The sequence below is a fragment of the Cynocephalus volans genome, chromosome 6, assembly GCF_027409185.1.
Source record: "Cynocephalus volans isolate mCynVol1 chromosome 6, mCynVol1.pri, whole genome shotgun sequence".
Classification (NCBI taxonomy): Eukaryota; Metazoa; Chordata; class Mammalia; order Dermoptera; family Cynocephalidae; genus Cynocephalus; species Cynocephalus volans.
The window spans coordinates 83,344,716-83,416,804 of record NC_084465.1 but is presented as its reverse complement, the minus strand read 5'-3'; the positions used below and the strand labels follow the sequence as shown (position 1 = coordinate 83,416,804).

The 72,089-nt window shown below is 37.4% G+C and overlaps 1 protein-coding gene across 1 annotated transcript; it reads left to right on the top strand.

Moving 5' to 3' along the window:
* The first annotated feature begins 12,412 nt into the window (after positions 1 to 12,412).
* MACC1 (MET transcriptional regulator MACC1) lies at positions 12,413 to 32,230 on the top strand. Its single transcript, XM_063098670.1, has 4 exons — positions 12,413 to 12,527; positions 14,082 to 16,123; positions 19,394 to 19,582; positions 32,018 to 32,230. The coding sequence occupies exons 1-4, from the start codon at positions 12,413 to 12,415 to the stop codon at positions 32,228 to 32,230; spliced, it is 2,559 nt and encodes an 852-aa protein (XP_062954740.1).
* Positions 32,231 to 72,089: the final 39,859 nt, after the last annotated feature.

The following is a 72,089-nucleotide window of genomic DNA, read 5'->3' as shown; positions in this document are numbered from 1 at the left end:
CTATTCAGTTTTAAAACTGGTTAATGGCAGCACAAGTGGGATGAGTATACTACATGTTAGAGACTACTGGGTGGTTGGACCAAGATGGTCTGTGACTGGAACCAGGATAAGACTGTCGATTAGTGCCATAGGTTTGTGAAGACCATTTGAAAAGGATAATGCCAGACAAACACACATTTTTATGAGTGGCTGGGCTCATACTCCATCCCCAAAGAATGTGTGTGGTAAGCTTGGAAATACCCACCTGGAGCACAAGAAAATTTTTTGCTTAAGTTATAGGCAGAACAAAGGCTTATGCTAAAAGCAGGCTTTATGTTAACTTTAATATCCAGAAGTGTCTCCATCTAGATCTTACAATTCTAAGAGAAAGAAAAGAATGACACACGGACTTCAACAAAACATAATGACAAAGAGAGTATTTCTCCCTAAACCTAGAGCAGAACAAGTCTTAGCTATGATCTTTAGGCTGTACCAGGAAAGGCCATTCCACAGGAAAGAGAGAGTTCTAAATTCTTCCTTTATCATACTGAAATCCTATGTCTAGCACAATGTCCCAATAAATGTTTTTGCCAGTGTAAGGATTGCTTTGTAAAGATGTACATCTTGAAATGCCATATATTTTATTATGTCCAGTAATATGCTTGTGTAAAGCAAAACAAAATGAAAATACATATTCTTATCACCTTGTAATTATGATTTAATGACTCTCAATATTTTTGTGCATTAAAATTTCCCAATAGCTTTTTATAAAAATAACGGTGCCTGGGCTTCACTTCAGATTTTTGGGATGGTTTCTGGGCATCTGTGATTTTTTAAAAGCTCTGAAGTTGATTTTGATGCAGAAGAACATTTAAGAATCACCATTTTATACTAAACTGGTTAGGGCAAATGGTGGCAAAGAACAGGATGAAACTCCAGAACAAGAATCCAGGAAGACCCTGACCTGGCACCAGGTGGTGTTGTGGGCAAAACTCTGAGTCTCCTTCCTGTTTCCCTAGCTGAGCACAAGGAACCTACCAAGTTCCACAGAGTAGCGGAGGGTCTCAGCAGAGAGAAACACAACTCCTGACCTCGAGTAGGTTCCCTACGCTACATGAAGGGTGGATGGCGAGGAAAGGAGGGGAGGAGCTTCTTCTTGGAAAAGTGCACAGTCACTTTGGGCTGTTAAATGACAAGTTTCAATCTTTAGGTTGATTTTACAAAAGAAAAAGACAGTGATGGACAATTCTGCTGATTCCATCTGGATAGTTTCTTTTGTATTTAAGTTTCTGTTGTTTATTAGAATTTAACACCTGAAAGTAGGATAACAAAACATAATTAATTTAAACATGAAATTAAAGTCATTTCCATGCAGCTCATTTACCTATATGTGTGTATATACACAATTTTTTTTTTGGTTTGTTTGTTTGGTTTTCTTTCTCGTGATGGTTTTAAATTTGTATGGATATAAGGAATTTACATTGAATATTTCACATCCTTCCTTTTGGACTGTATTCTTATATCCTAATATGTGCTCTTAACTGCAGTGAACAGACATTCTGGTTTGTGCTGGGCTGAGAGGTGTCAGTTTTAAAATAGAACAGTCTGGTCAAACCCAGGTTGATGATGGTCACCCTTCTTGTAACACCTATGATCGCTTGGTCAGCTGTGTTTTCCTGTTATTCCTGCCATTATGTAGGACTCAATACCTCTTAGTATTCTCTATAAATTTTTTTTTGAATCAGTAATGTATTCATTGTTTTGTGTTGCTGTAACAGAAATACCAAAGACTGGGTAATTTATAAAGAACAGAGGTTTATATGGCTTATGATTCTGGGACAGCTGCATCTGGCATGGGCCTCAGGCTGCTTCTATCCATGGCAGAAAGTGGCAGGTAGCTGGGTACAAGCAGATCACATGGCCAGAGGAAGCAAGAGAGAGAGAGAGAGGAGGTGCCAGGGTCTTTTAAACAACCAGCTCTCGCAGAAACTAATAGAGTGAGAACTCACTCATTAATCCCCCCACCTAGGGAGAGCACTAATCCTTTCCTGAGGGATCCGCACCTATGACTCAGTCAGTTTCCAACACTGCCACATTCAGGATCAAATTTCCACATGAGTTTTGGAGGAGACAACACATCCAAACTCCATCAAGTAATAATATGATTTTTTCTGAAGTGTGTGTGAGAGACTAAATGGTAGGGCTGACAAAACATACACATCAGTATTTCACTCAGAATATTCTTATTAGTTATGTCTTTGTATGTCTTATTTCTCTTTTAGGCTACAATCAGCTGCAATCCCAATATCCAATCCCCTCAGTTAATTTCTCTTTAATTTTGATCTCTGGTATCTTCTCTCTTCAAACTTCTTGTAACTCTTATCACTACTTGCTAATATCGTGAAATAAGTGAAATTTTGAAGATTTGTGTCTCAGAAAGAGAATAATCTTCTGGTTTCCAGTATTCAGAGAGCAGTGAAGCATTATTAGTAGCAAAAATGTTTCTTATTTAGTTAGTCATATATGTGTATATATCTATATTGTCTCTTCTTATTTTTATATATTTCTTAACAGATATAGGCACACATATATTTTTCAAGTTCTTTGACAAACAGTTCACACTTTGCACACAATACTCAGTTTACAAAAATGACAAATAAAAACACTGTGATTTCCTGAAACATTAAAAATTGATGTAATAAATTGTTGAGAATTTAAGGGAAATTCCTGCTTTACTAATTGGATGATGTGGCATAATGAGTCTCCCTTTCTTTAATCTTGCAGTTCCACCAAATTTCATCTTTCTGCTTCTTCACGCAGCAAATGTTAGTGCATGGACATCCTGTTCTCATTTAACAGAGACTGCACATTCACATTTACTCTCTGTCAAGCAGGTAGACTTTTCAGATGGTATGTCAGTGATTCACATCAGATTTCTAAGTTTAAACCAAAGAAAACTGTGCATACACACAAAAAGTTTGTCAGAGAGTGTTTTTCTCTTAGCAAAGAATATCTGGAATCTTATAATTAATTCCATACCGTAACAATGGGGCAAGTGTTGGCTGAAAAATGTTAGATTTTCTCTCAAAAGGACCAATGAAATCTAATTAGAGAATAGTATAGTAATTTTTAAAGTATCTTCTTCAGAGAGGTGAAAGGAGTATTAGGAGGTTGAATAACTAATTTAGCTAAAATGGCAATTAAACCTTCACAGTATTATTCTGTTTTCTCTTTCCTAGTATCCTTTAAATGTCTTCATCAGTAACAACTCATTACTCTTGTTAAAACCAACAGAATTGACACAGATTTGACAAAAATAATAGGAATAGACAATAATTATTATTTTAAGCAACAATTGGTGTTCACTGGGGATTTATGATATTTAATTTAATCTTAATAACTTTAAAAAAAGCTTCATTGAGATAATTCACATATTACAACTTTTCGAGATTGATATATTTATTGTTTTATCAATTAGAAAACTGGTGCTAAAAACCAGTGAACTCATTTCTAAGCCTTGCTTTGAGCCCACACCTCTCTAATATCAAAGACTACTGTGTTGTCATATGCAGGCACTGTTTTTGGCAGGAGTCAGGGAAAGAGCTGGCAAAATTTTTTATGGGGAGTAAAGAGTAGGATATGGGGTTCCAAGACACAACTGGTCAGCAGTCATTTATGCTCCTTAAGGATTGAGGGAGTGATGTTGAAGTCTTAAGCCACCGGAGTAAAAAGAGAAGCTTCTGGAGGGGGTCCAGGTGGTGGCATTATTTCTTTATGCACTGGAATAATCAGAAGGGAGAGACCAGAGGAAGAGAAGAAGAATCACCTTGTTGTGCCACTTTTTATACGGTATTTTATTTGATTTTGACAGGAGCATGATGTAGTGACCGCACTCAGCCAGTGAGCGAACCGGCCATCCCTATACAGGATCCGAACCTGCGGCGGGAACGCTGCTGCGCTCCCAGCGCCGCACTCTCCCGAGTGAGCCACGGGGTCGGCCCTTTATTTATGTATAGATGATAATCAGAGTCCCAGAGATGTTTAGTAACTTTCCCAAGTTTATACTCAAAGGTTTGAAACAAGAGAAATCTAACTCCAAAGCCGTTATTTTTTGTACTTTACCAAAATGCATTTACATATAAGAAAAGAAAAAAGAAAAAAATAGTGCTGGTTGAGGACAACCAGTGAGATCTCATGATTTCCTGTCAAGTATGCTATGAAGTGGTGGAATTTTGCAGAGTACGAAGCTTGTCAGAAAATAGATCCTACAGAATTAGGCACAGTTCATTGAAAAAGGCCATGCAAGTGAGAGCCCTACAGGTTCAGCTTTGTTAGCCACATTGTAAATCCTCCTCTGGTTCCACCCCTTCTGAATCAATTGGCCTTTGTACCTTTTGAAAAACAGAACTCAGAAAACTTCTCTCACATTGAAGGGTGCAGGAAAAAATGGCTGAAGGTCAACAATTACACACACGAAGTCAAATCAGATAAGTCATGCAACAATTAAACTCATTTGGTTGCTAGGGATATAGCTGTTTTGCAGCTCATTTATCTGAGACTGTTTGCTAGAAACATCTGTTGCTTAAAGTTAATCTTGAGAGACACATCACTGGGAATATTTTATGGCAACAGTGGGATTTGATAACACATTCTTTAAATGTTTTCCACCATGAAAGCACTAAAGTCTTGTTCTATAGCTTAGAAAGTTGGTGCCTGTATACTTTTGTGTGGAAACAATAACAAAACAGTTTCTGAAGAAAATTACAGCCCGTATCAAGATGGAGAGGTAGCTTGATCTTTCTGCTCAGGCCGACATTTTAGCTTCTCATCTCAATTTTCACAAGAGAATGGGACTCCCATCTTTAACTCTGCTGCTTGCTTGACTGTTCAAGAGAAAGAGCTGCTCTGGGTCTTAGGGCTAGAACGCCTCAGTATGTGTGACTTGAAAAGTGGGAAGAGAAACTCAGTTGAGAGGAACTAAGTATGGTGGGCTCTACTGGATCAGGTGCCCTTTTGCTACTATAACTGGTCTGTGTTCTTGTGTTAGGACAGGGAAGCAGATAGCTGCTTAGCTAGACCCATGGCTCTCCAACTGATTTGACAGAATCGTCTTTGGGCGAGATGACATCAACACACATCAAGAAGCAATCCCATAAAAGAGATTTACTGTTGAACATACTGCATAAAGTTGGGCTGAGGAGGTTGTTCCCAGTAGTCATGCGGTTCTCTTCACGCCTCCTCATTCCTGGCAATGCTGATGCTTCTGCTAAGTGGTTTATTTGCATCATATGGTCACTGTGAAGCTTGTAGTTAATAATGTTTTCCTTATTGCGGTCATTTTTAGAAAGTGGAGAGCCAAATTTGTGGTTAATTGCTAGTAACTGTGCTGAAACTTACAGCATGATGTTTGTGAAATTACTTTTATTTTGATCTCCCTACTAACTTCCCACAAATGTCACCCTCATTTATTTACTTACTTGTTTTATATTTAGACTTTTTCACTGAGGAATAACATATACTTACTTGCTGTTTAAACTCATTGTGTTATTTGAATATTTATAAGCATCCTCAAATTTCTTTTAAATCAAGGAAACGTGTGTGCGTGCATATGTGTGTATATGAGCATACATAAACGTGTAAAATGAGCATTTGAAATGAACATACTGAAGGGAATTCAAACTAAAAGGACAAATATCTATTGATATTCAATTATTTGCTTAGGTTGATATTAAAAGATTTCTGACTTACCATGAATATTTATCAGAATTCTCTAATTTTCTCTATTAGAGAGAAATTCTTTCTATTTCCATTGAATATCTTCTGAACTTTCAAAACGTGCATTATCCATTTTTCTGAATGTTGATTATGTAGTTCTAGTCTGTGAGGTCAAAGGTAAGATGCTTCAAGTATGAGGTAAAGTCAGAACAAGCAGGACTGACCTTGCCAGTGAACTTGACTCTCTCTTGCCTTAGCCTTACATCATGTCCAAGGAATCCTTTTCTGGTGGGAGGACTGACGGTAGATGAATGTGGAGCTGGAGACCACAGTATTTCACTCTCCTTGAAGGCGAGTATTAAACTTTGTTATTTTTGCTTTAGAGTCTTGAAATCTAAGATATTGTTACTTTTGACATTATATAGCCTCAGAGTTTAAAAGGATCTCATTTTATACCCTTAAACAGTTCATGGAGATGGGTAGAACTATTTTCATACCTTACTTCTTTTTTATGGAGCTTAGAATCAATGACAATTTGATTCCTAAACATACCAGTGAGAACCTCCAACCTTAGGCAACTCAATTAACCTCTCTGCAGCTTGATTTTATCATGCATAAAATGCATATTCTTTATCCAAAATAATGCTTTTCCTCTTTGTTCACGGCCTCTTGTAATTTCAGTCATTTCCTTAGGTCTTAAGGCTGCCAACTCTGTGAACCAGGACCAGCTCCATAATTTCTAGTGCTAGTGTCAGATAAAAATATGGGGCCCCTTGTTCAAAACATATTCAGAACTTCAAGGTGCCAGCAGCAGAGCATTATACCAAGCACGAGACCTTGTGAAAGCGGGGCCCTGTATTACTGTACAGGTCACATCCCATGATGCGGGTCCTGCTGTGAACTTGGAGAAGATATTCTGGGATCAAGACTGAGACTTGATACTACTCTCCAGCAACAAGCCCAGGGCACAGTCTCAAATTTCACTTCCTTTAAAAGAGATGGTCTGACCCATAGGTAGGAAGCTTCTTGTAGAGTTCAAAAACTTGTTCTCTAGAATCCAGTCTCTCTAAGTTGCAGCATTGCTTTCCTACCTAGTAGCTTTATACTCTTGGACATACTCCCTAAGCCTCTATATAATCTTGCACATATGTCCCTAAGTCTCTATTTCCCTACCTTTGAGATGGGAATAATGTTAGAACCACCTTTCTAGAATTCTTGCAAGTAATAAATGAGAAAATCCATGCATGGTACCAAGAGAGTAGCAAGTTCTCAATAAATAATAGCTCTTATGATTGATATTCCTTTTGTGTATCTGTTCAGAGACCTTTACACTTTCCCTTTGTACACTGATGTTTCTGGGACTGTTCCTTGGCTAAATCATTAAGCTGGACATAAAACAGTTTCTGACCTACTGTTTCTCTGTTCCTGATTTGTGCTCACTAATATTATATTATGCTGTGAAATTATTATAATTTTCCCAAACTTCAGTTCTGCCATGATAGAAGAATAATAAGATATAAAGAAGTGACAGATATCTTGACATGGTGATATTAACAAGATGATGTATTAATGAAATGTTTTGAGTTACCAGGGTTGGAGGCATAATAGAAATTATTACACATTATTAATACTGCTTAATGCACAAGAGTCTCTGCTGCCCTTCTTGGAGAATATCTTAAAGCCATTTGCCTTGGGTAGGGGTGGCTATTGATATTTGGCCTGTCAGGCTGTCGGGTCTTTTAAATATTTGATTAGAATGATCAGAGTTAACATTCAAACTATTTAATAACTGGTAGTAGGGTATGTACACTACCAACCAGAGAGTGCCACTAGCTCATCAGAAGGTTCCCTAGGGGTAACTCACGGTCAGCCCACACATACTATAGTAATGGCCAGTAAAATTACACCAGGTGAGTATCATCAGCTGATTATGCTTTCTTTGTGAGCTACTCAGGTATTTTGTATCAGTTGCATTTACAAGGTAATGCAATGTTATTTGGGTAGGTTTGGCATTTGGGGGGGTGTTGGGAAAATATAGGAAAAATGGTCAGGGTCCCTCAGATGTTCAGAATCTTGCCGAGCATTTGATGTAAACAGGCATATGCGCTCAGGTGTTCCTTGGTTATCGTCTAGTGTAATTGCACATGTGCACCCAGGTGTCCTGGGTTATGGACTTAAGTATAAGGATGAGTGGCTCTGATCCACGGTGCCTCCCATCCCTGGGATGCCCCCCCCCCATGGGGGGAGCACGAGGAGGCCACTACTGCTGCTGGAGGCTGCTGCTGCTAGTGCCCCCGGGACCCTCTGCAAGGCCACTGCCACTGCCGGACCTGTAAGCTACCGGACCTGTAAGCTGCTGCCGCTGAGGAAGCTGAGCTCATGTCATCTGCCAACAACTCCTGGAATCTTTCCCAATTACCTAGCATGGACCTGCGTGTGAGGGGTCTGGTGACCCAGTCTGTACAGTGGGTTTGGAGGGTCTGAGCCCTAGCTCTGACAATATAAATGGAAACTTAGTACGACTAAAATAATAACTAAAATGATGGAACACTTTGGCTTTAGTTATGATTTGCCTTACTTTACAGGGGGTGAAAGAAAGGTCTACTGGTCCAACAGTTGCTCTCTTGACATTTTAGTATTTGCTGTCACCTATAAAAGATATAGTCTATGTGGATATATTTTTAACGTCTTATATGTCAAGAGTTAAATACAGTACAGATCCATGGAAATCATAGAGATCTGAGGTATTCAGGGGTACACTGGAAAATACAAATAATTTGAACCTACCAGGTGGCTAACAATAGCAGTTTTCACTGTATAATGACTACTATAAATACTTCAAAGGACACATTTAAAGAAATAATTCTTTCAAATGGTATTGTTTCCCTGGTTACTCTTTTCTAAACACAACACCTCTATCAACCTCCTTCCCCCTCAAAAAAACATCTTCTAGGATATTCTGCTAAGTTGTGCATTTGGTAAATTTCCCAGTTGCTTAAGGCCTAGTTTAAACAGTAAAATAAGTGAAGGGCAAGACTTTGTTCATTAGTTCTTTGAGGAAAGAAGAATGGATTATGCAAAATCAGAATAGGTGTTTTGTAAAAGGCATATTGAAGAGATCGTGTCCCAAGTGAAATGGACAGTAGACGCCTCCTTTCCCACTTATTACAGCAGAGACTGACTCATGCTTCTTTAGACAAAGTTTAAAAGAATCCTGTTTTGCACAGTAATTGCCATTGAGTATGGAGCGTAATTGGAAGAAAACAGGGAAATGATGAATGCACCTGTGAAAACAAGCACTGCCTTCTGCAGGTCAGCATCTTATCCTTCTGTCCTCCCAGGCAAGAACCCACCTCTCCCTGTATCAATAATAATAGAAAAAAAATCCAGATTTGGGATGTAGTACCGTGAGGGGTGGTGTATGTGTGTGTGTGTTGGGAGAGGGAGCGTTTGTTGGGGGATGGTGACAGTAGCCAGGGAGACTATTTGGCCAGGGAAGGAGCATACTGCAATTTCAGAATGTGGTTCTCAGCATGTGCCTCCCAGAACCACAACATCGGCATCATTTGGCAACTTTGTTAGAAACACAAATTCTTGGGCACAACCCCCGTCCTTCTGGAACAGAAACATGGGTGGGTCCAGCAGGTTGTGTCTGATTAAACTCTTCAGGTGATTCTGGCACCACAGAGGTTCAGAACAACTGCCTTGGAGGACAGTGAAAGTGCTTGTGTGACTAGAGAAAAGGGCTAATCGTCAAATCATTCCAGCTAATGGCCACTTTGAACTTTTGTTTCTAAGATGTTATGATCCTTTAGGCACTATACTATGTGATTGAAGACTTGTAACTATATTTCACCTGGTTATAACAATTTTTTATATCAAGGGTTGTTTGCCTTAATGGAATCCTGGGTATGAATTACTCAGTTTTGTTCTTTTCCCCATAAGAAATGAAAGCATTTAGGTAGATTGCTGTCTCAGTTGGTTTTTCTTTTAAAATGTGCTTTATCTTCTTGAAAATACTTTTCCATTTAACCATTTTTTCCCCTCATTTTAATTTGATTTGCTAAATTTTGCTGAAGGACTTGAGCTCAGTTTTCCTACCTCAAAGTTTTGGCTACTGTGGTGTGCTCAGGACTTTTAATTCTGGACATTATGGCAACTACAGAATTTTGAAGATTTGCTGGGAAATTTGAAGTTTCAGTGAAATTTGCATATTGCGTAATTCAACTTCATGCCCAGTCTTTTGATGTAATTTTGACTATCAGAGGAAAACATTGCTATTCTACCATTTGATTTTTAAAGTATGCCACCTTTTGAGATAATTTTTCATTTGTTTATTCATCATGTCTGAAAAACATACTCCCTCTCTCTATTTTTTTCCCTTTTCCATTCTTTTACTTGTTTCCTCTTCTCTTTTCTATCTTCTTATAATTTGTTCTTTACTTTTATATACCAGAAAAAATCTTGATTTATTTAAAATAAACTTCTTTGGAAAAAAAGTCAAAAACTTGAAAAAAGAGTATAAAAAACAAAAAGGATCAAAGGTGAAGGAGGAGACGTTGTCAACTCACAAAGGAGAACATGAAGTAAGGTTTAGCTTTACTGGAAATGTGAACCGGTGGGTGATTCAGTCTCTGAATGTACCATTGGGAACTTTGAGTCTGAGATAGGGTTGTATAGTGTCCTGAGTTATGAACTGCATGCAGTAGCTATATTGTAAACAAGCAATTATTTCTGGGTCAGTCACTTGCTATTTCACCTTGTGGGCTAGTTATGTCCTGGACTGCTGGGACTCATTTTTAATCTTGCAGATCAGATTTAAAATACTTATTTTTCAGTGTTGTCACAGGACTAAGAGAAATCATATATTTAAAGAAGGGACTAAGAAATCATATATTTTAAGTCTCAGCAATTAGAAACCTACAACTAATATGGGTTCATATTTTCAGTTGTAATTAATCTGTCTTCATAGTTGTATGGTTCTCCATTGTATTAAAATACCACAATTCTCTATTCATATGGGAAAGGATATTTTGGTTGATGCCAGTTTTCTGTTAATATAATGCAATAAACATTTATGTATATCTCTTTTAATGCACATATGCAAGGTTTTACTGGAACAAAGAACATAAAATTATGGGTACTATACTATAACCATCTTTTCTGGATAATGCCAGAGGGATTTCTTAATGGTGGCACCTATTGGTACATTCATTAGGAGTGTATAGTGTTTCCCTTTGTTCCACGTCTTTGTCAACAATTAGTGTCACCAGGCTTTAAAATTTTACAAGTTCGGTGGGTGGTAATTGTCTTTCATGTGGTTTCATTTTAGATTTTTCTAATTTCCAATGAGAATGAGCAGATTCTAATATATTTAAAGATCATTTGTGTTCCTTTCTTTTTTGAGAAATGCTTGTTCAGATTTTTTTTCAACAATTTTTATAGTGTTTTTATTTTGTTTATTGATTTGTGGTTAACCTTGATATATTTTGAAATCCAGCTACTTTTTCCTTTTTCACTTATATGCAATGAAAATTAATTCTCCCAGTTTTTGCCATGTGTTTTTACTTTTTACAAATGACGTTCTTTGATATACAAAACTTCTAATTTTAATGTTTTTTTAATGGTTTGCCGTGTGTGTGTGTGTGTGTGTGTGTGTGTGGGTGTGTGTGTGTGTGTGTGTGTGGGTGTGTGTGTGTGTGCGCCTTGCTTAAGAAATTCTCCACTTTCTAGAAAGCATAGAGATAATGTCTCAGACTCTCTTCAAATTTTTAAGTTTTTCATTTCACTTTTAGGCCTTTAAATCTCTTGGAATTGATTTTTTGTGTGTGTGTGAAATTACAAAAAGGTGATGAGTGTAATTTTGTTCAGCAAGAACAGTTAATGGTACCATCACTGTTTAATGAAGAATCTGTCATTTCCACCCTGCTTTACCTGGCTCCTCTGTCACATGTCAGGTTTTCATATGAGGGTGGATCTGTTTCTAGGGTTTCTCTTCTCTGTCCTTTGTCTATTTCTGTTCCAATTCCACATTATCTTAGCACATATTTATAATTGTGCAGATATCTGGTAGGTAGCACATGTTACTTCCACTATGCACTTCTTCTGGACTACCTAGAATATAAGCCTTTGCTTTTCTATGTAAATATTAAAATATTTTAAGAAACTACAAACACAACTACACATTTCAAAACAAAATGCTTCAGAACAACATGCTGCATACAATAAATATATACAATATTTGTCAGAAAAAATGAGATATAAATTATAAACACACATATACGTAAAATGTTGTGATTTATCTTGGAACTGCATTAAATGTATAGCAGGATTTAGGAGAGAATTTTCAGGTTTTGGATGTTTAATCTTCCAATCACCAAATAGGGAATGTGAGGTTTCAACTTACTCAAATTACTATTCTTTTTTCTTGTCCTTGGGATTTTTATTAATTACTTTTTTATGGGATTAATAATGCATTTCCAGGCTTATTTACTGGTGTTAATCCAAAATCTGAGCTTTTTTCAGTGGATTACTAGTACATATTTCAAGATACCTAGTCCAGCATTCTCTACCAGAAATACTTGACCTATGTAGAGTGTTTGTACATTGCAGTTTTCTATATAAATATATATGACCACTTTGAGTTTGTTTTCTCTGCCAATCTGTATGTGTAGGCTTATAAAAAAAATACATATCTATTTATTTTGTAGGTAGGAAAATGTTAATCAATGAGAGAGCCTATTTTTGGTCAGGAAGAATTGCACGAAGTAGGTCTGAAGGAAACTTGGTTGACATGGAAGCCAGAGAACTTTCAAATAATTGCAACATTACAGGTACAGAAATTTATAACTATTGTAATTTATCCATGTAAGTTAATACAATTCATCACCAGTAAATGTTGAAGGTCTACCTCTGAAAAGTGATATAGAAAATTAAAAGTTAATATTGAAATAGTTACATATTGTACACAACTATTGATAGTCAACTTTGTACCTTGTAAATACATATAATCAATTATGCTTCAATAAAAAATTGTGCAAAATAAAATAGCATAGCCAACATAGATTACAATAAATATTATAAAAAGGCAAAAATTTATTAATAAATGAGCTGTATATGCATTAAATATAACATATTTTGGAGTAAAAAAAAGATCTGTGAAGGTTGGATTTTCCTAAGAAAACTTCATGGAGCATAAAATAATTGAACTGATCCTCAGGGGAAAGTAAGTTTTAAAAGAGTTAAGGATAACTGTATTGAAGAAAAGTATGGAAATAAGAAAAGTACCACTTTTATTTTTCAAATTGTATCTTCTAATTTTTAACATATTACACATATAACTCATTTCAATCAAAATGATAGTTCTATGTATATTAAACAAAAAAAATCTGACAGTTTACTGGAATTATGTTTTTCTATAGAAATTCTGATAATTTGGATGGCCATTTGGCTATCATTTTCTCTAAAGCAGCATGAGCTTCACAAAATCCACAGTCATTATTAATATTTACTGAGAAATGACCAAGTATGAGTTGCTCTGAACAGAAAAAAAATGACTTCAGTATTGTGGGATATACAGAGATTCTTAAGCTACAGATGTCGATATTTTAATGTGCAACTAATTCTTAAAACACTCACTTTCCAAAATAATGTTTCTTTTTTAGTGGTAAGACCACTTTTGCCACTGTGAGCTCGCAAAAATTCCATGAATTCCTTCAAGCAGTAAATTCAATGGTGGTCTATTTTTTCAGTGTTCTTTATCATGAAAAAAATTTCGATGTTATTATCAATATAAAGTTATTAGAAAATAATCTAAGAAAGTAATGATGATTGTCTAATTTAGTATATTGTTTTTGAAAAACTATTTTAGCTGTTAACAGATATATTTAATTTTTTCACATATTAAATATCTGAAAAAAGAACACTTTAACATTCTCCATCTAATAAGATCAGCTATTCAATGTTTAGAAAATCTGGATAATTGACTGAACTATTCTGTTTGTTCAGAGGTTTCCATTTGTGAAAATGAAACATAAAATAATTAAGCATAAGTACATCTAGTCTTGGTCATTTTCAAGGAAAATGTGTTAAATATATTTTTATCTAAAGTGTTAACATGTATCTGTTTAGTTTATAAATCATAATTTCTTAAGATAAAATAATATAACATATGGTCAAAATAACCTGGTAGAAAATTTTTCTTTTCTTCATTACATGCAAATTTAACCAAATTTAACATTAAGTTTGTAGAAGCTTTCAGATTGGAGATCAAAAAGCAAAACAAAAAGTAAGCCCTGATTTTGTAAGCTATAGGAAAAATTAATCTTGGTTCTATATCGGAATGCCTTCTCATCTTTGTTTTGCTTTGTTTTTATTTAAATTACAAGAATGCCAAGACCCAGATTCGCTTCGCAGTTGTCTGGATGCTTTCACTTTTGGTGGTAATAATGCTTCTAAAGCTACAAATCCATTCTGGAATGAACTGTCTGCTTCTAACCCATTTCTGGATGACATAACTCAGCTAAGAAATAACCGAAAGAGAGAGAATATTTCCATCTTGAAGGAAGATCCTTTTCTTCTTTTTAGAGAAATAGAAACTGAAAATTCTTTTGATTCCTCTGGTGATGAACTTGATGTGCATCGGTTGCTCAGGAAGTCTTCCTCGAGGAAGTCTGGAAGATCTAAAAGTGTTTCAGAACTTTTGGACATTTTAGATGACACAGCACATGCCCATCAGAGTATACATAACTCTGACCAGATCCTAGTACAAGACTTGGAATGGCTTCAAAATGATCGAGAGGCTTATAAAATGGCTTGGTTAAGTCAACGGCAGCTGGCCCGTTCCTGCCTGGATTTGAATACAATTAATCAGAGCCCTGGCTGGGCCCAAACACAAGTTGCAGAGATTATTGTAGTTGGTAAAGTAAACCACCAAGGAGGGTCGGTACAGTTACCTGATTCAGATATCACTGTTCATGTGCCCCAAGGTCATGTAGCTGTGGGAGAATTCCAAGAGGTTTCTCTAAGGGCTTTTCTTGATCCTCCACATTTACTTAACCATGATCTTTCATGCACTGTAAGCCCGCTCTTGGAAATCAAGTTAGGTAACCTTAATACAATGGAAGCTATTTTGCTGGAAATAAAAATTGGGGCTGAAGTGAGAAAGGATCCTTTCAGCCAAGTCATGACAGAAATGGTGTGTTTACATAGCCTGGATAAAGAAGGCCCTTTCAAAGTGTTAAACAATTGCTACATTTATAAAGACACCATCCAGGTCAAGCTAATTGACTTGAGTCAGGTGATGTATTTAGTGGTTGCAGCACAAGCTAAAGCTATCCAGTCACCAGCTGCCACAATTTGGGATTATATTCACAAAACCACATCAGTTGGAATTTACGGACCCAAATATATCCATCCCAGTTTCACTGTTATTTTTATAGTTTGTGGACACAGTTATATGCCAAGAAAGCTTACAATCTCTGATATTAAGAAGGGTGGGAAAAACACATCTCCAGTTGTATTTCAGCTCTGGGGGAAGCATTCATTTTTACTTGACAAGCCACAAAATTTAAGTATTTCTGTTTTTTCATGTGACCCAGATTTTGAAGTAAAGGCAGAAGGAGAAAGAAAAAGAATCAAACAAAAGCAATTGAAATCAGGTGAAGTAGTTCATCAACAATTTTTATTTTCTGTAGTTGACCACAGAGAGATGCACTTGTTTGTTTTCCGTGTTCAGGTAGAGCCTCCCAATGGTAAACCAGTTGCACAGTTCTTTATCACTACACCTGATCCAGCCCCAAACCTAAAAAGACTTTCGCATCTGCCAGGTTATTTGCAGAAGGAGAAGGAAATGAAGTCTGATCCTTTATTACCAGCAGTGCTTGTTAAATATCCAACATTTCAAGATAAAAAATTGAACTTTACCAACTATGGGGTTACCTTGAAGACAGTGCTAAGACAAATCAAGATTGACTACTTGCTTGAATATTTCAAAGGGGACACAATAGGTCTTCTTGGAGAAGGTAAGGTCAAAGCCATTGGGCAGTCCAAAGTGAAGGAATGGTATGTGGGTGTCCTCAGAGGTAAGATTGGACTTGTGCATTGCAAAAATGTCAAGGTGATTTCAAAGGAACAAGTAATGTCTATGTCAGATAGTGTCTTTACAACCAGAAATCTACTTGAACAAATTGCCCTGCCCTTTAAAAAACTGACTTATATCTACTCAGCTGTATTGACCTTGGTGTCAGAAAATGTTTATGACTGGAAAGTTTTAGCTAATGTCCTAGGTTACTCTCCTCTGGCACTGGAAGATTTTGATCAAACACAAGCAGACAAAGAATCAGAAAAAGTTTCTTACGTTATAAAGAAGTTAAAGGAAGATTGCCACACAGATAGAAATACAAGGAAGTTTCTCTATGAACTTATTGTGGTAAGTATTACTTGTTCATAGCAATTTATTTACCCTAGAAAATTTATTACCTTGACAATATTTATAACCAAACATACAGGAGGAGAAATTTTTTAAAAATTAGCAGTCTCAAATAAATTGAAGGCATTTCATTGCAAATATAGAGCTTTTCCTGCAAGATCATATAATTGGTTTCTTAAGTTTGAGATTCAATTGTGATTTTCCCAGAAAATAGCCCCCTCAATCATCTTTTAAAGGAAGCTCTAAGGTTTCATTTGTGCTGGCCCTAACAGTTGAGTTGTCTTCTCTTCCTCTCTCAGATATAAGACAGACCTTAAAATATCAGAGAAGTTTCATATCCATAACATGGTAAATATGAGAAAATTGAAACAGAACTAACTTGACCATTGCTAGAAGTCCAATTTTCAGTGTTTTTTGTTTGTTTGTTTTATCAAATCATCAATATCCGTTACATTAGTAATTCAATATTCTTCTGTATGCAGTGCGTCACAACCTAAACAATGATTGGCAATTCTCTTGTAATCCTCTTGTTTTAATGTTGTAATAGGACTCTTAGGGTCAACTTTTTTCAGCATAGTATTCACCTCCATGGAAGGCTCAGTAGAGAGTTATAAAGAATTATTTTGCCTTTATTTTTATTTTTTAAATTTTATTTTATTTTGTCAATATACAATGTGGTTGATTATTGTGGCCCATTACCGAACCCCCCCCCCCCAAAATAACAAAAAATCAAGAGGATATTTCTAAAACTGGCTAAAATGTGGATGTACACATAATAACAGTGATAGCTAATACTTCTCTAGTGCTTCCTATGTATTTGGCCCTGTGATGAACATTCTATACACTTTATCTCATTTACTCATTATAACAACTCTATGGGGTAAGTGTAGCTAGTATCACCATCTTACAAATGGAAGAAACTGAGTTTTAGGAGGTTAGGCAGTTTGCCCAAAGCCCCATAGTTGGTTATTATCAGAGATGAGATTTGAAACATTTTTGGTTCCAAAATCATGCTTAAAACTATTATACCCTCCTGAAACAAAGTTTTATGGGTGTTTGTGAGTGTAAAAATGTTTGTGTAAGTGTGTGTTGGTATATGTATTAAATGGCATATGACTGGGAAAGGCTGGTGCCCTATAGCAGATGAGTAAGATTATGCAGACGGGTTCACACACAAAGGTGCAAAGATTTAGTCGAGGTGCAAAAGGAGAAGAAGAAATTTGGAGGAGGAGTTTAATTTGTGACATTAATAATTATATAATAAAGAAAGAAATATGTATAAAACATTTCTTCTTCAATTTGTCTGATGATTCTGCAAAAATACTGAGAGGAATTAAAAGTTTCAACTTCCAGTTGTTAAGTCTATTACGGTGTGCTGCATTCTCACTTCATCGGGGCCATTCAGAGTCAATGGAGACTGAGTGTTAGAAGCTGCTCCACCTAGTTTTACAATAGCTCATTACCTCTCATAGCTCATGTTTGCTTGCACTTGCACAGGTTTAAATTAAAAATTGCTTTCTTTTGTTCTCTTAGTGGCTTAAAAAAAAGGTTATATTGGCCAAATGGTTTGAAAATTTAAGAATGATGATTCCCGCACTCTTGGCAAGTTTGATTATTAATAGAATGCCTTGAGTGGCTAATGAGACAGTGATGGTAGAGAGCCCATTCAAGGGGGTAGTTACCTGGGGGCCCAAAACCTCGTACTGTGCCTTGGTAGAGGAGCCAGGATTTCTGTTTGAAAGGGACTTAGGCCTAGCTGTCTAATGGAGTGTAGGGTGTAGAGTTGTTTCTTTATTTGCATAGTGAGTATATATTTTTCTTGGATTGTGTATTAATTTGGGGTGGCTGGAAGGGAGCTGATCAAGGTAAAAAAAAGATCGGTCTAAACCCTTTAGTCTTTTCTAGACATTGAGATTGGCTGTCCTTATTACTTGACACTTGATACTCTCTAAGCACTTCAGCATCTGATTCCATTTTCATGATTATGAAGAATTAGACAGGTGGTATTACCAATATATCCATTTTAGAAATCATTAAATAGAGATATTGTGTGATGCATCTAAAGTCCTTTATTTTGCAGAGCCAGGTTTTAAACTCAAGTTTTATGACTTCAAGTGCAGATTTCTTTTCCCTAAACCAAGAAACTAGAATACACAGTGGTAAACTCACTCCACAGGTTACTAAAAGCACCTTCAAGGCCTGCTGACTCATTCAGTATCTCTTCTCACTGAGGCCGTAACTCCTCAGTATAAATGTATGGATCAGTATAGTCTATGTATTAGAACCATGGGTAGTTCTTCTAATTGTATCCTTCCATGGAAATTAACACTCCATGGACTTTAATAGTTCCCTTACTTGGTCATTCATTTTTATTTGTTGTTTCATATTGGTAGATAAAGCTTCTAAGTGCCATTAAATGAGGGGCTACCAAACATGTTTATTTGCTTGTTTGAACAGAGAATAGATATAGTCAGATATAATTCCATATCTCTACAATGTACTGAAGGCAAAACAGAATATTCTAGATTTGCTTGAAATAAGCATGGTGAGTGACAGAGCTCAGAAGCCTAATAAAGAAAGAAAAAATGAGTCTGAAGCATTTTCATTTTGCATTCGTGAAGACTAAGTGTTTTATCTTTAATACCTTGTGGTTTATATTTAACACAATTTTAATGGTAGTGAGGGAGATGGTTAATTTTTTAAATTTATAAACTTCAATAGCTTTGTTCAAAGTTGAAGGAATGTCTCATTTTTATGCAATAGGCATGATTCTGGGAAGTTTTAAATCACATTTGGGTAAAAGGGAGAATAATGTTTACCATCATTAGTGTACTCAGTCTTTGGAGAAATCCTGTATTCAATCTTCTGGTAAGGCAAGGAATTATTTTTTGTGAGTGAATAATCAATCCTGGATTGAGAAATTATAGACTATTGGGTCCTGAGAGTACCTTTGCAAATATCTAGTTCAACTTCCTTCCTTTACAATTAAGGATATTTAAACACATTTTAATTAAATGGTTTACTCAAGGTCCTATAATTAGTCACTGAGTTAGTTCTACATCTTCCTTAATTGTGGTTTAGTTATGTCCACTATAGTTTGCTTTTTGAATTTGCTTAAAACTGAATCAACATTTTGAGTTTTAGAAAACTCAATTATATGTACAGTGAAAAAAAGAACTTCAATTTCTAGACTATGTAATAAAAATTTTAATTTATGGGAAAAAGCCCAAATTAGTTGCTTATAATTATGACCTGCAATTGTTGCTGCAGGCTCTGCTGAAGATGGATTGTCAAGGGTTAGTAGCACATCTCATCCAAGAGGCTGTTATTCTGACTTCAGCTGTCAAGCTTGGAAAAGGCTGGAGGGAACTAGCTGAAAAGGTAGCACGACTCACAAAGCAACAAATGGAGGCGTATGAGATTCCTCATCAGGAAAAAGCTGGAGGTGTTGCTGTTGAGGTAAGATTTTCATTTGTTTAACTCAATAGTGAAAAGTTGCAGACCAAGTAAAACAAATATAATCAAGCCGGTACCTCATTTATGGATGAATTGGGAGAGTGTCCAAGAAGATCCATTAACTAAAGTCACTGTCCCTGTAACCCATCAACTGTTAAAATCTGTTGAAAGCCTTTAAAATATATTGATGTTTCTCCTAATGGATTTCGTATTAACATGGCTTTTGATCAAATCAATGGATCAATTGGGTTGGTAAGTAGGCAGGGCCATAAGAACTCGAGGCATAGAACAGGTAAAGTTTGAAGGGAGGAGATAGAACCAAGTCAGAACAAGGCAGGCATAGACTTGGTCATTTGTGATAAATGCTCTGTGACAAGAAACATTAAGAGGGTGGCTGGTTTGGGGCCACTGGTAATGAGAGATAGAGATACCTAAGAGTTACATTATCTCCTTCACACCTTTGCATACAAGATCTATAGACATCAAATACAAAATGAGAACACTTAGTACAAAGTAAATATTTATCATGCAAATATAGTTTTTTTGTTTTTCTTTTTTGCCTGTGTTATTGGTAATAGATAACCTAATACATTTGTGTGATATAAAAGTAGTGTATCATGTTCTACCACTTGACGTTATCTCTTCCCTTTTCTGCAAAGGAAGAAAAACATTTTGGTTTGCTTTCTATGACAGTAGTCTTTACCTATAGAGTTTGTCTATAAAAACTGGTTTTATAATCACGAATGGAAAAAGGGCAGGTTGAATGAAGGTGACTGAATCTTGAATTGAGCACGCCTGCCTGCCGTGGCTATTCCTTCAACTGAGTGCTGCACATCATGGGCTCTGTCTGTGAGAGAAAAATCCCGGTGCTTGGTGTCCTTGCATGACATGGTGTTTTGCATGTAGATCGATTTAAAATGTACCTCTGGTTTACAATAATTTGCATAATTTTGAAGATAATGTTGCCAGACTTTGGAAATGTTAATGTTCAAATATTGTTTTTAGGCACAAGTTAGATAAATATTTTCTCCAGATTATCATAAAGAAATGTGAGTCAAATTTTATTGAATTAAACAAAAATATTTCAGTGGTAAGCACATATTAAGATGTTCTGTATCTTTCTCTCACATGAGTGTAAGCATTTTGAAGATATTTGAATTTAGGGAAAAATTCTCTCTTTCGTTGGATGATGACTTGGTAGGAAGAGAAGCTACATTCTCTACTTCTTCTTTGGGCATAGAGCTGGGTATTAATTTTTGAGAAATTTTTTCTTATTTGAAGCAACTATTCCAGCTGGGTGAACAGGACAAAGCCACCTTTCCATGAAGTGTAGAGTCCAATCAAGTCCATTGAATCCCAGGAGCAGTGGAAGTGTCAGCAGGCTGCCTGTGACTTCCTGTAGCCTGGCTCTCCAGCAGGGACTCCTCTAAAAGGAGACTCTTCAGCCAGGAGCAGCCAAAGACTGAGCATGGATTTACCCTTTATCTCCATAAACTTAGAAGGGCATTCCAACCTATAAATGAGCATAATATAGCATTGAGTGCACTGCACAAAATTGACTCAAGTGTCGATTAAATAAGCTGAAAGATGAGAAACACTTAAGAAAGAAAAAAGAACCAATGAGGGTTATGCTGTTCTGATTCTGATATTTCAGTGAACAGATTAAAAAGTTGTCTAAGTAAAAGTAGGACTTAATTTTTTTCTTAGTAAGTCTCTGTTTTTAAAAGAGTTTTGTTAAGAGTTATTTATCAGAAACCTATTTATTCGGTCAGCCTCTTTAAGCATCTGGCTTCTTTCTAGTTGTACTTGTTTATAGTTTGTCGTCCCCCAGATCATGATGAGGGCCAACCAACAGCCTAATTTTCCATTATTTACTTTTGCATGGCCCAAATCACAAATGACTAAGTCTATGCCTGTGGCTGGTAAATACTCAGAAGCAGAAAGGAAAGCCCCTCAGTGTCTTTCTAGGGGCTATAGTTCAATTTATGGTGACTAAAACTAACAGTCATCACTCTGATCCACGTTATTAAATACTTAGGAAAATTCCATGGTGTATTGGCTTAAGGCCATTCCAAATGATGCATAATTAGGCCATTTCGACTAAAGGGTAAATGTATGCTAATTTCCATCCCCCCAAAAAATAGCTGTACAATTTTTTTTCTCTTTGGAAGGAGGTGATTCCTAAATATGATCAATTTATAAGACAAGTAGTTGATTTCCAAAGACACTGATGCTAATTCTGGGTAGACAGTGCATAGGGAGGGGACAGGCATTGGGGCAGGAAGGTCACCAGGATTGGTAGTTCCTGTACTACTTTGGTTTCCTTTATTTTGCTTCCTCGGGAAGCATACTCCAAAAATTGCCCCGTGTGTGTGCTAATGCCTACAACTGAGCTCTTTTGCTAACTTTCTGTCCTTTCCAACTTCTCTCTTTCCCCTTTGTTCTGTTTTTGCTGTATGTAACAGACAGTTATCTAGAACTTACTTAGTGCCAGGCACTGTTCTGGGAACATGACAAAAATTAACTTATTTAGCACTTTCAACAAAGACTTGTGGGGCAGACACTAATATTATCTAAGATATACAGAGGATAAGTAACTTGCTTAAACATATAAAGCTAGAAAGTCATGAAACCAAGTTTACAGAACAGACCTCTGACTTGAGGATCCAGGTACTCTAACATTACACCACTCCAAATCCAATATGGTGACCAAGCCATGAGTCAGGAGGTATGGTCAGGGCTTGGGGTATAAGCAACTCCTCTCATCTTTACTTCATCCTCTTTTTAAGCCATGGTATGATACTACCAAAATTTGCTTCAACATCTTTGTCAAGCCTGAAGCCAATCGAAGAGTAAAGAATATTAATAGTATGTCTGTCAGATTTTTCTTGAATACTTTTAGCCATTTCTTATTCTTTCCCAAGGAGAGAGAGAAAAAAAAAAAAAAAAAAAAAAAAAGCCCCTTTGGAGACTTTTGAGAATGCCATTTTCTTAAATTAGTCATTTCCCCAAGATAAATTTTAAGAAATGTTACTCAGTTTTTCTAATGACATTGTAATTCCTGCATAAAAACAAAACTACAAACCTTGGAATCTGATCATGAGCAAAATATGTTTTTCAGAGTATTTCTTTTGGAAAAAAATGCTTATGCTATACAAAGATGGAACTGTTGCTGAGGTTTTTCTGTGACAGTTATTGAAAATTCATTAAAGTTTTTCTGAAAATATTTAGAGCTTTAATTACAAAAAAAATAAAGAAAAATCAATGGAATATTCAAAAAAGAGCCCATTTAGAAAAACTTGGATTTTACAAGGGGAATTGCTGGGGCTTTCAGGGTTAAGATATTCACAGGCTTAAAATGGCTGCTCTTTACTTAGCCTTCTGGAAATTATTACCATATATGACAATAATTTCCCTACAATGCTCTCCTATTTGTTGCATGCCTAACAATAAAGATTATGCACTTCCATTTTATTCATTAAGAATCCTCATTCACCAAGGACAGTAAAGGTTCACTTCCCTTTTTAAATTACCTTTGTCCACTGACCTCCACTTCAACTATTGAGGATGGTTTTATCTGACCTTCCCTATGGTAGTCCAGTGAAGTCAATATTCCTAATTGCAATATTTTTCCATCTCAGAATTCACCCACCTGTACAGAGTTATGAGTATAACTGGCAAGGTATATTTTAAGTCTTTTAAAAGTTACCGTCTAATCAATACAGATCTACCCACTGTTGTATATTGGAGTCACAATCTTTGTTCCTTCTCATGTTCTGACTGACAGCTGGAGTGTTCAGAGCATTTTATTCTGCCTAGATCACAAATGGGAAAGTAGGTGATCCTCAAACAGCTCTTTTTTTTTTTATAAGTGAATAAAATATTCTACATGGAATTCTTCCCACATATTTAATATCTTACCTCTCTATCCTTGCTTCAGTATTTAATTCATCCACCCCCTTTAACACATATTCTGGGTCTATCAGTTCTCACCACTGGTTTAAGAGCACAAATAAACCATAAACAGAATGAAAAAATAAAATTTTCTTTCTATTTAAAGGCAAGTTTTATTGTGGCCCAGGAATTGGGATAAACTTTTAATATTTGAATTGTTATAATATTTTAAAGAAGTATATGATCGGATGAGAATAGTAGTTGTAACTTATTGTTTACTGAGTATCAGCTAATTATGATGAGCATTTTCTTTACAATAGCTCATTTATTTCAATTAACTTTGTAAGGAAGACATTATAACCGTCCATTTTTTAAATATATGCAAACTGAGGATGGATGCATTTGTGTAATTTATCAAGAGTTACGTGGTTATTAAGCAACAAAACTACATTTGAATCCAGTTTGTCTTACTCAGAGTCCTAATCACTGTGTTCTACTGATGGTAAACCCTGTCAGAATTAACTAATTTAAAAAAAGTTCAAAGTGGAGGAGCAATTAGGAGACACATCCTAGTCTTGAAGGATACGTAGCATTTGAATAATTGGAGAAGACTAGAAGTGGATTTCAGAGCTTCTGGATGTAAGTTCTAAAGATGCTGAGGAGACATGGGATGAAGAGAAGAGTTGATCTTAATATTTATTGGGAGATGTGGTCAGATCAAATGGCGGGACCAATGGAGGAGAGTCTTGAATGACTTCCAGAACACAGAGGTTAATATTCCTAGTCTGGATTCCTGTTCCAGCTCTACCACCTATTAGCCCTAAGACCTTGAACAAGTTACTTGACTTTTCTAAAAATCTTTTTTTTTCTGTAAAATGAGAAAAATAATACTATCTTACTCATCAGATGTTTGGAGGATCAAATGAGATAATGTATAAAATATCTGGGAGTATGCTTTGCGTTTTATAATTACCAAATACATATTATCTATTATTTTGATGAAGAAGAGGTGAATTCACCAACTACAAGACATTGAATGATTTTGGGAAAAGAAATAAAATATAGTAATTTTCTAATAATATGGCTGAGAGTAACTATAGAAAGAATGTAGGTAAGGAAAAAGTCAGCAATGATTTCAAGGCTTCTCTTTTGAGAAACTGGTAGGATAGCAATGCCTGGAAAGAAATGAAAAAATCTTGACTGATCAGCTTTTTCTTATGGGCTCAGCACAATTTCATTTTCCTTGGAAAATAGCTCTTGCAAAAGGTAAAAGGAATGTCCTTGGACTATTATGGTTTTCTGGTTTATGTGGCAACTGCGGTTCTGTATCTGGGCCTTGTTCAGTTCTAGCCTTAGGACATAAATTTTTTGCTGCTGTTCTTCTAAAGTGAGAAATATACTTAAACAATTTCTAAAAGAAGGGAAAAGTGTTAGATGGAAATTCATCTAAGAGTGGTAAAGTGTACAGAATAGTTTCTCAAATCTTTGTGTTTGAACTAGAGATTTGGCACAGTGACATTAGCTAGATCACCATAGTATACTTTGCATAACTTTACTCCTGTTGCTGAAATCTTTAATTTCAAAAAGATATTCCGTTTTTTGAAATTATGGAAGAAACAAAGACATCAGTCAAATTTCTGGGGTAACGCATTGTATTCCTATGATCTTTGATTTGGTTCTATATTACATGTCTCATTATCACACTGAAAATCAAATAGAAGTAATAAACATATTATGTTAAATATTATAAAGATATTTTAAAATGCATTTAGAGGTGATTCTATTTGATTTTCATTTTAAGTTTTCTTTACCAAGGTTTATTATTAGGGAACATAAACAATAGGGAATTTCAGAAAACCAAAGTCCAGCTAAGTATGAGACTTAAATCAGCATTTATTAAAACTGGTTAATAATGAAATAAATTTGTGACAATATTTTAGTGAAATGGCTCTGTATTTATAGCTACATGACCTGGATTCTTTTCCTGGATATTTGACTGTGGTTTTGTTTTTTAACTTTAAACTCAATCACAATTAGCACTAATAGAGCACCTAGTGTATGCCAGGAACTTTTACATCTGATTCTTTGAATATTTTGCAGTGCTTTTATGGAATTGGGTACACTTTTTTTCCCCACATTTGACAGAAAGGGAAAATAAGAACCCAGAGGAATCTTATAGCTTACCCAGAATCCTGGACCTAGTAAGTCAAGAGACTAGATTCAAACCCAAGATATCTGTCTCTAAATCCAGAGCTCTTGCCATTATATTTTCCCTCATTTGTTTTAATTGTACAGTGAAAAATGGGATCAGAGAAGCCCAGTCTTTTTAAACTTTGATGTCCATATGTCTCTACTAATATATGTTTGTGGTGGGGGCCGAAAAGGGAGGTGATAATGAGGAGGAATCAAGGAAACTTTCTAATTAGGAGTTGGTTAGAATGGCTTGACCAGTAAGTTTTCTTATGATGGTAGACTGTGTTGAGCAGGTTCACTAGTAAGGAATGGGGCCTCTATCTTCCTCTGGTTTGTGATTAATCCCTGAAGTTCCAAGTGGTTATTCTCAAGGCAAACTTAGCTGGATGTCCCCAAACAGACTTTTCCAAGGGAATCTTATGTCAAGTTTTAACCAAGCACTATCACCCTTCTGAGGAAATAGGGACCCCTTCATATGTTAGCCCCCCTTTTCTTCTGAAGATAATGGCAACCTTATCTTCAACAATATTTATGTACTTACTAATTACAGGTGATGTAAAGCCTATCTGGATATTGTAAATGATGTACTGAAGATAGAACACATGTAATAATCATTAATAAGGCAAATTTGCCTTAATACATCTTCAGCTAATGGTACTTGAAATGTTGCTTCTATAATTTTATGAGGAAATTAGGTGGATCATTAATCCTTTAATGTGGCAAAATGTAATTATCCAAAGGTAGTTAAAACCAATTGCATTCTTTATGCTATTCATATTTTATGATCTAAAAAAAGACAAATGCTATGCTCAATCTGAATTGCTTTTATTCATGTTGCATTTTATTATCTACTGCATTATCTATGAGTCTTCTTGGCTTCTGGGAATAAGCACTCTAAATTTGGAAAACTTTTTTTTTTTTTGGTCTCTATTCTTATTTCATTTTTTTTGACATTTCATTTATTACTTTTTAACTGCACTCTTTTTGCTTTGCTCTCTAATACTGAGAAGATAAAGAAAAGAAGTATTACTTCCACACAAATGTTGGGATTTTGGGAGACTGCTCAACTTGTTTAGCAAATTAAATAATGATCCTGTTGCTCTTTATATAAAGAAATCAACACACACAAATAAGAAATTAACAACTCTGTGCTTTTATCATTCTCATGCTTCCTATTCAAGGATAAACTCATGAAATCATGAGGTTAACATTTAAAAATCTAAGAGTAAAGGTATGCGAATGAAGCCTATGTATCAACTATTTGTAACAGAGATGAGAAAGCTGGGAGAATGTGTTTTGCGGTTAAGAATAATTCAATAAAAACTAACCCTCAAGAGCATGCTTTCCTTTTGATTTGTCAAAGCACAGTTCAGAGTTTCTGCATATCATCCTTTAATCATAACATTGAGCAAGAGCGGAAGAACTGTTTTTAAAACATTCAATAGATATCAGATAACAGAAACCTGAAAGAGATCCTGGCTGTCCACAACTCTTTTCTAGCTTTTGAAAGACTTAACTTAGGTCAGTCCAGAAGGTAAATTATTTATTTAACCTTACTTATTCCTTCAGAAATTTTCAGAGAAGATGACTTCATTTTCTCTGTAATTTACTACAAAATGTAGATTCCGTTATGACCTTACTGGGTATGTGTTTTAGGACATAATTTTATAGAGTATATAGTTAATTAATATACACAAATTACCTCTTGTGTCTTTGCCTTTGATAATTTGTTCACATAGTGAGAAAACTAGAGTGAAATAAGATGATAAGAAATGCTGGAGAAATCAGAGTGTAAACATTTAAGGACTTGAGTCCAAATGTCATATACTTATGCCACAAAGGAAAAAAAAATACAATTGATTTGACTATTTATTTCATTGATGAATGCTGGACTTATATCAGGCTTTGTTAAAGCAAAGGTCAATATAAAAGAACCTATACGAGGGCACTTAAAAGTTTGTGGAAAAATATAATTGAAAGGTAATATGAAACTTTCCATGAACTTTTTGAAGATCCCTTGTATTTACCCCACTTGGCAAAGATGTGCTCATTAAGGGAAAACATAGTTCCCCAAATTTAATATTTTTATCAGTGTATCAAGTATATAACTATTGACATATGCTTTTGATCCCATTCCTTCTCAATTTTTCTCGATACTTGCACCTCAATTACATACCCCTACTCCATAATGATTTTAACATCTTTCTGTGTTTATGTTTCTGCCTAAAGGAAGTTAACCTTTCTTCCTGTGTGTTTTATAAATGTCACCTTTTTAATCCTCAACAACTCTAAATTCTCCATCTGGCAAAATTAGGATTCAAACTAAAATCTCCTTTCTGTTGTAGAATATTACTTTTCACAGATTTTTTTTTTTTTAAAATACCTCCATTTTCCACTGTTGCTTCTTGTTCTGTCTCTCTTTCTTAAATACTCACTTCCAAACATGACCCATTTATCTATGGTTTTCTTTTCTCTTTCACCTGCCCATGCCTGTACTATGCCCTCTGATTCTCTCTTGAAACTGCCTTCTCCAAGGTTACCTGCTAATTGCCTCAATCCTGGCTTTTCTAAGTTTTTCTTCATACACTTGATGTTATAGGCAGTGGGGAAGTAACAGAAAAGGGATGTCCTCAGTGACATGCTGTTCAATGTTTAATAACCAGCTCTCCAAGGGGGAAAAGCCTTAGAGTTTTTGTGAACTTTCATGGTGTAAATACTCCCAGCATGTATGATTTAACTTTCAATGTGATGCCACTGAATGTAGACTTGGGAAAATATATGTATGAATAACCAGCTCTAGCGAACTTGTGTGCGTTGGCTCTAGGGAGCCACCGGATGTCCTTTTGGGGATGCTATTAATCCTTGGCTTTTGCAGCACGAAGAGACCTTTATTTTCTATCGCTCTGGTTCCAGCTTCTCTCCATTCTTTTACTGTTTCTATTTTTTACTTGTAGCCACTAATTGTGGACTTAGTTGTGGGTTAAATTTTTCATCCCCTTGTTCTCTTTTCTGGTGCTTTTCCTATTCTCATACTTTCCTCCATTACTGTAGAATGAGTGATGCCAAACCTTTGACTATTCCCTTGAGGTCATCTCCCCATTCCAATTTCTTATCAGATACTTACCCTCCTTTACTTCACACTCAATGGGGCTAAAACTAGGCTCTTTATCTTGCCCCCACCAAAAAGTACCCACCTTTTCCCATAACCTATTTAAAAGTATGAAGTGCAAACTATACACCAGACACATCATGTGGTGCTTTGGACACAAGACTTGGGAATAACTATCTATATTTCATAGACTTGAAAACTTCAAAGCTCAGAAAACTTGATCAGTTTACTCAAACTGACCCATCTAATAGGCAATGGAACTCAGATGTGAAGACCCTAACACCAAAACCCATCTTTCTTTCCATTGCAGAGTTGTGCTTCTAAGTCAATGAAATGATTTTTTTTCTTACACTGATTTGAAACATGCAAGTAATTTTTGAGTTTTTCCTAATTGCTATTAATTATCACATCCAGTTTACTCATCCAGTGGTCTAGTGTTTGTGTCTCCCTTATGCTATAAGCTTCTAAACAGCAAGAGCCCTGCTATATTAATTAGTTTATTTCTTGCTGTAACAAAATTCCTCATAGTGGTAGGTACTCAAGAAATCTTGATTTAATAAGTGAAAAAAATGAATGAATTAATTAATTATCAATGATGTATTTTGAATACTTTCATTGTATTTGTGCTACAATAGTGTTTCTCTATCATCATCATCTCTATGATCTATAAAATCATTGAGAGCCACCAATGATTTTATATATAAAATATAGTGGATCAAATTTTGCACCAAAGGACTATTCAAATTTAGTTTGCTGCAATGAAGAACAAAAATCGTATGCAAAATATGCTCATATTTTAGTACAAATCATAAATTTTACCAATGCCATGTGTTTTCAGCCCAAAGCTATCATACCAATTTCTAGTAAAATTTCAATTTAGATCCTAGGGAATCTTAAATGAGTTTAGAGCAATATACCTCCTTGCATTTCTGGCTAATTCAGGAGACTCCTGGGAATTCTCTTTACACTTTTAGAAGTCTTAATTAAGGACTAGGACTTAGCAATGTATTCACATTTCTCTGAATTGCAAGAGCTGGCTGCGCTGTTCTTCGATCAGTATTAATTGCTAAATGTGAGGGGGTTCTGTAACACTCTGCATAAATGTGTGAACAGCTATGTCATTGATCTCTCCTGATCCTGTAGTCTCTAATTTCTGCATGCATGTTGTATTTCTTGCCCCCAACAGCACCGAGAAGCTGCATCGTAATTGAGTGTGCCTCAGGGCTTTTCTATACATAGCAATTCACAGTGCTGTCCCAAGATAGATGACAAAGAGCATTTCTAACCAGGAAAGTCAGTGGGACCAGTTTGTCTGCTTCTGACTAAAAAGGTACTTGAATCTGCAGAGTACTGAACAACCCCCAAATTGCCCATTTGGCAATTCTTAAAAGACATCTGTTTTCTGTGATACTGTATGCTAATCTACTATGTCATCACCTTGTTATTTAAATGCTCTCAGTTTTTTATCATAAAATATCTCCAAGTACATCTCTTATCAGAGTCAGTCACTAAGGGACTTAGAACAGACTTAGAAGTCTTTAGTCGTAAACACCATTATTTTAAACAATACATAACAAACTGAAAAATAACATACCAGCTAGTTGAGCATCAAGGACTTTTACTTGAATGCAATATAGAATATAGATCCCAGAACTTTTACAGAAGGTTAGGATATACCCACTACAGAAAAATCTATTTGTTTAGTGCTTCTTTGCATCTGAGCTGTGACAGCCAAGATTGAGTCTGACAAAAAGGTTCTATTAATGTGTTTCAACTCATCTTCCATTGCTGAGCTACTAGTGGCAACCTGTACTTTGTGATATTTGGTTTCAGTGTAAATTTTCAGGAAAATAGATGAGAGGACACTTCATTCATGTTCTATCTGTGATACAAGATACTGTTCTTTATGATTCCGGTTGGTGAGGGTAAAGTTTATATACAAAAATCCAAGATGATTTCTGTTACTGCACCATGTACTATAACTTCGATAATTTTCTTTCATTTGATTCCTTGCAGAATTAAGCTTCATCAAGAGAGGTGAGGTTATGGTGTTCATGGCTCCCCAGGAATGCCAGTTAGGACAAATAGCATCATATTAGCCTTTGAGCCTTTTATGTGGATTGAATAGAAACATTATGAAACTCCTCATTTAGGTCTTCAGTTCTTTTAACTTCAATTGTAGACTATATGGGGATATTGACGGAGGGTGAAAAATTATATCCCAAGGCCCTACTTCATGTAATATTACTGTTAATGGAGTCGCTATTTTAAGAGGTCAATTCTGCATAATATTTAGCTCAAGAATCTGTGTTCTTACATTTTGCAAGTGATAGAACCACAACTGAATTCATGGAGTGAGCCCAAATAAGCAGCATGTAATATTTTACATTCCAAATATACCAATTATAAGAACATGGTTCATTTTGTTGTTTTCCTAGAGAAAATTTATCTTAAGCTGTGTGTGTGTGTGTATGTGTGTGTGTATTCTACAATTTGTCTTATTTGGTCTGCCTTTGTCTCTATTCTCTCTGAGCCTGGTTGCCTTGGTTACCATTTCATACTCTTGTATGTGGAGATCTCTTTGACGTACATTTATTTCTATGGAAACAATGACATCATTGACATGGGTAGGTGCTTAGGGAAAGCAACATGAAGAAGTACTGAATATTGACTTTTCTTTTGGTCATAAGTGTATCATTAAAGTAATTTTTCAAGTTAAAGAGCTATATTTTTGCTTTCATTTTGACTTGATCATAAAACTACATTTTACATCGTTGATAGATTTGCTTGAGCAAAATGATTTAAAGTGTTAAATATACTATATAGCCCCTTATTATGATATATGGTGTCATAAAACTCACCACAGGTAACAATAAAAGTTATTACTTAAACCTTACAAGCCTTTCAGACAGTGAAAAGCTTATCTCAATAACATTTATCACCAAAAAGAAATGTTATATTCACATCAAGGCAATGAGCAATGTATAGATGACGGATCGGGAAAAAAACAAAGACCACTTGTAGTAATTGTTTTTAAAATCTCTAGTTTTAGAAACATAGACATATAACAGAGAACAGATAGTTATTAAAACGTCTTTTCAATGACATTAAATAAGTCCAAGAAGAGTTGGTATCCCATTTTCTTTTAAGTCTTAAGAGGCCTTTAAATCTTTTTGTTAAAACATCTATTTTAATCTCTGTTCTACTTCCACACTACTACAATCTAACTTTTTTCTTTATAGATGATGTGGAAACCTGCCTATGATTTTCTGTATACTTGGAGTGCTCACTACGGAAACAGCTACAGAGATGTGTTACAAGACCTTCAATCAGCTTTGGACAGAATGAAAAACCCTGTGACCAAACAGTGGCGAGACTTAACTGGAGCTTTAATACTAGTGAATTCTTTGGAGGTTTTGAGAGTAACTGCATTCACCACTTCTAAGGAAGTATAGAAATGAAGGGTGTGTTTTTTGGGGGGAGGGAGAAGAATGTGTGTGTGTGTGTGTGTGTGTGTGTGTGTGTGTGTGTGTGTGTGTGTGTGTGTGTGTAAGAAGGAAAGAATTTCAGAATTCTTTTGTAAAAAAAGAATATCGTACTACTATTCTTCACATTTGAAAAGCTATTTTGTCCTGGTGAAAACAGCCTCATATGATACCCAGGGATGGGTTTTATAATCAAACACGTAGTTTTGTGTATGTTTCAAATGAAAATTTTAGGCTGCTTTGTTGTAGAGAAAGAAAAGAAAAACCCTTTTGAAATTACTCTTTCAAAGTTACTTTTAATTTCCTAAGTGTAAACAAATGACTGTTAGCATAATGACATCACACAGATACCTGAATAAACAAGAGGCTCTCAATATGAATAACTGGAGTTTTACCAGGAGACAGGTGGGAAGAGAAAAGCAGCAAACACACCTTGAGGCCAATCACAGGACTACATGCTTTCTAGACCTGATCTTTTATTCCTCAGTGGAGTTGCCAGCATTACTCCTATTTTTCATGTAGAGAAACCAAGGACTGGAGAAGATGCCCAAGTAGAGTAGGTTTTCTGTTTGAAAAACATGGTTCTATTTTATTTTATTTTTTAAATCATTCTACATAGCAGATGAGTAAAAAATGAAAATGCACATTAAAACTTACAGGGGAATGGTAGCTATTTCCTTTTAATTGAAGCTTGCTGCTCTTTTTTTATCATCACTTGAAAGACTGCCAGAGGGAAAATATGACTTATCATCAGAAATTTTTTGTCTTCCTACCAGGACCTATTGTTTTTACCAGCTTCCTTTAGCATTTCAGGACCTATCTGATCCTTCTGAACTTGGACTTTTTCTGCAGGATCATAATGCAAAGTAGTTCTTTAGCTCTCAGGGATTTTTAACACAGTTATTAAAAATGACAACAACCCAAAATTTTATTTATCACTGTTGGGTACAACAGTCTTAACCACCAAAAACACTGTTAACTTTGTGTGTGCACACTCATGCAAACGCGTGTTTGTGTGTGTGTGTGTGTGTGTGTGTGTGTGTGTGTGTGTGTGTGTACCAGAGTATTTTATAAAGCTTTTGGAAGACAAGGATTATATATGAACTTGGGCCAGTATAAATGCTAATGGCTGGCAGAGTCACAAGGAGATGGTCTCTGCTTACTCATATGTCCAATCCTCTGATTGCCCACCAGGGCTTATGTGTGTGTTTAAACAGTCATTCATTTATTGTTATTCAGTCCACAGATAGAGTATGTGTACCTATTCTGCTGCAGGCACATAGGTACTTAAAGTTAATAATGGGGAACAAACAACATGAACTCTGACTTCAGTACTGTCAGGTGATAGAGACAGACAATAAAAGTGACACCATTAAATGTAAAATGGCATCTATAATGACAGATGCAATGGAGAGTTTGTGATGGTAAGAGACATAGATGGGCCATCATGTGAAGGTGTGGGGTTGAGGAAGTTTTCCCTGGGAAAGAAATGATGAGCCTGAAGGAGCATCAGGCATTGTCTCTGGGCTGGGGAAGGTATGCGAGGTGGTCCCATAGAGCTCTGAAGCCCTCAGCCCGGATGGAACTCCAGAGAGGCAGGAACCTGGGTGAAGGAGTGAAGGGCAAAGGTGAAGAGGAGAAAGGTGAAAGGGTGAGGTGAGGACAAAGTGGGAAGAGGCCACATTAGGATCATTAAGGCCACTAGACTTTTAGAAGGGAAGACACACCCTCAAAGGTAATGTGGATGGGCTGAATAAAGGATTTGTTTTTCTCAGGATTCTGAATAAAACATGTCCATTTGGCTAAAAACTAAAAGCAGAATCTTTCTAGAGCTTTTAATATATGCACCCTGGGGTGTTTGGTATGCTGGTAACAGTAATTTGAATTAGGGTTTAAGAAGAATCCTTAAAGCTTCAATATTTATATTTGATGATAACAGAACACAGCCTGACCAAGGAGTTATGTACACACCTTCAAGGACAGAATTTATTTTAATTGAAAATAAATTCAGGCACAAGGAAAAAAAAAAACTTGTAAGTTCAGAACACAATCATTTCTAGTGGTGTTTTTGCTTTCTTTAGAACATTCTTGGAAACTTATTAACATGTCAGCAAACGAGAGAATTTCGGGAAGGGATAGTGAGGAATTAATAACTGGGTTTTTCCAGACTCTAAGATCTGAGAAGACAGAGATCTTGTTAGCTGATTAGTGTAGTAAAATTAAATAAATCATTTCAGGTTTACACTGCATCATGTATTGTGATTGTGGTTGGGAATTTTAAGAAGAGTTTAACAAATGAAAAACATGATCTGAGTAATTTAAGGATAAAAGAATGGTTTAAATATTAATACACAAAGATATTTTATAATCTTGTACAAATCCTTCCAGAAGAATTTTAAACTCATGTCCAAATATTCTGTTCTTATAAATATATTATAATGTTTTTATAAATTGTTTCTACTTTTCTGAATTTTATATTTTTTCTCACTATAATGGATTTTCATAATCAGAAAAGATTAACTTAGTAATCATGAATTGTTTTTAACATTTGGCAGCAAGTCAATGGAATTAATAAGGCACTTACATCTCATCATTGACATCATTAAAAGCATCAAAAGCCATTAATTTAAAACTTCTTTAAGCATTTTGAAGTGGAAAAAGCTTAGATGGTTTTTCCAGTTCCTGTGGCTTTTCATCTAACGATGCATGAATTAGGATGAGATTTTAGTTTAGTGGCCGCTTGCAGCATAACAATTTTTCTACGTAAGCCTCTACTTCCTCTACTTCCTTCTGTTAAAGACTCTGTATAAAACAATTAAGGAGATGCATTCAGTAGTGTGTCATTAACTGCTCATACCAATAATGGGTATAGCATACTTTCACGTTCTGCAATGTAGAAAATACTATATAAAGTTTCAACTTGATTATTAGGTTTCTGGGAGGAACAGAATACTAAGTCAATGGGTGGCACTGAGCTGAGAAATGCTGATGCTAGTGAACAGCTTTGAATATGTGACACAAACACGCAGAAGATAAAATACACTCAAAATTATACAATGCTATAATCGAAAGTTTCAGAACTTGAATTCTCATAATGAGCTATTGTAATTTTTTTTTTTATTTTTATAATATTGAATGCCTAAGGAACATTTGAGGTAATAGAAAAGGAGAATTATGTCACTGGAGGCTTTTTAAATTAAAATAAATCTTTTTTCTTCTTATACGTACATAACTCCTTCCTCCTTTCATGTGAAGTTTTCATTCGTGTGCTGCACTGTGACTTAATGACAGTAAAGTTCCAAAGATCATGTCACCATTATGCTAGGTGGGATAATACAAAGACATTTTTCAGAATAAGTTGACCTATTGAAGGTTGGTTATTTGCATGCATAATTACCACTCCACAACACAAAATAAACAGAGTCCAAGTATACACAGGAATCTTGTGTTTATACATATTTGATATGTGTCTCATATTCAGCATCAAGATTTCACTGAATGTTGTGGAAATTTGTGGCTTTTGCATACATATTTTACATTGATTTTCTATTTATGTACATCGAGAAAGTTTTAAGCCCAATAAACAGTTTTGAAATTTTGAACAATAGTGTCAGTTCATATATAAGGGAATATGAATGGAGATATTAGCACTGGATAATTAGTAATGCCAAAGGAGAAAATTCCAGAGCAAGTACTGCTCTTGCCGTAATGAGTACAACAAATGGCTTCCTCAGCAAGACTCTAGTTCTGGAGTTGAGAGCTATGGCTTCTAGTCCTTGCTCATTAGTCCTTAGGAGACTTTGGAGCTGTCATTTGGCCTCCCTGGGCCTCAGTTTTTTCATCGAGAAGATGAGGAGCTTGAACTGGCTAACCTCTAAAGTTCCCTTGAGGTTTAAATGTCTGTGATTGTATAAGTAGAATATATTGTGTTTTTATTAGTTTGCTATAAGGGAAGAGAATGTGAATTAAGAGTAATAATTTGAATACCAATTATGCACATTAAAATAATGTTCCCTATACATCAGGCATAGCACATATAGCACACTAAGCACTTCACAGATATTATCTCATTTACACTTTACATAATCTTATGAAACTCATTATGTAATATGCAGTATTTTGAATAGTTGGAAACCAGCAACTATTCGAAACAAACTAGAGCATGGTATTTGAGTACTGAGTTAGGAGGTCTGCAAAGGTTTTACCTGGAGCTTCTCAGTGAATTTCCCCTGTGCACCTGGAAGCTCCAGCCTTGGAGCCTGTTAGATGCAGAGACAGGCATCCCCACTTTGTCTTCTGGCCACCTGTGGTCTAGTTGAAGGGAAGGGAGGATGGTCTCCTCCAAGTGCCAGCAGCTTCCAAAGGCCTGTAGAGCCTGTTTTCGACCATCTTTCAGACAGTTCATTTCTCAAAGGCCCAGAGGATGGGCAGGGAGCATGAAGCCTTAAGGGCTCCAGGTGAGGAAGTGGGAAAACAGGAAATTCAAATATGCTCCAGTCTCATTGCAAAGGCCTCAGACCAGGCAATCTTTACAGCAGTGTTTCTCCAACTTCAGAATCACATGCTGGAACAGACTTCTGGGTTCCACCACTAGAGTTTCTGATTCAGCAGGTCTGGACTAGGACTCTGTAATTTGCATTTCTAATAAGTTCTCAGGTGATGCAGATATTACTGGTCCAAAGACTCCCACTCTGAGAACCACTGCATTCAAATATCCTTTATCTATACAGAAACAGGAGAATCTCTGTTAAACTAAAAAAAAATTTACCTTCAGACAAATAAAATTAGAGAAAACATTTTTTAAATAATAAGAAAAAAAAACACCCAAATCACTTTAATTATAGTTCCATGAGTTAATAAGAGACTGGAAAATGATAATTTTGATTGTAAAACAGATTAAAATAACTAAGATCTCTGTATCTTATTTCAGGTGTAAACATATTTGAATTAAAAATAAGTTACCAATAATGTGGGACATTTATTCAGTATGTTAAGATAATTTTGCAAAATAAAGATAATGGGCACTTGTTTCTGTAAAATATTTTTTGGAGGAAGTTTTGCTTTTACTGCCCTGTCATTTGTTAAACTTTCTTGTTGAATTTATTTTTCTCCACTGAAAGAATGTTTTTAACCTATGTGATTAAATACAACTATCTATAGGCCTAACTTTCATTGTAGAATTACAAAGTGATTATGAGCATTTACTAATAGTGTGACCAGATGTTTTCTTTCCAATGAGCAGTTCCACATTTAAAGAGACAATGACTGAGAAACGGGACTGGTGAAGCAACCCCCTTTGACATTAATGCATCTCATCTCACCCTAAACCATCATTTCCTTGTTAATTGTTCTTCTGTGGGTGATGGGGATAATCTATGGCTTCCTTTATTCTGATTCTGTTCTTTTGTGCCTAAAAGCAGATTTTAAATGTTCCTAATATTTAAGTCTACACTTAAAGTCTTGAATGTACTGGGACGTTTAATGTATTCATATAAATATGATCAGTAGTTGAAAATCAGAGCTTAGTTATAATGAAATTACTAGTTTTGCATAAACTAGTTCTACCAAACTCAGTTTTTTAAACAGAATCTGGAATTGGCAGGTTTGGTGTAATGTTGACATTACCCATATTAGGTTAAATAGCATAATAGGGGCCGAGCCCGTGGCGCACTTGGTAGAGTGCTGCACTGGGAGTGCGGCGACGCTCCCGCCGCAGGTTCGGATCCTATATAAGACTGACCGGTGCACTCACTGGCTGAGTGCCAGTCACGAAAAAAACGACAAAAAATAAAAATAAAAAAAAATAAATAAATAAATAGCATAATAGAATTAGCTACCACACCTCTTATTAGTATAGTAGAAAAAATCCATTCTATGGGAAAAGAATACCCTTTTTTACTCCAAGGAAATATACTCAGTACTCACCCAGACCATTTACATCGTGGTGGAAAGCAAGGAAGGTGTTAAAGGAGAGGTAGGGAACAGTTTGATTATGGTCTAATGAAAGGAGCCTTTAATGGACAATGGAAACTTTGTCTTCCTCTCTCTGTGCTGGTCTTTTTAAAAATGAGAAATATCTTTCACTGTTTCTCTTTATCTTATCAGTGATAAGCTACACATTAACTGTTCGGTTTTCTCCAGGATGAATTTAGTGCTATTTAAGACTGCTTTTAAAAACTACTAGGAAACTTCAGCTAGAGCAAACACAGAAGCCCAGCAGCCCTATGTTAAGCTTGTCATTTAGCAGTCTTTTGGGAGCTAGTGTCAGAAAACCAGCTCCTGACTGGCTTAAGCACAAAGAATGTCTTGTCTCTCACACTGAAAACACCAGGCATAGTTTCAGACACTCCAGGACTCAGGGCTTGAAGACTGATCAAACCCGTGTTTGTGTTTGTTTTCTTTTTCTCCCTCTGCTTTTGATTGTATTACTTACATTTGGGGGCTCCACAAAGAGGCCCTAAAGCTCTGGCCTCTCCCTTCACAGAGACGCGATGGCTACAGCAGCTCCAGCCTCAATTTCCTCATGTTCCAGTTTCAAATGATCCTGACTTTGTAAGTGCATCAACTTGGCTCCACTAAACAGTGTTTCCCAGAACTCCCTTCACTGAATATTTCTGGTTAGGGTTGTCCACAGAGAAATCTGCATGAGATTTGGAAGGTCACAGTAGAGCAGTAGCCATTGTTACACTTGGAAGGTGGATGTAGCAGCCCCTGAGTCAGCCTGTTGGTGGGGGGCAGGTGACTGGCCTGCAGCTACAGTTTCCCCAGGATCTCTTCAATCTCCTTCTCCAATCCCCATCGAGCATGAATGCCAACCTGTACAAGACCACCACTTCTCCTGCAGGTTCTTCACAGCAGGGAGGTGGCGTTCAGGGAGAGAATCACTTGGGTGCCAGTGACTGACAAACGTAGGCTCCAGGTGTCCCTACTCTGCCAGAGTGCATAACCGTCTTGTCTTTCCTTCAGCCTGACCTGTGACTTCAGAAGAAAGAGCCAGACCGAGACTTTGACTAGCACTCACAGATGTGTGAGGTCAAATCACTGTAATAAGTTTCTTACCTTCCGTCACTGCTGGTGGCTCTGCTTCTCCCAGGGAACCCTGACTGATAGGGTAAGAAAGTATTTTTCTGATAGTCACACAGGTCAAGTCACTCTGGTTGGACAATTTAGATTTAATGCTCATCTTTCAGCCAGTCACTGAGGGCTGTAACCTCTGGTCCTTTGATTGGCCAGGCCCAGGACATGTGTTCCTTCACTGGTGCTCCATCCAGACCACCCGGTCTGGGAGTTTGGGAGTCATTGATCATCAGGTGAAATTGGGATCTGTTCCTGGAAACAGGAAGAGATGGATGGTAGGAAGGCCAGCAGCAATTTACTATTAAAAATGTGATGTGAAATTAACCTCAGCACTATTTCCCATACTGGGAAATCTTTCTTCCTCAAGTGTAATTAAAGAAGCTAAGCTGAGTCCTCTGCATGAGACTGGCCTGCTTCTATAAACTTCTGCACTAAATCAAAATCTATGTGAATGGAATTTCACAGGCAATATCTACTCTTTACATACCACTTTATAAGTTGCTAATGACATGACAGAACCAACTAAAACCCTATCATGGCTACAGATGCACCTGGTCCAGGAGGACCAGGGTAGATCTCCTATTACTTGCTTACTTTTGGGCAGGACCCATAACCAAGCAGATGCACTTCACCTGCTGCCAGAAAGAAGCTGACTGGGAGAGAAGGATAGAGAATGGGTTCCCAGGATGCCTGATTGAGAAAACTGTAAACTTAGGATAGAGTGTCATGACTTGCTGGTGAAAAACATTATGGCAAATTCCTTTGAACATTTCCTGCATGAAATGACAAAAGCAGGTCCAGGATCCATGGTATTTCCATCGTTCTCAATCATCTGACTTTTCATTGGAGACCTTTATTTCCTCTTTTGACTAACAACCCCTAAATGCTGCCAAGGGGCAAGTGGACCAGTAATAATGATCAAAGTGAATTAGATGATCCTAAGACATCATTAAAAAATAGAACAAAACAGAAGGGATAAACTGGCAAATATGGCATGTTTGTTCTTTTTAAAAAATTCCTCACAGCTTTATTAACATATAATTTACATATACAATTTCACTTTGCTCACTTTTAGCAGTCATGATTATTGTTTTTTTTTATTTTTCCCTCAATACATTGTTCCCACTTCATGTTTGTTCAGTTATGTTCATAATTTACTCTGCATAAAGAAATGTTCTTCAGGAGGGTATATGACATCGTTTTGTTTTTCAAGGTTGAGTGGAATACTGTGAGTTGTGGTGAAATAAGATAGTGATCAAGGTTATTTGTAAGAGGAGTGAGCACTTGATATTACGTTCCTAAAGCTATTTTCAAGAGGTTTTACTGATAGTTTGGAAGAGAAAGAAAAAAAACCTAAAATCCTTCTTTCATACACTTAGAGAACCTTTGTTTTCTTTCCATTTTGATTGCTGAAAAGTAAGTTACTGTGTGCTTAGGGATAAGAGTTCAAGTTCCAGTGTGACATGTTCTCACTTATTTGTGGGAGCTAAAAATAAATAAATAAATAGAAACAAAAACAAATAAAGGGGGAAAGACACAGCAATCACAACAATTCCTTGAACTTGTTAAGACTAGTGAACAGATATGATGTCAGGGGGGAGAGGAGGGGGAAGAGGAACGGGTCAAGGGTCATGAAAATCGACTATAATGCATATTGAGAGTTAAAATTAAAAAAAAAAAAGTTCCAGTGTGAGAGCTACAAACACACTACAAGTAATTATTCTACCCACCATTGGTTCCTGCTTAGAACAAGGTTTCAAATTTAATGAGAACTCTATTTTGATCACATAGAATATTCTATGTTTATCTACTAGAAACTCACATCGCAGTAGCTCCCCTTATCTACAATTTCACTTTCCATGGTTTCACTTACCAATAGTCAACCATGGTCTGAAAATATTACATCACTACTCTTGGGCTTTGGGGCCGTTTTTAAGTAAAATAGGATTACTTGAACACAAGCACTATAATAGAGTAATAACCAATGTGATAATCGAGATGGCGACAAAGTGGCTAATGGCAATCTAGGTGGGACAGAGCAGGACGGCTTGAGATTTCATCCTGCTAGTCAGAATGGCAGCTCAGGAACGTATGCCTACTGGATAAGTGGAGACTGCTGCAGTTTGCTAGGGCTGCCATTAACAAAGTATCACAGACTAGATGGCTTAAACAACAGAAATGCATTTTCTGGAGGCTAGAAGTAAGATAAAAATTTTGGCAGGATTTGTTTTTTTCTGAAGAACATGAGGGAAAGATTTGTTCCTGGCCTCTCTCCTCAGCTTATAGATGACTGTCTTCTTCCTATGTCTTCACAAGGTCTTACCTCTGTGCCTGTGTCCCGTCCTAATCTACTCTTCTTTTAAGGACACTAGTCATATTGGATTAGGGACCACCCTAGTGACCTCATTTTAACTTAAATATCTCTTGAAAGATCCTGTCTCTAAATACCATCACATTCTTAGATACTGGGGATTAGCACTTCAGCATACGAATTTTGGAGGGGGACACAATTCAGCCATAGCAAAAATAATTTGGTTAACTTTAATTTTTTTAAGTATTGAAATCAACTACATTGTTCATATGTATTTTAAACAATCCCACAATGGGCCTTTTGAAATTTTTGCCTCCTTCTTTCTTTTTTTTTTCCTCTTTTTCTTTTCTTCTCTTCTCTTTTCTTTCTTTCTTCTTTCTTTCTTTCTTTCTTTCTTTCTTTCTTTCTTTCTTTCTTTCTTTCTTTCTTTCTTTCTTTCTTTCTTTCTTTCTTTCTTTTTCTCTCTCTCTTTTTAATTTTTACTGAATCAAAATTGAGTATACAAATTCTGGGGTTCAACATTGAGATATGTTGATCAAATGACTATTACTAGCATATATATTGTTACAAACTGTAATTATTCTTTACGCCCCTTGTCCAATCTCTTCCCATCTCCCTCTCTCTCCCCACTCCCCCCTCTAATTACCCTAGATTTCTTCTCTCCTTCTGAAAGAATAATGGTTACTCTGTTGATTTTTTGCCTACATGACCTGTCCAGTGCTGAGAGGTGTGTTCAGGTCCCCCACTATTATAGAGCAGATGCTTCTTCTGTCACTCTGGAATGGGCTCTGTGGAGAGAGACATCCTCTTCTTTTCTTTATCTCTGCTGGTGACTCTCCTTGTGTCAATGCATACCAGCGGCTGGCAGACCATCTGTGTGATGGTTGTGGCATCTAGCTGCTTTCATGGCAGCCATGGCTACTGTGGTGGCTATGGTGGGCCACCCACATGGAGGTGATGTTTTTGGCATGTTCCTTTGTGCTGGTGGTGTGCATGGTTGTGGGAAGTGTCCAGTCCATAGCTCCATACCCTAGGACTCCAGGCAGGCCCCAAGGTGCTAGTGGTGTGCCTGGGCCAGAACTAATTTTTTTGTCCTTTGCTTACTTCTAAAATGGGGGAACTTCTTGTGGGAACCAGTACTTGAGCTGTATTGTTGAACTTAATTGCTGCTTTGCTGCTGTTTCCCTAGGGAAGGCGTTTTGTGCAGCTCAGTTTATAATGGTTGAACTTATAAGTACTTCTGGCTCTCTAGGGACCCAGTGCACTTGAATTGTGTAGAAACTCTGATATGGGCCTGAGTTTTTTCATCAAACTGCACCCCATGCAGTTCTGCATTCCTGTCCGGTCTCCTCTGAGTGTTTCTGTGCTGATTGCGGGGCGGATTGGCTGTCCTTGCTGCGTCCCAGTGTTCTGGCGGGCCTGTCTTCCCCACCATGCTCCAAACACTTCCCATGGTATGGGCCCTGTGCCGGGCCCTTGCAATGACTAACTGGCCTCTGAATGGCTCCCCTTTTTCAGATGTTCTGGCTCCTTGTTCCTGCATGGGTCATGGGTCCACCGGAACCCTATTAGTGGTCTTGCTGTCCTGAGGGCCACCAAAGCCCTCTTTCTTCCCTGCTGCCTCCAAGTAACTTCATCTGAAGGGCACAGCTGTGGCTTCTGCCAGCTCCTGCTCCATGTGCTCAGCAGCTCGAGCCTTAAAGCAGCCGCAGCCCAAAATGCTCAGAGCAGCTTTTTCTTTCTCTCATCATGGTTTCTCCCACCTTCATGAACTCCGTAGTCTCTCTTCCTCTTCTCCAGAGCTCCAATGGCCCAAGTTTGGCTGATATTACATTTTTTATTGTTGTAAATTGGTTGATTTGTGAGAGAGAGTGACGCTGGGGACCGTCTATTCTGCCATCTTGACTGGAAATCCCTGCCTCCTTATTTCTTAATCACTGGAAAATCATAGATTCCTTGGAAACAGAGGGCATTCCAGAGCCACAGCATGATCAGAATTAGAGAGATGGCCAACTTAGACAGCTGGAACTTTGCCACTACATTGTTCTTTAACTTCAGGCATGACATACAGTCAAACTCTGCTTATTGGAACAACATTGGTGTGGATAATACATACTTGGGATGATTTCCCTTGGATTTTCAGTGTTGTCACTATAGGATCTGAGTGCTGCAGAAAAACACTTTTTTGACAGTTGGGGAATTATAAAGTCAGTCTTAGAACAGACTGGGTGTCATGGGTGGGGACTACAATATGAATCTGGACTCCTTTATCTACCTCTGATTTTTTTTTTTCTTGGTGAACACTGAGATGCCTGGTTGTACTAGTCAGTTTCTGTTGCTCATAACAAAATATCAGAAACTAGATGATTTATAAAGAAAATGAAATTTATTGCTTACTGTTTCAGAAGCTGGGAAGCCCAAGTCCAGGGAAGACATCTGGTGAGCGTCTTCCTTGGTTGTGGTTTCAGCAGCGCAGGGTATGGCACTGCAAGCTGGCAGAAAAAAGAAGAAAGAGAGAGACTCCCGTGTGCCCTCGTTTTAAAGCCCTCAGAACCATGCCATGACCACCATAATGAATCCATTCTTTAAGGCTTGGTCCTCAGAATCTAATCACCTCTTTAAGTCCTGCCTTTCAATTACTACTAATAGGACTTCCCACCCTCTTAACAGTCATAGTAGGAATCGAAGTTCTAATACATAAAACTTGGGGGACAAAATTCAATTCATATCGTTGGCGCTATGCTTTGAATATGCCCCTCAATGTTTATGTGTTGAAATTTAATTGCTGTAGTAACAGTATTAAGAGGTGGAGCCTTTAATAAGTGATTAGGTCATGGGGGCTTTACCGTAATGAGTGAATCATGCTAGTTTCTCTGGAGTGGATTAGAAACCCCAGGAGTGACTTTGTTATAAAAATAAGCTTTCTCTCACATGTTCTCTCTTGCCCTTCCTTCTATCCACCATAAAATGTCTCTCATCAAATGCTGACAGTATGGTCTTGGGCTTCCCAGCCTCCAGAACCATGAGCCAAATATACTTTTGTTTATAATTTATGCAGTCTGTGGTGTACTGTTTTAAAACAACAGAAAATGGACTAAGACTCATGGGAATCAAATTTCTTTTATCAAGAAAACCAAAACAATGGAAGCCTTCAATCACCCAGAAAGCACACTGAGTAAAGCATCTGGGAGATTACTCTTGTAGGCTGTGGTGTGTGGAGGAGAAAGCCTGGATACTCTCAACTCCCGAGATCATCTTGAACAGGGCTCTGAGAGAAGAGGCTGAAAAAATCTCCAACTGAGAACTGCAATCCAAGGGAAAAGGCTAAAAAGTGGCCCCCAGCTGCCATGTTTTAGAGTCCTATCACTGCAGTTAGGGTAAACAACCTTTCTTGGTTTGCCTGAGACTGAGGAGTTTCCTGAAACATGAAATTTTTAGGGTTAAAATCAGGAAAGTCCCAGACTACCAAGACAGTTGGCCACCAGGAGCACAACACAGGGAAAGTCACTGGTAAAAATAAAAGTGGCAACAGGAAAGGCATTAAATGATTATAAGTCACTTTGTACCCTAGCTCAAATAACCAGCATAATAAACCTATAGTGGGGAAGGGACATAGGATATTTTAATAAGTGAAGGAAGTCAGGAAAAGTACTCAGAATGGGCAAGATTTAAAGTAAAATACAAAGTGCTAAAATTGATAGGAAGAGATGAAAGCAAACCTTGCTAATTAAAATTCTGGCTGAGGACCAGACCTGTACAGCTCATACCACTCTGATGTGGATAATTCTTGCAAGGGAATCTGTAAGTTTGTTACTCAGTTACCGGTTTCTCTCACTACAAAACACTGAAGTGTTAACTTAATTCAGTCAAGAAATAAATAAACATAGCAGTGAAAACAAATTGCGACTTTATTTAAACCTAGCAGCCAATTTACAAAAAGGGTATTTGTCAAAGTGGTTATTTTGGTTTATGAAAACTAGAGTATTAGGCATATCCATCTGCACAGTAAATATAAAACATGGAGAAAAAGTGAAAAGCTTTTAAATGTGTAAATTATTTCATCTTTAAGAAAGGTCTTTGGAAATCCTTCTCAGGATTACCTAGAACATGATACTTAACATGGATACGCATTTTCATAAACCAACCAATAAATTAGCATTTATGGAACACTAACTTGTGCCAGGCCAGGTACCATATGCATAAGAACTGATCCAAATTTATTTAAATGGGAATTGATTGCTTTAATTATGGCAATCCAGTCAATGTCAGTCTCCTCTTCTTCTGCTTTGATTTTATCTCTTCCTCCTTCCCCTCATCTTTCTCTTTCTTGTTCTCTTTTTCTTTATTTTTTAATTCTTCTTTCTTATTGGCAAAAACAATAGGAGTAGAGATATCACTCTTAGAACAATATGTAAAGTTACCACTTCTGAGAAAACAATGTTTGTTTACATCTAACATGTCTAAAGCATAAGCATGTAATAACACATGACTAAAGTACATTTTTCCATTTTTAGGATATTTTCAACCTAAAAGAGGAGTGAGGCATGTAAATAAATAATCGTAGACATGCCAGAAAAGATAATTGAACAACAGTTGTTGAATTTACACATAGAGAGGCCTTGATTCAATGCTATATATCTTAAAAAAATTATAAACTTATCAAACATGAAAAGTTAGTGAGATCTATTGTTACATTATTCCAATTCATTCGTGTTCTTTCCCTTGTGGTTTTGTGCCATAAGAACAGACATGTTTGTGTTAACCATAAATTGTTCTTTATTATATTTACATTTAGCTGGATTAAAATCTCCTTTGACAATTAATTTTGACTGCTACACATAGTAAAAAGAGGGCACTTGAAGATTTTTCTTCTCTCTGGATCACCTACCTTTTAAATTTTATTTTCCTGTATCCTGGGTATGCAGAGTAAGCACAATCGACCAGATTTCCTGCCTTCTCAGCCCCATTTGTATATTGATAGCTTCTGTATTATTTAAGAGCAAAAAACACCTTCAAATGGAAGTTTATAAAATCCCATGCAACATTTCTTATTAAATATTACATTGACAACTACCTTAATGCACTCCTTGATTCCTTAAGGGCAAAGGGCACTTGGAACACAACATTTAAAGCTCTCGGTAAATTCAGGAACCTATCAGTAAGTCCTGACTCAACAGAATTAGATCAAGTTTACGGGCAGGTCTCTTACGTTAATAAAGGAGATTGTATTTCCAAAACATTCCAGTGTTTAAAAAAGTCTTAGAAAAATTATAACTCTGACTAAATAGTGCTCAAGTAGAAATAATTCTATCACTGAGTGCTTCACACAGGAAAAGACCTTGAGAGAGGCCCAATTATAATTAAATGTGGAGATATGACTTTGACAGTTGCTTTTATCTTTAGAGAAAAAACAAACATTTTAATGATGGGATGTAAAAAAATGAATACTTTTTGGATATGGATAAGGTAATTGGAAAAAATTCTTGGAGAACAGAGGGTCAATATATCTCCTTAAAATACTCTAACCAATTAAACTATCAAGGCATATTTGTGAGTTATTGAAAGTTTTATATATGATTATATAGGATGGCCATTTCCAATAAGTGCACATTCTGCAGTGATTTTTAATTAGAAATCTGCAATGCAATATATTTTTGATTTTTTGTCTATTTTTATAAGCTGTATTAGTCTGTTTGTTGCTTATAACAGAAATACCTGGAACTGAGTGAATTGTAAGAAAACAAAATTTATTGCTAACAGTTTTAGAGGCCGGGAAGTCCAAAGTCCAGGGAACACATCTGGTGAGGGTCTTGTTGGTGGCAACAGTGAGCCAGGGGTCTCATGTGGCAGAAAATGGCAGAACAGAGAGATACTCTCATGTGCTCTCCTTTTAAAGCCCTCAGAACCATGCCCTTGACCACCGTTCTTAATCCATTCATTATGGCATGGTCCTATAATCTAATCACTTGTTCAAAGCCCTATCTTTCAATTACCATAATAGGATTTCCTAGCCTCCCAACAGTCACAGTGGGGGCTAAGTTTCCAATACCTAGAATTCTGGGAGACACAATTTAAGCTTCCATGAGTTAGGGGGTGACATTCAATCCACAGCATAAGCAATGCTATTTTCCATATAAAACATACATTTCATTGTTTGAAATATTTTATTGAAAGAGTTTAATAGAATACCTAATTTTAAATCTTGTTATTGTCATTGTGTCTTCCTTTTGGTAGTAATGATGGATTGAATTAATCTATTTATGCTTCTTTTCTGGTGGCTTCTGGATTAATACTATGATTTCCAAGATGGTTGGATAATCTCACTGGTGAATCAATTTGTGTAGATATCAGTCACATTCATATTGGGTATAATTTTCAGAACAAACTGACCCAGAAAATATTTAGTAACTCATTGGAAGTCCAGTGAATAAATCAGAAAATTTTACAATGAAAGAAACCCACTTGATGGGTCATCCAGATTTTATTTCAATAGCCTAACTACTGAAAAACTCACCTCCCAGAAAAACAGGTCATTCAATTTTTGTGCATTTCTCCTTTTATGAAAGTCTGCCTGTACTTGAGCATAAATCTACCTTTTGTACCTTATTCATTCATTTGTTTATTCATCATTCAGTAAGTACTGTCTGAGTGCCTAGTCTGTGCAACAAGCGCTGGGGATAAAATGACAAATAAGGCACATTTCCTGCTCTCATGGATTTTGCAGTCAATGAGAGTAACCTACTCCACCAACACCCTTCTACATGCACCCTCCTCAGACATTTGGAGACAACTATCATTACTCAAAACTTAAAAACATTTCCTCATTAGGCTGCACACCCCAAGCCACTTTATTTCAAATAACTAGTTTCCAGATTCTTCACTACATATCTTACTTTCACTGTGTTTTTCCTATGCTTCTTTTCAAATACTTGCCCAGTACTAAACCCCATGTCTTGGTGAGGTTTGTCGAGAACACACTCATACATTCAGTCATTTATTAGAAAACTTAGTTGGCACCTGTTGTGCGTCAGGCAAATCTGAATATGAGCATAATTTGTATCTTTGAGAAGTTCATGTTCTAAAGAACATTCTAGCATCACTGAACGAGACAATTAGTTCTTAAATTGTGGGCAGCATAGTCCCATTAACTCCGTCTGTTATTAGTTTATAGTTTCAGATCTTATACTTAAGTCTTTAAACTGTTTTGAGTTGATTTTGGTATGCATTGAGTGGTATGGGTTTGGTGTCATTCTTCTACATGTGGATATCCAATTTTCCCAGCACCATTTACTGAAGAGGCTGTCCCTTCCCCAGTGTACATTCTTGCTGCCTTGGTCAAAGAGGAGTTGGCTGTAAGTACCTGAGTTGATTTCTGGATTCTCTATTCTGTTCCATTGGTCCATGTGTCTGTTTTTATGCCAGTACCATGCTGTTTGTGTTACTAGAGCTTTGTAGTATAGTTTGAAGTCAGGTAGTGTAATGCCTCTGGTTTTATTTTATTTTATTTATTTTTGCTCAGGATTGCTTTGTCTATTCAGGGTATGTTTTTGTTCCACATGAATTTTAGGATTGTTTTTCTATTTCTGTGAAGAAGGTCATTGGTATTTTGATGAGGATTGCAGTGAATCTGTAGATTGCTTTGGGTAGTATGGACATTTTCACAACTTTAATTCTTCCAATCCATGAACATGGAATGTTTTTCCATCTTTTGGTGTCCTCTTTAATTTCTTCCAGCAGTGTTTTGTGATTTTCATTGTAGAGATCTTTCATCTCTTTGGTTAAATTTATTCCTAGGTCTTTTATTCTTTTGGCAGCTCTTGTAAATGGGCTTGCTTTCTTGATTTATTTTTCTGTTTGTTCATTGTTGGTGTATAAGAACCCTATTGAACTCATTTTTGTATATTGACTTTGTATCTTGCAACTTTACTGAATTTGAGTTCTAGGAATTTTTTGGTAGAGGTTATGGGTTTTTGTATATATATAGGATCATGTCATCTGTGAACAGTGACAATTTGACTTCATCTTTTCCAATTTGGATGGCCTTTATGTCTTTCTCTTGCCTGATTACTCTGGCTAATACTTCCAACATTATGTCAAATAGGAGTGGTGAGAGTAGTCATGCTTGTCTTGTTCCTGTTCTTAAAGGAAAATATTTCAGTTTTCCCCCATTCAGGATGATGTTGGTGGTGGATTTGTCATATATGGTTTTATTGTGTAAAGATACTTTATTTCTCTACATAGTTTGTCAAGGGTCTTTATCATAAAGTGATGCTGAATTTTGTGAAATGCCTTTCTGCATCTATTGAGATAATCATATGGTTTTTACTTGCTTTTATTGATGTGGTGTATCACATTAATTGATTTGTGTACACTGAAACTTCCTTACATTCCTGGGAGGATTCCTATTTGATCATGGTGTATAATCTTTTTGATGTGCTGGCATGTTGTTTGCCAATATCTTGTTGAGGATTTTTGCATCTATGTTTATCAAGGATATTGGCCTATAGCTTTCTTTCTTTTTTCTTTTTTGGTTTGTCTTTGTCTGATTTTGGTATTAATGTGATGCTGGCCTCATAGAATGAATTTGGGAGAATGTCCTCTGTTTCAATTTTTTGGAATAGTGTGAAAAGGATTGATGTTAATTCTTCTTTAAAGGTTTGGTAGAGTTCAGCAGTGAAGCTATCTGGTCCTGGGATTTTCTCTGTTGGGAGACTGCTGATTACTTCATCAATCTTGTTGCTTGTTATTGTTCTGTTCAGGTTTGTATTTCTTCTTGGTTTAGTCTTGGTAGTTTGTATGTGTCCAGAAATTAATCCATTCCCTCCAGGTTTTCAAAATTTGTTGGCTTATAATTGTTCATAATAGTCTCTAATGATTATTTGTATTTCTGTGGTATTGGTCATAATGTCTCCTTTTTCATTTATGACTTTTGTTATTTGAGTCTCCTCTCTTCTTTTTTTAGTTAGTTTCATCAATGGCTTGTCTATTTTGTTTATCCTTTTGTTTCATTGATTTTTTGTATCATTCTTTTCTTCTCCATTTCACTTAGTTCTGCTCTGATCTTAATGATTTCTTTCAATCTACTAGTTTGGGGATTAGATTTTTCCTATTTTTCTAGTTCTTTGAGATTTAATGGTAGGTTGTTTACTTGAAGTCTTTCTATTCTTTTGACCTGTGCATTTATTGTAATAAACTTGCCTCTTAGTACTGCTTTTGCAGCATCCCATATGTTCTGATAAATTGTGCTTATATTTTCATTTGTTTCAAGGAATTTTTTGATTTCCTGTTTCCTGCTTTATTTCTTCTTTGACCCAAGGTCATTCAGGAACATGTTGTTTAATTTCCATGAATACGTATAGTTTCCATAGTTTTGTTTGTTGTTAATTTCTAATTTTGTTCCATAGCGGTCTGAAAATACTTGATATGATTTCAATCTTTTTAAGTTTGTTGAGATCTAATTTGTGACTTGACACGTGGTCTATCCTGGAGAATGATCTGTGTGCTGATGAGTTTCTATGTATATTTTGTTGTTGTTGGGTGAAATGTTCGTATATGTCTGTCAAATCCATTTGCTCTAAGGTGCTGTTTAAATCCAATATTTCTCTGCTAATTCTTTGTCTAGATGATTTGTCCAAAGTTAACAGCAGTGCATTCAAGATATATAATTGTGCCAAATATACTTGGGTTAGGGTCTATCTCTCCCCTTAGATCCAATAATAGTTGCTCTATATATCTGGGTGCTGCAATTTTAGGTGCATATATATTTATGTTGGCTATATCTTCTTGCTTCATTCATCGTTTATTATTATATAATGTCCCTCTTTGTCTCTTTTTATAGTCCTTTGTTTGAAATATGGCAACTCCTGCTCATTTTTGGTTTCCATTTGCATGGGATGGCTTTTTCCATCCTATCACTATTAGACTTTATTGCTGAAGTGAGTTTCCTGAAGGGAGCATATAGTTGGGTCTGGTTTTTAAATCCATTTAGCCAGTCTATTTCTTTTAAGTGGGGAATTCAGTCCATTTACATTCAGGGTCATTATTGAAATGTATTGCCTTATTCCTGCCATTGTAATAATTTTACTATGGCTCTTCCTTTCTTTCCCTTTTATTGTTTATCTTAGCTGTTGGGTGTTTTTTGTAGTGATAAAATACATTTTCTTTCTCTTCCTCATTTGCATATCTGCTCTACTGTGGTTTTTGTTCTTTCTCACATCTTTATGGTGACATGTATCTATCTCTCTTATGATTCCAGATGTAGGACCCCTTTGAGGATTTGCTGAAGGGCCTGTCCTGTGGTGGTGAATTCTCATAGTTTTTGTTTGTCTGGGAAGTATACTATTTCTCTTTCATTTTCAAAGAAAAGTATTGCTGGATATAGTATTCTTGGTTGGCAGTTTTTTTCTTTTAGCACTTTGAGTATGTCATCCCACTTTCTCCTGGCCTGTAAGGTTTCTGATGAGAAGTCTACTGTTAGCCTGATGTTACTTCCCTTATAGGTAATTTGATGCTTTTCCCTTGCTGTTTTTAGAATTCCTTCTTTGTCTTTGACTTTTGATAATTTGACAATATGTCTCGGGGAGGCCCTTTTTGTATTGAATTTGTTTGGGGATCTCTGACCTTCTTGAATCTGCAAGACCATCTCTATCCCAATATTTGGGAAGTTTTATTAACCAAGCTTCATATGCCTTTTCCTTTCTCTTACCCTTCCTCTACACATATAATATGGATGTTTATGCGCTTAAAATTATCAGAAAGATTTTGCAGGTTTTCTTCATTTTTTTTAAAATTCTTTTTTCTTTTTTTGGTCCAGCTGTGTTAATTCAAAAAACCCATCTTCTAGTTCAGAGATTCTTTCTTCTGCTTGCTCTAAGCCTGCTGTTTATGCTGTTGGTTGTATTTTTTATTTCATTGAATGAATTCTGCAGTTCCAGAATTTCTGCTTGATTTTTTTTTTTTCTTTTACTGCTTGTGTCTCTTGTTGAATTTCTCATACATGTGCTCAAATTTCTCTTTGACTTCATTGTGATTTCTGTCTATTTTTTCATCCATCATTTTGAATTTTCTTTGTTTTGCCCTTTGGGATTCCTCCTCAAGCAATTCATCAGTTCCCTGTTGTTTGGGGTCTGGTATTGGAGGGCTGTAGTCTTCTTTTGGAGTAGTCAAGCTTCCTTGTTTTTTCATGCTTCTTATATTTCTGCATTGACATCTGGACATCTGTTGGTATAATCACTTATTTTAATTCTAGGAATGGCTTTTGAAAGGGGGGGGTCTCTTTCCTGTAGAAGTATTCTATATTGGTAGTCATGTTGGGTGTTTTAAGTTTGAATTTGAGAGTATGTGGTAGTACAGCTTTCATGCAACTTCTTCAACTATATTCAATTTTAGAGTTGTCTGTGGGTGCCTTTGTGGCCTAGGTGGAGGGGCCCTTGACAATTTCTTGTTGGGTATGTTTCTTGTTGGGGTGCGTGATCCATTGTCAGTTGGTGAATAGATGTATATTGTTGCAGCAGTTCTTGGTAAACCTGTAGGGGCCACTGGCTCTGCTGTTGAGTCTGGAGCAAGCTGTGTGGAGGCTGCAGGACCCAGTGGCCTTCTAAAAGGGTGCTGTAAGGAGGAAAAGCTGCTCCCTGATCAGCTGTTGGTTTGGTAGTAGATATACACAGCTGTCACAAGGTCTAAAAGCTCTGAAGGTGGCCACCTGATCAGCTATTGAGCTGATACAAGACTGTAAGGATGCAGATGAGGCCAGCAGCTCTGCAGAGGCCTGCCTTGGGGCATCAGAGCCCCTACTTGGTCCACTGTTGGTTTGGTAGCACTTGAGACAACAGGTCCTGAGAACTCTGTAAAGGGCCACTGGTTCAGCTGTTGAGCTTAGAACAAGCCTGTGTGAATGATGCAGGACCTAGAGGCTCTCTGGAGGCATGTTGTAGGAAGGGAAAGCTGCTACCCAATCCTTGTTAAGCCTGATACAAGCCTGCAAGGGTGCAGCTGAACCCAGTTGCACTATAAAGGCTTGCTGGTGTGTGTGTGTGTGGGGGGGGGGGTTGTGCTATGTGAATTCAGATGCTGGGGTCTCAGTCCTTCCATCTGTTCTAGGCTCCAAGCTGCCTGTGCCTTGGTCCCACCTTCATCTGAGCAAGCATGGCAGAATGCAGTCAGGGCCTCTAGACAAAGGGACTCAGGTTTCCTGGGTCCTGTGCAGGGGTCTAGGTTCCAAGTAGCTCAGACTGTGGCCTTGCTGGTGCCTGTGCAAGCATGTGGAGGGTCCTGGTGGGAGGTGGGGCTACTGCCAGTTTAGTTGTGGGCCCTGTGGGCACTTGTGGGTTCAGGTCCCACAGGCTGTGCAAGGTGGGTCATGATTGTGCAGAACTGCTGCACTTTAGTGGATTTCCTGCTCAGCAGGTATGCCTGCCACCTGGGGAGAGTAGGTGCTGAGTGAATTCAGATGTGTGTCCCCACAAAGACTGGGGGGACTCTCCCAAGGTGAGAATCACTGATGTTTTTGGTGGCGGTGGGAATAGTTGGGATCTTTACCAGCTTACATTCTTTCCACCTGGTTCTGGGCTGGTCCCTATGTCAGGGCTGAGGCTGGATGCCATGCTCTGCTCTCTATGGTGCCATCACCCTTTTCTGCACTTCACAGGTTTCTAGGTATCCCTTAATCGAGTCAAGTTGACACCTAACATCAACCATCATAACAGTCCTATCAGTGATATCTTGCATATAAATGTCCCTTCTCTGCCCTCCTAGTCTCTTTAAACTGGAGGAGGTTTCCTTTCTACTTTGTCCTCTGCATTAAACCTCTTTATTCCGAAGATTGTTTATATCTGTGCTGCAAAGGGAATTAGTGAACAAAGTAGCTTTAGTCATTCATTCATTCATACACTTAGTCATATTGTTTAATTTATTTGCTAAATTTAAAAAATAGATTTAGTGCCTGGTCCATGTTTGCAACTCAGTTAACTTTTGTGGAATGAGTGAATGCATTGGTAGGACCTAGTCAATACACCCCATTTCTCCACAGATTAGGATATTCGTCTGCTTCGTAGGCAAGAACAAGATCAGGGTTTCTTGCAGCTGGATGAAGATGTACATTTGTGATGGAGAGATGATGCCAACAGTGTCAGGGACAGCACACAGGTACCAGTTGAAGGAGTGGCAGGCTGGCTCTATCTCTGGCATGATCCTGGCTTTCACTAGCAAGTGCCATAATGTTATACCCTTAACAAAGCCAGGGTCTCACAGGAAGATATTTGATAAATTTCAATGTTCCTTTGGGTCTTTCCCATGAGCATTTTGAAGATGCTTCATTATTGCTATTTAAAATTTTGTATCAGTATTTATTTGTCTGTGCTTGTGCCTTACTTGTTGCTAAATATTTTAAATATCACCCTTGCCACCATGAAATCTGCTTTCAGCTCAGACATCGTTTGAGAATGACTTCCTGTGAGGGGTTTACTGTGATCTGCCAATCCTTCCAGTATAATGGAGAAAAAAGGCACATTTGCTCAAGTTGGTAAGGAGTGTTGCCAAGTTGATAAAACAAGCAGATGATACAAGTATTTCCAGGGTGATAAATAGGCAGCCAAGGTTTGGCAAGATGAAACTCTTATAGATATCTATTGTGAAATGTTGTTCTTGCACATATTCTGAGGGAACTGTATAAGCAGAGATTGAAAAGTAAGGATCTGGATACAGAGAAGTTATTAATCCCTAAAGAGAAAAGAATATGGGAAACAGAAACCAGACGAACAGGAATTCAGGAAAGACAGAAACAGAAGCTTATCTTTCTTAGTGGTTACCAATAGTTCCTTAGTAAGAAGGAACTAGAAATGAGAGTAATTTCAGAAAGCTGATGTAAGCAGTTGCAATAATATATTTTTATGCCAAATTGAACTCTATATTACTGAGTGTGGTAAGATGAATCATCTAAATGTCTCCACAACCAATTCAAGAAACTTAACCTTTTCTTGTAATGTCTTATGTATTAAAGTTTAAATAATAAAGGCTGGTTTTATCAATGAAAAGCACAGTGAAGAGTTGGTAAACATAATTCTGTACAATGACAGGTAGAAGATCTGATGACAGGAGGTTACTTTTCATAGAAAATGTTTGATTGCCTTTAGGTATTGTGTGCTGAGACCAGACCATGCAGAGTATGTTCTTTTTCAATGCTCAGGATCTAAAGCTACTGGGCCACTGTCCATCACCAGAATCCACAGTATTAAGGATGACTGACAAGCCATGAGAAAAGCCTAAAAAAGAAGAGAGGCAGGGTCTTGGTGGGGGATGATTGACCACAAAGGCTGAAGGTCTGGGGATGAAGAGGTTGAGAGGCCAAGTGATGCTTTCTCTTGATTGTGGAGTTGGCCATTTAGTGCCCTTGAAGTCTAGAGTTAGTGTCCTTTGCCATTGTATTAGTTTGTGAGGGCTGTCATAGCAAAGTGCCACAGACTAGGAGGCTCACACAACAAAATTTACTTTCTCACAGTTCTGGAGACTGGAAGTTCAAGATCAAGGAGACAGAAGGGTTGTTTTTCCTGAGGTCTCTCTCCTTGGTTTGCAGGTGGCTGCCCTCTTGATGCCTCTTCACGTGGTCATCCCTCTGTACACAGCCACCCCACCCCTGGTTTGTCTTCTTATAAGGACACCAGTCATATTGGATTAGGGTCTAAGGGCCTCCTTTTAACTTAATTATCTCTTTCAGCATCTTTTCTCCAAAATGCAGTGATAGTCTGAGGTAGTGAGGATTGGTACTTCAACTTATGAATTTGGGGGTGGTGGGGTTGGGGGGAGGAATGCCGCCCATAACATTGCCATGTGTGACATTCGAGAGACAAGTTAAATACATGAGGGACAATACACCCAAATCCCAGGCACTACCTATATTTCATGTGAAGTGAGAACATTCTCCAAGCACCGATGTGTACATGTGGCTAAGACAGAACATCTATTATGGGCCATACCGTATTCCACTCCTAGGAGGGACATGTGGTGGGGTGACAGTAGCACACACGGGATTGCCAGTTCCCAGTGTAGATTATGACAGATTCAGCCAATCTTTTGTTATCTTAATGCAATTCTGGATTATAAACCTTTTTCACATCTCATTACAGATATTCAATTTGATTGTCCTGAACTTCAATATTTTATCAAAATTCCAATAAGATGGTGAGCAGATCCTGTAGAGAATGCTGTCTTCATAAGGCTCATTTTCCTCATGGTGTGCTCTGTGTTTACTTCCTTTATTTGTCATTCTGAAAGGCAAGTCTCTATGTGGCTTTTTGTCTTGGCACTCTATAATAGATTCAGTTTGTGAAGATAGAGGTAAATTAAAAGGATAGTAATCTGCAGCTTTAAATATCACTCATTTTTAAACCTCTCACTGTTGTGAAATCAAATGAGGTAATGTAAGTGAAAGTGATCTGTAAAACTGATTAGGATTAAGTAACATACACATGCAAATCTTCGCTTTGGCCCTGGTAGTGGTGCTCGTGACCTTCATCTAATATTTCGGTGAATAGAGACCAGCATTCTAATTGTTCTCTCTAACTTTCAGACTCTCTTATTCATCTTTTTACTTATTTGTAGAATTGGTACCATACATTTTATATAGGATGACAGCAGAGTCCTGAGGAAACATTGCTTGAGAAGCCACAGACTTATTAAACTTACTTGTGATTTCTTATGTTCTTGTCACACAAAACAAGGGTAGAAAATGTAAAATTTGTGTCAAAAGAAATAACATGCCTTGGGGAGTTAGTTTCTCAGACTAAAAGCATGCGTAATGCAACAAGTCAGAAGTGCAAAATAATTTGTCTTTAATGGGAGGACGTTTTCAAGACAGCTCCAGTGGCAGGTAGGAGACTAGTTAGGGGGCTTAGTTGTGTGACGAGATTTCAAGGGAAAAGAAGAGGAGGAGGTTCCACTGGCATCTCTTCAGGCCAAAACTCAGAGCTGGGCTGAAAGAAGATAAAGAAGCTTTGTAGGCATAGGAGATAAAGCCAGGTGGAGACAGGGGAATTGAAAAGACATAATGAGTGAGCAAGAACCCTAGTGGTTAGGCAGGTCTGGGATCCAAAAACCTTTGGAACTCTTTACTTTTCTCTGGTGGGCCTTCCTTACCCTTGATTCTCATGATGTTTGACAGCTTGGTTCTCTGTGTGTAATACCTGGTATTATTTATATCTCCACTCCAATTTTATTATGCCAATTTTTACTCTTTATTTAAGAAGTATACCACCTTTCTTAAAAATGATAAAACATATAATTTAAGAGACACAATAGCTTTTGCCTTGCAGGGATCTGTTATTTAATTATGTGTTCTTTCTTCATAGTCATCATAGGCTCACACTTGTCATATGTCTCAGCACCTAAGGATATAATTTATATACCTAAAAATAACACTTTCTAATTAAAAACTAAATCAGACATAATGTTGAATGAAGAAGGTAAGGTGAAATGATTTCACACAATAGTAACCCTTCATATACATTTTTAGGCATACAAAGTGATTATATATTATCTGTGATTACATGCATACATGTAAGAGCATAAAAGACATGCACAGGGGAAATGCACAGCCATTTCAGAAAAGTGGTCACATGAATTAAAAATTAAAATACATAAAGCCTAAATGTTATTTTTCTGCTAAGAGCTTCCTCACCAAGCAGAATCTCAAATCACTCACAACTAATCTCTCCATTTAGTAGGTAAGAAATATTCTTTCATCTGACATTAAGAGGTCAGGATGCTACTTTTAAAACAATAAGTTGTTATGTATTATTATTTTATAAAGGATGACTCATATGCCATAAATGAAATATACAAGAGAGTGAGAAACTTTGAAATTACTACAGTTTTCCTCTAAAATATTAAAATTGCACAAAAATTACATATACGATTTGCCTTCCATACAGGGACGTACAGTGTAGTCAGAAACTCTGGAACTAGGATCAGAAAACTGGGTTCTAGCTTAGATCTGCTAACAATAGTTTAACCATCAGCAAGCCAGTTAGCTTCTCTGGGTCTTCACCTCTTCATTTGTAAAATGAAGACTTGATATTCTTCCTAGCTCTGGGTTGTCTATGTAGGTAGAAAGTAGCAGAATATTAAGGAAGTAGATTCTGAAGTCAGATTGGGGTGTATCAGAGCAGTTACAGGACCTATTTTACAGGTGCTTGTGAAGACTGGATAAAATAATACACAATGCTTGGAACAGTGCCCAGCAAATATAAAAGGGCTTTTTGAATTACTGTTATAAAATACTGTGATCCCATATGCTCAGAACCGTACTAGGCTTGTGGAAGTTTATGATATCAAATGCTTTGTTTCTAAAGTACTTTCACACTATTTCCTTGCACCCCAGGATTGAAAAGACATATGTGTCCCCATCCTGGGCCTTGAGGAGTTAACAATGTTGTTGAAGTATAAACATGAGATAATTGCTAATCCATATAGTCTCTAAAAAGAGCAAGGTGGAGAGGTTAATCTCAGTCTAGAAGAGGAGGTTGAGAATAAGACAGGCCAGGCTTGGGGCTTGAGCTGGGTCAAAAATGATTCAATGAATAACGTGGGAACCTAGCTAAATCTCAGTTTCTCGTTGTCTTCATCTCTTCTCAGCCATTGTCAGTGCTAATTAATGGAATGGAATAATGAAGTCCTGAGTGATTTCATCACTAACAAGTTATGGGAAGAATTTGACTTAATTACTTATAACCTGAGGAATGAATGGATAATTTCTTTCTTAAGCAAGTTTATGTGACAAAATTTCTCTACTTAAAAGTATGAATTTCATTGCTTTCTAAAGCTAAAATACTCTTTCCAAATAAGCTGTTCACTTATTATCCTCTCTGCCAGGACTCCCTCTGCATGCTCATTACTGATTGCCTCCTCAGTGAGGCAGTGTACTTGGTCCTGTGTTTCTTAGGTTGAACAGGAGGACAATTTGGCCCTCACAAAAGGAGGAAGTCAGCCTTCAGCAGCAGCTTACCACCCACAGCTGTCTAGAGTGATCAATGCCTTCCCCCTAGAGGGAAGGCAGCGTTCCTGAGAGAGCTAGCCATTAGGTCCTTATAGAAAACAGTCTCTGGAAGAGTTTATCTAATCTCTGGCTGACTGGGCTGTGTGGCAAACTTATAAGCAAAGCTTCACAGGCAGGTGGATCTGGGTTGGCCTCTGCAGGAAAAAATATAGCAAAATGGTCAGGGCCCCTCAGATGTTCAGAATCTTGCTGAGCATTTGATGTAAATATGCACTTGCACCCAGGTGTTCCTTGGTTATTGTCTAATGTAATTGTGTGTGTGCACCCCGGTGTCCTGGGTTATGGACTTGAGTATAAAGAATGAGTGCCTCTGATCCATGGCCCCCCCTGCCCCCAGGATGCCCCCAGGGGGCCATGGGGAGGCCGCAGCTGCTGCCAGATCTGCTGTAAGCTGCTGCCGAGGAAGCTGAGGACTGAGCTTGTGTCATCTGCCAACGGCTCCTGGGATCTTTCCCAATTACCTAGAGTGTAGACCTGCATGTGAGGGGTCTGATGACCCAGCCAGGCATGTGCCTAGAGCTTGTGGACCTGCGTGTGAGGGGTCTGGTTACCCATTCTGTACAATGAGTTTGAAGGGTCTGAGCCCTAGCCCTAGCAATACTGTTGGTGTAGTCACTTAGCAATAGGGTTGGCTATGTTGGCAGGAGTCCAACAATGACCCCAACCAGACAATTAGTGTAGCTATTGCTGTAACCTGACAATTGGCATAGTTGGCAGGATTCCGAGCAGGTAAAAGAGCCCTGCAATTGGTGTCATGGGTAGGATGCCAAGCAGGTAAAGAAGCAGAAAGCCCCTTGGGAGGGGGAGGAAATGTGTCTACCCTTGAGTATGTGGTGCTCGGTAGCCACTTTCCTGTTGACTGGGTTCTGGCTGTGGCTCACTGTACTGCGAGCCAACATGGACCAGAAACCCCATGAAGTGGCACAATTTTGAGATTTTCAGCAGAAAGCAGACAGTTTGGAAAAGCAATACATGCCCTGGAGGCTGAAGTACAGCAACAGGTTACTCTTGCTTCCAACACTGGGGACTATGACAAACCCGATGGTGAGTTGGGGTAGATGTGTGTCTCCTGGCACAACCTGCTCATCAGAAAGTGAAGCACAAGCAGCCTATGGGACTGAACAGACCAATAGGCAACCCACAGGTGACTCAGTTCACTGCCCAATGTCTCATATATCCAGGTCAAATTGGTTGGCTTGGGGAAATAGTAAAGTAGCAGAAATAGGGAGAGCCCCTAGCTGCCTGGCTGCTGCAGCTATGGGACCTAGGGGTGGGTGGTATAATTTTCTCTGGAGACAATGTAGCAAGTGCATATTGCATTTGTCCAAAGGCAGATGGCTTGTCGGGTGCCACTTAAACCTGAGAAGGCTTGGAGGATGCCACTTAAACCCGATGGCTCGCAGGTGCTGTATAAACCTGAGAAGGCAGATGGTTCATCGGGTGCCACATAAACCCGAGAAAAGAGTGCTGATGCAGATGGTCAGATGACCCAAGGACGGGTGCCCCTGCAGAATTTTAAGTATGTTTTCACCTGGTGCAAAGGTGGAAAAGTTAGCCTCTGTTACTATGTGCCTGTCTTGTGGCAGCAGTTACAGAATAGGCACAGATATACACAGGGGCAGGGCAGCCACTCCTTGATGAAATGGATGAATGCAGCTGTTCAAACTGGGTGGGTGAATGCTGAACTGCCAGAGACTGAGTGAATGGCAGGTGTATGCCAAGCTGATTTAAGTAATTCAGGAGCCAGATGTTGGGGCAGCTAGATGCTAATAGCCAAAACAATGGGAGAAGGACCCTGAAGGTATTCCAGAATTTTGGAAGAGTGCCCCTCCCATCACAGAGCCTGAGGCTTGGGAGAACTGATTTTCTCTGAAGGGCAGACCTGGGGTGCCACTGCCCTCAGTAAACTGCAGCCCTGCCTCCAGCAGCCCCAAGTGTGATTTGTGTGGCAGCTCCAAAGAGCACAAGCCAGAAACCTAGGTCGGGTTAGTGCTGTGTATAGGCTACAGGCTGGCAGAACATAGAACGATGGAGGCGTGGCAGCCTGCACCCAGATTTCGGAAGATGTATGAAAAAGCCGAGGAACTCAGGCAGAGACCCGCTGCAGGGGTGGAGCTACTGCAGAGGTCATCTACTGAAGCAATATGGACCAGAAAAGTGGGGTCAGAGCCCCAACAGAGAACCCCCACTGGGGAAATGTCTAGTGGAGCCAGGACAGCAGGACTGCCACCAGGAGCCCAGAAATGTGGGGCTGCTGGCTACGTGCAGTGTCAGCCTGGAAAAGCTGCAAGCATCAGGGCAGCTCAATGGGCTGCACTTGGCAGAGCTGTAGGAGCGAGTCTGCCCAATGCTTTGGGGGTCTAGATGCCCCACTGTGTTTAATGTCTGCCCTGGTGGGTTTCAGATTTGTTTGGGGCCTGTTTCCCTTTGTCTATTCCTCCCTTTTGGAATGGGAATGTGTACCCAATGTCTGTCCCACCACTGTATCTTGGAAGTAGATAAACTTGTTTTTGACTCTTTACATGTTCATAGCTGAAAGGAGTTTTGCCTTTAGTTTCAGATGAGACTTTGGACTTTTGAGTTGGTGCTGGAACAAGCTTAAGACTTGCTGGGACTGTTGAGATGGAATAGGTTATGTGAATGCAAGGGTCATTTATCCTTGCTGAGGGAACATTGCAGAAGATTCTGAAGACATTGATTGTAGAGTGAGGGACCCTGAAGAGGTGGATTGTAGGGAAAATGTAGGAAAATGGTCAGGGCCCCTCAGTTGTTCAGAATCTTGCTGAGCATTTGATGTAAATATGCACGTGCACCCAGGTGTTCCTTGGCTATTTTCTAATGCAATTGCATATGTGGGCCCAAGTGTCCTGGGTTATGGACTTAAGTATAAAGGACAAGTGGCTCTGATCCACCGTGCCCCAGCCCCTGAGATGCCCCCGGGGGGACCACAGGGAGGCCACCGCTGCTGCCAGATCTGTTGTAAGCTGCTGCCGAGGAAGCTGAGGACTGAGCTCGTGTCGTCTGCCAGTGGCTCCTGGGATCTTTCCCAATTACCTAGAGCATGGACCTGTGTGTGAGGAGTCTGATGACCCAGCCAGGCATATGAGGGGTCTGGCGACCAAGCCAGGCATGTGCCTAGAGCTTGTGGACCTGCATGTGAGGAGTCTGGTGACCCAGCCTGGCATGTGATGGGTCTGGTGACCCAGTCTGTACAATGGGTTTGAAGGATCCGAGCCCTAGCCCTAGTGATACAGCTGGGATAATCACTTAGCAATATTGTTGGCTATGTTGGCAGGAGTCTGTCAATAACCCCAACCAGACAATTAGCCAAGGTATTGCTGTAACCCTACAGTCTCTGCCGTCTACAAGCTACTGAGATTGTTTTGGCAACTTCCCTGAGACTATTTTCTTATTTGGGAAATAGGAATTAAAATAAACCTACCCTATTTAGTTATTGTGAAGATTAACAAGGTAGTTCATATAAAGTATGTAGCAAACTAACCAATCCAAGAAGTGTTAGCTATGTGAGCGGCACATAGAATTAAATATATCTATACAGATTTTTATCCCTTTACCCTTTCTTTTCTTTCCATAAAGTTTAGCACAGCATTTTAAAATTTTAATGTTTTACTTTTATTCCCTAGAAAACATAAAGAGGAAATTCAAATCTTAAACAATTGAAATAAAAACTCAAGACTCTAGCTAGTCAAGAGAGAGAAGACTGCTATAAGCAGAAAAGAATCACACACATTGTTCTTTTATATCAACCCATCTGTCTAAATAGGGGTGGTGTTTGTTTCCCCAGTCCACACTCTGTTACCCACATTTATTAATATTTTGTTTCTGTGAGGATCACAATATCCCTTTGTTAATACCCTTAAACGGGTCCTCTCAACACCTAAATTTTAGTTTTCTTTGTTTTGTAGTTGTTCACATTTCTCATGTTATTTGATATAAAAGGATTTTGAATGAAGAGGGTTTTTATTGAGCTGGGTCTGATGATCTCAGAAATCTGATTTAGAATCCCGGTTGAGTTAATATGTTCCTATCTGGTCCCATACTAATCATTTTATTTACCTCAGCTGGCTCTCTAGTCAAAAACTAATCAAATCTTTGAAACTCTTCCATTTCCTCTTTTGTGCTGCCTTTCACAAAGAAGCAGAAACAAAGAGTACTATTTCTGACTGAAAGGAAGCCACATGGAACTGATAACTGAGTTCTGCCTTTACAGTGTGACATTAGTCTCAGAAGAGATGGCTAGAAAGCAGCTTTTCCAAGAGTGGCCCTGAGTATCTGATAACTTTCCCACTAGTGATGAAATTTCTGGAACTCAAGCATTTTCTTCTATTATCCTTACTTGGCTTAAAAAAGCACAAAATATCCAGACCTCTTCCTGAAATGACCCTGATAAAACCATATATGGCTAAGGAGAGTAAGGACATAATTTTATAGTCTCAGTTAAAGTTAGTGAGAATAGATTCCAAAAGGGATTTTCAATTTTACAAATGACTTCTTTTCTGCATACCTTGTTACCTTAATCATAGAAATAACTAAAGTTTGTTGAACATTAACTGTATTCTAGGCATTTCTACTAAATTTCTTAACATTAATAGTACCTACCTATGAAGTGTAGGTACTATTATAATATGCGTTTTACTAATGAAGGCACTAAAACACAGAGAAGTTAAGGAAATAGCTCATGGTCACACAGCTTGTGAGGTTAAGTGGTAGACCTGGAAGCAAACTTAAGTTTTTGGACTGTAACTTCAGCAGAAGCAGATTTGGAGAGCTTGCTTACAAAACGCTGAGATTTGTCCAAAGCTGCTGCTTCTCCAAATGCCATGTAGGTTGTGTGAACAAGATAATTTTGAAAAGGAGTCTTCCCACTCAGATACAAACTCCATTTTGGACAACCTTGCTCATCTCAAATATTTCAGTGTTTCTCCTGTGAAATGAGACTCCTGACCCTCTTTCAACATCAGGGCTGTAGGCGTTATTAGAAAAGGCACAGATGACATTAGGTTATTGGCTGAGCACCCATTATAAGATTATTTTCTGAATTTATTATATATTTTCCTGACATGTATTAGAATGTTTGCTATTTTAATCCCCAATTATTTTTTTAAAAGATTGATTCTTTTACAGAGAGAAATAACAAGTTGCTATAGACAATATGTATTTTCACTTTTTCAGTAGGTACATTTCATCATGTATATAAAAGGACATACAGAATGTTTTGTTCTTTTTTTTGTGCTGCAAGAACTACAGGAAGAATTGCGAATCACAGAAATATGTATGTGAAAGCAGGTCACAATAGAGAAATGAAAAAGGAGAGTGTGAATCAGAAATATTTAGAGGAAACTCATTTTTCACCCTTACTTGGTAATAGGCAGTGAAGTGAAAGGGCTTTTCTAGTTATAGCTCAGGAAATAACTAGAAAAGGAATTGAGTAGTGATATCATTTATCCCATAGGAAATATCTAGTTAATGAGAGCAGAGAAAGTGACCCTTCATCATTGAGGACACTTTCTCCTTTTCTTGTGACACAATGCAAGACACCCTGTGGATTTTTTTTTAAAACAGAAATGTGAATTAATGAAAATAAATGTCCCTTTCCCCACTTCCGCAAACCTTGCATCAAAACCATGCCGAAGCATGGAATGTTTTTCTGGGTGACCATTCCTTTCAGTCATGTTAATTGTCATCTATCCTTAAAACAATACGGACTGACAGAGCAACTGAGAACTCCCTACTTTTTTATTTTCTCACCTCACTAGATTTACAGGTATTTTCATGTCATAAAACATCTATGGTAAGACTTTACAATATACCCTATGCAAACTGTAACTGCTGTCATATAAGAGTACTTCAAAAAGTTCATGAAAAAAATAGAGTTAAAAGATAATGTGAATCTTGTCATGAACTTTTTGAGGACCCTGCATTTATGGAAGCCTGCACCTCTTTGAATACAAATACCACAAATTGTTATATCTGAGGGTGAAAACCCATGAATGCGGGCTGTGGCATTAAGGAACAAAAATGAAGTGGTAAGTGGGGACAAAGTAACAAAGGCTCTTATATTTCATGCTAAGGAGTTTTAGCTTCAACAATGAGGTGTCAGATGCCAGCGACGTGTTTTAGCGAAGGCAGCATTATGATCAGACTTGCAGTTTAGAAAGATCTCCCTGATGTCATTGTGCAAGTGCTGCTATAAATGACAAAGGAAATCGTATATATATTATGTATTACATTAACTGGCAGCATTTGATTCAAAGTTTGAATAGTGGAAGGGGTTGTATTTGACCCTTCTTTATAAAATGACTTCTCATGTTTACATCTAAAGGAAAAAAACAAACTTGAGCTAATATACAAATATGGCAATAATAGACTACCCCTGAAAAGGACAAAGACAAAAGAATCACTAATATTTTGTGTAGCCTCTTCAGAGAGTTCCAGAGTCCTCTGGTATATGTATTTTTGTCATCTCACATATAGCAGTGAAGTCTGGAGACAGGTCCAGAGTACCCTCTATTACATAAAGCATATGGATTAAAAAGAATGCAAAAGATGATGTACTAGGGTACTTCAAAAGTTTGTGAAAAAATAGAATTAAAAGGTAATACAAATATTTCCACGAACTTTTTGAAGACCCCTCATATGTAGAAAGTTGATTTGAGTAAAAAATATCAGAAATGCCAATTACCAATTTAAAAAACTTTCATCAGTATCATTACTACAATGCATATGAGGTGACCAGAATCTTAACTTGTAAGTAATAAAAGAGATGTCAATATGGGTAGGTGGCTTGCTTAGGAAGCATACAGCAAAGCTAAATACACAAATTGGTGTTTGCCTGAAGTTATATAAGGATTGGGTCATAGGAATGGAGTTGTTCCTTAGCGCTGGTCAAAGGCTGTAACCCCAGGAATACTAAACTGCCTGCTCTAAGAAATGGAGAATGGAACTCTGAGAAATATTCTGCCACGTTGTGACAAACATGATGATAATAATAACAGTAACAATGATGACAATGATTATGATGATAATGATGATGGTTTAGGCCCCCTCACTGCTGGTAGTTATGTCTTTTGGTTTGCTCGTATTGACAAACCCTAAGAAATAAAGTGTAGGAGAAGCTAAATATAGCAAGTTGATCTCAATCTGCTAATTATGTAAGAAACTACGTGAAATCATTCAATACCTTCCCTTAACTTTACTGATGGGGAAATTGAAACTCAGAAGAGGCGAAAGGTCACTTAGCTGGACACAGAGTTTCAGAGCATCCTGCTTCATATACTTTAGAATTCAGTAGATGTTTTTCGTGTATTGAGTGCCTCTTAAAATAATTGGCTCTTTGGGGCTCAGTCCCTGAATCATTAGTGATAGCAAAGGGGAATAAGACAGAAACGGTGCAATACCACTGAAATCCATTTCTAGATTAATTGCTACTTTGGCTCTGCTTGGAAGCTATATGGACATCCTGAGCTGGGCAAACATCACTTTTCTTCAGAAGTGCAGGGAATAGGATTTCTGCTAATCAATTCTGTTTCTCCTCTGTCACCCGATGCATGAAAAGGCATAGTTAAAACACCCAGGACCTAGGTCCATGCCACATATCATCATCTTGCTTGTGTGTCTCTTCAGATGACTTCAGAATCTGGCTAGGTATCATTAAATTCAGTCCAATGCCACACAGATTTGATCATTCTGTTGTAACACTGTCCTGAGACAATGTCCTAGGCTTAGATTTTGAGATATTGGCATCAGTAATCTGACATAGAAATATCTATTTTTGTCTTTTGGAGGAGTTTTTTATTAGTCTGCTTATTTTCAGCTCAGAATGGAGCTTTATTTTGTTCATTATTAAACTATTCTAGTACAATATAATTATCTTTCTTTATTTTAATAAGTTTAGAGTGGTCTCTTTGCTTGTGTAGGAAAAATCCCCCTAAATACCAAGGTAATTAGAAAGTATGATTTATGATCTAAAGATTGTGTGAATGGTTATGATGTGTCTAGGATTCTGCTGAAAATGACTCAAAGAAAAATGTGTGGCCATCCATGGTACTCATCCATAGTAATTCTGATTTAAACATCCATTTATCCAAGATACTTGTATCATGTGCTCAATATTGGAAGTTGTAAAATACACGTGTTATACATATTGTATGAATGCTTCATAGATTTTCTTAGGATCATAGTTTCATGAGATTCATGAATGGTATATATAGAATCAGTCTGTCTAGATAAAACCAGGAAAGCCGAATCAGCTTCATTCTAAACCATCAACATCTATGACCTTGGAACAAATCAATAGAATCTATTCAGCTTGTCTTTCGAAAATGGAGTTAATCCAACTTCTAATTTAAGTCAATTAAAATCTATTGATTCTTCACAGTGTGCCTGGGATACAAGTGGTTAACTTTCTTGTCCTCCAGTAGCCCACTTTCTAGATGAGAGACCAATTTGTGCACAGAAAATCATAATACAACGTTGGGCAAAGACCTTTCCACAAAGTATTAAAGGGAAAAAGATGATAACTGAAGTTTGAAGAAAGCTGGAGGAGGAAAGCTGAGGCTTCACAGAGGAGGGGAAATTTAAGTTAGATAACTAAGGAAGAGTGCCAATTTCCTTCCTTTTTGGAAAATTCCTGGGAATATTTATTCTATTTTATGGGATGATCTGCTGCCTGATTCTAGAATTTCAATAAAGCCAATTGAGATCTTTAACTAAAAAAAAGAAAAATTTCAGAATCCTGTAGAACCATATCTTTTCTCCATAACTAATCAAATACTTCCAATTTCCTAATATGTGAACTTCTTCTGTTGGTAGAGAGTTAATGAAATAAATTGACTTTTTAGCATGTAACAGTACTTTCTTGAATCTATTTATGAAGACTAGAGTTGGAAGTAGATGTTCTCATTTCTCAAATGAGGAATTTGAGACAAAAAGACAATTCAATGGAAAACCAGAAGAGAAGTGGCACTTCTGTCTCTCCAAAAAGACCACTGCTTTGCCTGGAAATTTTTGTTATCAAAGCAAAGCAAACTACTTTCTAAAAAGCTAGCATCTCATATATTCCTCTAAGGATTATATATTTGTGAAAGGAAGCACATTAGACAGATTGTTTGGCTCCAAGATGTCAGAATTGGACCAACGATTTCTTGCCTGGGTTTTGGCTTGATAAGACAAACTTCTTACAATAAGAGTGGGTCAAAATTCAAGTAGAGTGACTTGGGAAATTCTATGGTCTAAATGTTTGTCCACTCCAAAGCTCATGAGAGAGCTCGATTCTCAATGTGGCAATGTTGAAAGGTGGGTCCTTTAAAAGATGGTGAGGACTATGCTCTCATGAATGGATTAATCCGTTCACGGAGTACTGGGTTAATGGTTTAATGGATTATTGTAGGTGTGGACAGGTGGCTTTATAAGGACAGAAAAGAAGCATGTTAACAAATACTCTTCCGCCTCCTCCCCATGTGATATACCAAGTTGCTATGGGACTTCATGTAGAGTCCCCACTGAGAAGATGACCCTCACCAGATGTGCCCACTGGACCTTGGATGTCCCAGCCTCCAAATCTGTAAGAAATAAATTTTATTTCTTTATAAATTATGCAGTTTCATGTATCCTGATATCAGTGACAGAAAACTAATACAGGAAATAATGAGCTATAAGTTTTTATAAAAGGGAAGGTCACCACCCATCTAAATAAAGCCGGGCTCAGGAGTTGTTATGGGCAAACATAAACATTTCCTGAAGAAGCAATTTTGGATTGATTCAAAAAGTCAGGACAAGAGGCAAAAAAAGCAAGAGTTCTGTTCCACTGAGTAGGAGTGAGATGACTTTGGCTCAAACATTAAAAATAAAATGAGCATCTGAGAGAGAAAAAAGAGCAAAGGATACCAATTCTTCATCTCTGAAGATGGAGAATTAAATATATATCTGGGAATGTTATATATCCTCAAGATATATAAAAAGAAAGGTTGAAAAAACCGACAGATCTTTTTTCCCCTTTTTCATTATGAATTAAGAACCATCTGTACAGCCAAAATGCTTAACAAATATAGTGTTCTATCATGCAATAGATGAAATTGGATGTATGAGGAGCTAGATATGCGTGTAGATTTCTTTGTCGAATAATTACAAAATACATGTATAATGTGCATTTTAAAACATCAGAAATAGGTGTGAATTAACCTCTTCAGTGTTTTAATTATAATTTTTCTAGACATCATAACACTAACAGTTGCTCAACCTAGAGACAAGCAGAGAAGTTGAACTTTAATTCCAGTCATTTGGTTCTGAGCATCATTTTTCAAGCCAATGAAAAATGCAATGCTGAGTTGGATTCTTCTATAAATAGGGATTGACTTGATATTAACTAGAATTGGATGACTTCCAAGTTTCTTCCGATCAACCCAAGGGAAAAGAGAACTACCGTTTTTAATATTCCTTCCCAGTCAAGGGGAAAAGAGGACTTGTAACATTTGGAATATTACTTCCTGATATGTCTGGTTATCCTAGGCATCAGCTCCTTGTATTTCAACACAGGGTTCTGACAGCATTTGTTTGGCTATTACCTCTTTTTTCCTCTGAGCTTCACAACAATAGAGTTGGTGGCAGAAGTAAAATGGTTTTACGAGTCTGGACACATTTCTGTGCTAAATATTTGGTTCTGAGAGATACCTGAAGGTCTCTTGTACCTTTGTCAAAATGACCTTCTTCTGACTCTCATACTCCCAACTTACGACCTTCCAGCATATTTACTTGGTGAGGGCTGCCAGCACAATCACCCTAATGTTCCACTCTCTCCATTTTTGATAGAAAAATATGTTTTCATCTTGACATGACTCTAGGTGGTAATCATTTTCATTTTTTTTTCTCTGCTTAGAATCATAATTGACTTTAGAATGTGTTGTTTCCTATTTCTTGCTTAATGTGATGCCCTGTACTTAGCTGTCACTCAGTGAATATGTTGGTTGTCAAGAGGTAAGTTTGGTAGGAATTTGGTAAGAACATTATTTCTTCAAACTGATCTCATTTTTCCCCCCATGGATTATGATTCAGATCAGTCCAAGGATGCCATAGACATAATACATCTGGTTTTAATGAACTGTCATGTGATATCCTGAAATAAAAATCAGAGAAACTTAAGCTCTGTGATAGTGTGCTTAGGACAGTATAGAAGATTTATAGCTGGTTGAACAATTAAACTCTCAGTCCCTTGACCAATGGCTCAAAGGAAGGCTATTTTATGGAAGAACATGCTGGAATGCCATTCTGGAACTTCTCTATTGGAGTTACACAAGTTGGAACAGCATTCTAGAGTCTTGGCTGTATCACTGTTAAAAAGTACATGTTAATATACTATTAAAGTACAAAATTTAAATAATTGCTTTAAGCACATTTTTATATCTTTATTTCTTCATGTGAAATAAAAGGAGTTATTTTATAGGATACCTTTTCTTCAAGTTGGTGTGTAACTTCCCTCTTCCAGGTCACATGTTGGCCAGCCTATTTCACAAACACTACTGGGAAAACAATTGAAGAGATGGGGACAACAGTGAAAGTGTGGATTTAGTATTTATTAACTTGGGACATTGTGACTTCTAAATGGTCACCCACGCTCAACTCCTGGGTCTTGTAATGTACTGCAGTGGCTAGTAAGAGAAGGGACCAGCAGAAAGATCTAGTATATGCTTTTCTTTCCACGTGGCCCTTGCTTTTTTCTTTTTAAACAACTAAGTCAAACTTTAATATAGAAAAACTAATCTATGTTAAAACCCATCAGAAATGCATCTCTGAGGAAGATGATAACTGGAAAAGTAAATGAGATAGTCTTATGCAGTGTTGAAAATGCCCTGTACCTTGGTTTGTGTATTGGGTACATGGGTTCACATACATTAGGTAAAAAACTGAGTAGTTTATTTGCATGCTGTCCTGTATTTACTCCTCATTTTTTTTTTAAATGGAAGAATAACATAATTGTAGGCATTAGGCAGGAAGAAGCAAATAAGCAGACATTAGACTAGTTTGATTAGAGTAGATGGAGTTATGTAGAAGGTAAATGGAAGGAAGAGTTGAAAATGTTGTTTCATGTTAAGTTCTTAGAGTTTTAAATGTGATGAAGAAACCAAACTTTATTCCTTATGTCTGAGGTGACTGCTGGGGATTCTACTCTTAAGCACACTTAATCTTGAACTCCATTGGAGTGAACTGATGACTACAAGAGTCAGTTGGGGATCTTCTGGAGAGCATACAGTGATTCCTATAGATGGACACACTTTAATAAGTCATGATTTCTGGGTAGAGGGTCAGAATCACAGACCTCCCTCCCACTCTAGGCAAGAGTGGGCCACAGTATCCTCTAAGAAATTCCATGATATTTGGTT

Bases quoted from the DNA above. Each gene is read 5' to 3' on its own strand.
- MACC1 (XM_063098670.1), top strand. From the start codon at position 12,413: ATGTTAATCAATGAGAGAGCCTATTTTTGGTCAGGAAGAATTGCACGA. The intron at 12,528-14,081 runs GTACAGAAATTT...TTAAATTACAAG, and splicing joins AAATAATTGCAACATTACAG to AATGCCAAGACCCAGATTCG. The intron at 19,583-32,017 runs GTAAGATTTTCA...TTTTCTTTATAG, and splicing joins CTGGAGGTGTTGCTGTTGAG to ATGATGTGGAAACCTGCCTA.